The sequence below is a fragment of the Chenopodium quinoa genome, unplaced genomic scaffold (genome assembly GCF_001683475.1).
Source record: "Chenopodium quinoa cultivar QQ74 unplaced genomic scaffold, ASM168347v1, whole genome shotgun sequence".
Classification (NCBI taxonomy): Eukaryota; Viridiplantae; Streptophyta; class Magnoliopsida; order Caryophyllales; family Amaranthaceae; genus Chenopodium; species Chenopodium quinoa.
Window position 1 is genome coordinate 5,583,356 of NW_018745684.1, and position 70,859 is coordinate 5,654,214.

The 70,859-nt window shown below is 36.6% G+C and overlaps 7 protein-coding genes and 1 pseudogene across 8 annotated transcripts; 2 read left to right on the plus strand and 6 right to left on the minus strand.

Annotated features, from left to right (window-relative positions):
* Positions 1-1,900: 1,900 nt before the first annotated feature.
* On the plus strand, positions 1,901-10,439 carry LOC110718269 (TBC1 domain family member 22B-like). Its single transcript, XM_021897106.1, has 10 exons — positions 1,901-2,128; positions 3,115-3,271; positions 3,365-3,548; positions 5,054-5,124; positions 6,488-6,625; positions 6,706-6,797; positions 7,069-7,340; positions 9,514-9,599; positions 9,794-9,895; positions 9,991-10,439. Exons 1-10 carry the CDS (start codon positions 2,013-2,015, stop codon positions 10,150-10,152), a joined length of 1,380 nt encoding a protein of 459 aa, XP_021752798.1. The 5' UTR covers positions 1,901-2,012; the 3' UTR covers positions 10,153-10,439.
* A 369-nt stretch (positions 10,440-10,808) lies between these two features.
* LOC110718270 (pentatricopeptide repeat-containing protein At3g46870-like) lies at positions 10,809-13,127 on the minus strand. The gene is made up of 2 exons (XM_021897107.1): positions 12,601-13,127; positions 10,809-11,482 (listed from the first exon to the last, which is right to left on the minus strand). The coding sequence occupies exons 1-2, from the start codon at positions 12,964-12,966 to the stop codon at positions 11,078-11,080; spliced, it is 771 nt and encodes a 256-aa protein (XP_021752799.1). The 5' UTR covers positions 12,967-13,127; the 3' UTR covers positions 10,809-11,077.
* Positions 13,128-24,873: 11,746 nt separating this feature from the next.
* Positions 24,874-25,569, plus strand: LOC110717669. The gene has a single exon (XM_021896428.1). The coding sequence runs from the start codon at positions 24,944-24,946 to the stop codon at positions 25,496-25,498; it is 555 nt and encodes a 184-aa protein (XP_021752120.1). The 5' UTR covers positions 24,874-24,943; the 3' UTR covers positions 25,499-25,569.
* A 1,274-nt stretch (positions 25,570-26,843) lies between these two features.
* On the minus strand, positions 26,844-30,673 carry LOC110717668 (peptidyl-prolyl cis-trans isomerase FKBP16-3, chloroplastic-like). Its single transcript, XM_021896427.1, has 7 exons — positions 30,202-30,673; positions 29,594-29,862; positions 28,750-28,833; positions 28,550-28,599; positions 28,172-28,220; positions 27,818-27,892; positions 26,844-27,577 (listed from the first exon to the last, which is right to left on the minus strand). Exons 1-7 carry the CDS (start codon positions 30,245-30,247, stop codon positions 27,461-27,463), a joined length of 690 nt encoding a protein of 229 aa, XP_021752119.1. The 5' UTR covers positions 30,248-30,673; the 3' UTR covers positions 26,844-27,460.
* A 757-nt stretch (positions 30,674-31,430) lies between these two features.
* Positions 31,431-36,511, minus strand: LOC110718109 (wall-associated receptor kinase 1-like). The gene is made up of 3 exons (XM_021896908.1): positions 35,592-36,511; positions 32,951-33,121; positions 31,431-32,803 (listed from the first exon to the last, which is right to left on the minus strand). The coding sequence occupies exons 1-3, from the start codon at positions 36,499-36,501 to the stop codon at positions 31,599-31,601; spliced, it is 2,286 nt and encodes a 761-aa protein (XP_021752600.1). The 5' UTR covers positions 36,502-36,511; the 3' UTR covers positions 31,431-31,598.
* A 1,931-nt stretch (positions 36,512-38,442) lies between these two features.
* LOC110717650 (poly(ADP-ribose) glycohydrolase 1-like) lies at positions 38,443-44,988 on the minus strand. Of its 2 annotated transcripts, none has more exons than XM_021896403.1 (13): positions 44,897-44,988; positions 44,565-44,762; positions 44,166-44,334; positions 43,611-43,671; positions 41,887-43,339; positions 40,757-40,866; positions 40,457-40,658; positions 40,272-40,376; positions 39,903-40,021; positions 39,531-39,680; positions 39,271-39,433; positions 38,983-39,045; positions 38,443-38,784 (listed from the first exon to the last, which is right to left on the minus strand). In XM_021896403.1, the coding sequence occupies exons 5-13, from the start codon at positions 42,349-42,351 to the stop codon at positions 38,617-38,619; spliced, it is 1,545 nt and encodes a 514-aa protein (XP_021752095.1). In that variant the 5' UTR covers positions 42,352-43,339; positions 43,611-43,671; positions 44,166-44,334; positions 44,565-44,762; positions 44,897-44,988; the 3' UTR covers positions 38,443-38,616. The 2 variants fall into 2 exon arrangements, with proteins under 2 accessions (XP_021752095.1, XP_021752096.1); XM_021896404.1 differs by having other exon boundaries at positions 44,565-44,639; positions 44,897-44,926.
* LOC110717988 (poly(ADP-ribose) glycohydrolase 1-like) lies at positions 43,121-45,576 on the minus strand. Its single transcript, XM_021896790.1, has 7 exons — positions 45,556-45,576; positions 45,347-45,465; positions 44,897-45,040; positions 44,166-44,334; positions 43,740-43,819; positions 43,611-43,671; positions 43,121-43,339 (listed from the first exon to the last, which is right to left on the minus strand). Exons 1-7 carry the CDS (start codon positions 45,574-45,576, stop codon positions 43,121-43,123), a joined length of 813 nt encoding a protein of 270 aa, XP_021752482.1.
* Positions 45,577-46,002: 426 nt separating this feature from the next.
* Positions 46,003-48,102, minus strand: LOC110717651 (annotated as a pseudogene).
* Positions 48,103-70,859: the final 22,757 nt, after the last annotated feature.

Genomic DNA, 70,859 nt, shown 5'->3' on the forward strand with positions numbered 1-70,859 from the left:
TTCAATGGCATTTAAATTGATTTTATATAAAAAACAAAAATCTTGCCCAAAAAACGAGTCCAAACATAAAATCATGCCCCAAAATAACAAATAATGTCACTTAGACTTTTGTGATGGGCCACCACTCTAAAGAGTGTATAGATCACAACATACTCTAACAAAAGGAGAGAAATCTTTCTCATCAATTAATTTTTTTTTTAATTTTTTTTTTTATAGAATTTTCTCATTGATTTATTATTAATATTGAATGATGAACTTGATCCTCGTCGCTTCAAACCGCAACAACATATCACTTGAGCCACCCACATATAACACAAGTGACATGTCTTTAACACGTTCGCCCAACATTTGCACAACATATCTCCCTCCTTAACACCATGACACGATCTCTTCAACGTTGTAGCTCGTTGTTGCTTCACTATCCCTTACACTTTGTCCCCATCGATCGCTTAAAATGCTCTCTTGAATAATGTTTTATCATGTAGCAATTATGAGCATAACATGTAGTATCGTCGAGAGAGAGGTGCTCCCCCACCACGCTCGCTTGCCTACCTACATAGTTAGCGCACCATCCACGCTAGTTTGAAGTGCCCCTCACCAAAGCATTCCCAATGTCACACCAGACAACAATTACTTGCATCAAACCAGGGTGTAATGGGTTCCTCTACATCACAATTTAGTTGGCGGCCTTCCTAATGGTGAATGGAACCTTGTCCCCTAGAACGATGTTGATGTGACTTTGATACCATTTCTCGTAGGGCAAGTGTCAATCGCAAGCAATTCCCGAATTATGAACGCTTGATTTAAAGTAGCCTTTTCATTTCATATGCACAACAAGTATTAAATGTAGTTATATGCTAGAAAATAACACCTAATGACGCAAATTTGCACCAAAACGCATGCATAAATATACTACACATACAAGTGATGTCTTATATAGCCGCTAGAGCATCAAGGAAACTATCACCACAAGACTCCTTGCTTACGCTCAACATTGTTGCACACGCCTTGTTATGAGAAGTTGAAAACGATGATGTTGAATGAATACAAGCAAGAGTGATAGTGATAGTATATTAAATCGAACTACAGGAAACCAATATCTAACAATTCTAGTAGAGTGAAATTCAAATAAAATATGTTTCTTAAATTTATCTCTTTAAATTTTGTTTTATTATAACATTTCAACGTTACATATCAACTTAGAACACCTACGCTAAATGATCTATTTTACAAATTACAAAATCTTTCATAATAGTAGCAGTATGCCGATATAGTATGTAACATTGTCGAACAACTTTATACTACAACGTACGCCATACCTCATATAAAAAATTAAATTGACTAATTGACAACAATTTTTTCTTGTAAAAACTAATTAAAGGAAAGAAAAAATACACCACTACACCTGTATCATTGTTGGAAGTTGTAATTACACCTAAACAAGATGATTTAGGGGGTGTTTGGTAAATGGGAATTGAGGGTGGGAATGGGACGTTTAATCCCAAATAAAAAAAAATAAAAAAAAATCTCTTGTTGTTAAATGGGATTGGAATAAAGAAGAAAATGGGATTGGGAATAAATGGGGTAAATTCCCAATCCCATTCCCACCAATTTATTACCTAGGGAGGGTAGGTAATAAATTGGTGGGAATGGGAATAAGTGGAAAATGACATTTTTGTCATTAATGAAAAGAAGGGAGGAGAAAGATTAGTAAGGGTAATTTTGTATTTTTGTTATTTATTCCCCATCTATTCCCATCCACTATCTAAACAAAGTATTGTCATATTTTTATATATTCCCAATAATCAATTCTCAATTCCATTCCCTACTTTTTAATCCCCAAACTCCCATTCCCACATTCCAAACGGCCGGTTAATGCCAGGAGCTAAAATAGGCAATACTTGTTGGCTTTTTGCAAGTAAAAAAAAATGAACAAAAGCCTTAAAATACAAGAAAAATAAAGGCAGATATATAAAAATGGTCGTTACTCGTTACAGAGAAGTGTAACAAAAATGAAGAACACTGTCAACAACATCAACAACGACCCAGCTGATGATAATGATACTAACAAAGACCCTGTTGCTACTCTCGATTCACGCTTCAACCAAACCCTCAAAAGTGTTCAAGGGTACTTTTCTTTCTCTCTCATCTTTTTATTTTTGTTGCTAAGATTTGATTTTTTGAACACCCTTTTGTTCATTAGATTTGATCTGTCTTTAAAAATTCATAATTTTGCATGATTCTTTTGAGCATTTCTTGTGATTTTTTGAATACCCATTTGGGAAAAGTTCTCAGATCTCTTTTGATTCTGTGTGATTTTAGATGGGTGTTGTTACTTTTTGGGTGTTCTTGATTTATGCGAAATTGTGGTTAAATTATGAGCAAATTTCCCATTGTTCATCGACTGTTCCTTAATTTAAAAGAGTATGTTATATTCAAAGATCTTTCATTTTTATCTATATTGTTTAAGTTCAACGTTTTGGTTAATTCACAAGTAGGCTTAGTTAACTGGATTTCTGGGTTTCCCCAGATATACGCATTTGTTCCTTTTCACTGTTTTTTTTTTTATTTTATTTTATTTTATTTTATTTTTTTTTCCTTTAAAAAAAAAATTAACTATTCTTTATGGAATTTGAGCTGTTTGTTGTACATTAAGGAAGGATTCTACTTTATATTGTACTCTCTCATGTCATCTGATCCCAATTCTGCTATTCGGATGTTATGGGGGGTCTTTAACCATCTGAAATCTGATATTATGATTTAGATTTTGATTATCATTTGGAAAGTACATTGTTTGATCATTATAGATTGAAAGTGAGGTTAAAATGATTGGAATTTGATTATTTGCATAGAGATGAAAGTGAGGTAAAAATGATTGGATTTGATTATTTGCATAGAGATGCTAATTCATACTTGATAGAAACTTGGACTGCAATTCTGTTTGCAAAATAGTATTAGTATGAATGTATGAGACTTGGCCTTTTTACTTCTTTAAATGGTGCATCACTTCTTTAAATGTTGAATCTGAAAGGCTTTTTGCCTTTAACTTGAGTATGCAAAGACATGGTTTAGAAGTGCTGTGCATTTTCTTATTTCTGATATGGTTCATTATAGGCTACTTAAAGGACGTAGTTTTCCTGGTAAAGTGTTGCTGAGTCGTCGAACTGAACCTTTTGACACCTCTAGCATACATGGCTCTCCCCGGGGATGCGGAAGGAGTTACTCTCAAAATGATGCTGGACCAAGTGAACAGGAGGATAATTTTGTTGAGGCAAGATGAATAGAATCTCTCCTTGTGCACTTTCATTTGTTTGTAGCTTATGGTATTATTGAACCAATTTTTAATATTTGATTTTGGATGCAGGAACAATCTCCAAGTGTTGATAGTAATGAGTCTAATGACTCTGCTGTCAGTAAGTCAAAACCTTCACCTTCTCCCGTCAGTTCATCCAAAGAGTCCCAGAAGACTTTGTTAAGTGCAAGAGCTACAGATACTGCAAGGGTTATGAAGTTTAAAAAGGAGCTTTCAGCACCAACAGTTACTTTAGGTACTATAACAATTCATAGTTTCTTACTAGCATGTTGTTTGCTTATTATTTGTCAGAGTGTCAGACAAGGAGTATAGAGCTGTACGTGTTATTTAGATATGCACAACTGAGTAAGATAACCTTGTATTAGGTTTTATTGTTTTAACCCCCTTTTAGATAGCGTAACTTCAGTCCCCAGTTTAAAAATTATTGAATAGGAAGCTGTCTAAGGTTGCTGCAGTAGATTACTTCTTGTTTGAACTGTTGGCTAGCCAGTCGTGGCTTACCTTGAAGGCTGAAGGGAGAGTCTTTACTCAGTAGTAACTGGTCTTTTTGTGGGACCTCTAGGGAGCAGCCTATACTTACAGGCTTTGTTACATGCTCCTCTGGCTACATCAAGAATATGCTTTGAAAGAATTAGTGTATGCATTATTTTGAAGCAAATATGTATGCATTGAGTTCATTGGGTCACATGTTTATTAGTTCACTAGATAATACCCGAGCCATTGGTTTTTTATGAAGGTAATTGAAATTAAATATAGAAGTCTCATGAAAAATGTGATCTAAAAGTCCATCATAATAATAAATAATTAAAGTATAAAGTTTCTAGACACATTAATAATTCTGCAAAAATCTAAACGAAAAAAAATAGAGTTTAAGAGGGAAAATTCCCTCCAAAGAAAAACTCTAATATAGTTTAGGTATATAGATACATGGGCTTAACATTTGAGCGGGAAAATTTTTCATGAGGTAGCGCCACGTGTACAGCTTTGGGAAATGATGACATTAGCGTTTGCTACTTTAGTATTAGTTATAGATGCTACCTCATTGTAGGTTAATCTTTTCAGGTTAGATCATCACTAATTGAACTAATTTGTGTTTGGTCCTTTTCTCTTATAAGTGGGATTTTGACTTAAGTTGCTTGATATAAATGTATTTTTCCGAATTCCTGTAAAGTTGTAAATAGTGGATTTTTTATGGAGGCTTTTGTGTCTCAGATAACTAATTAATCATTTTCCTTTTATTATGGAGGTTCTTTTGTGACACAGCTCCTACTTAACTTCTCTACGAGCTCTGTTATTGGTTGTTATAGATACTTGGTTTTGGAGCAGGGAGTAATGCAATTTGAGAAATGTACTCTTAGATGGTAGAGGATTTCTATTGTCCTGGATTAATAAAACATCTTTGCCTGAATCAAATACATTGTCTTTCGACATCTATATTTTCAAATGGATGATCTGTCAGGTGCTCCTTAGCATGTTCCTGAGTTGTTTGGTGGGGATTGATTATTATTATGAATTGATGTCCAAAGTGAGTATTTGATATTTCTCAAGCTGTCTGGCTTCTGAATGCCTGATACGTATTTGTAAATTTCATGATATTTCATGTATAATCTGCTTATGGTTCTAGCGTCTGCTTTAGGAATCACCAATAGCTCTTTCCTGCTTTACTTAATTGATATTTTGAGTGCTGAATATGAACTATCAACTCATAGAATTTCCTTCTAATTGTTTTCCATCCTGCAGATAAATTACGGGCACTAGCTTGGAATGGCGTGCCATCTTACATGCGGCCTGTTGTCTGGAGACTTCTTTTGGTAAGATTTTACTTATATGATTATGTGTTTCATTGCTAAGAACCCAGTGGCACATTTCTTCACATGTATGGCCAGGGTTCTTTCCCCTTTTTTCAGCTTTTAGCAGCAATAAGATATTGAAGTTTGTGTGGCATAAGAACACATTTAGCGACTTCATCATAAGAACACGTTTAGCGACTTCATTATATATGCATAAAGCTGGTTAATACCCTAGAAAAGTTGAAGATCTTGGTTGTAAGTTGAAGTATTACAGGGTTGTGTTGTAGGTAAAAGGCAACTCTGAGGCAAAGAAAGAGAAATATTTGTGTATTCTCCATATGTATAACTGTTTTTCATAGTTTTTTCTTGGGTTGTAAGTTGAACTACTTACAGAGTTGTGTTGTGAGAAAGTGCAACTCCAAGGCAAAGAAAAAGCAATATATGTGCTCGCTTCATCTGCTTGATGATTTTCCCTAGTTTTTCTTGTTCATTGATAAGTTTTGGACTCGTGAATTGTTAGTGCCATTAGAGGCTTAGAGCCATGCGTATGTTCTCTGCATATTTATCCGTTAATGCTTATTCTTGGGGTTATTCAGTGACCTGCCTTTTTGTCGTAGCTGTAATAACTTTGCAGTATCTTTACTTAGTCAATGATGCAAGATTGAAAGGATAAGCACATAAGCTTCAAGCATCTGTTCCTACCAAATCCTTCTAGTGCATGATCTCAATTCCTTACTACCTTGCATTCCAGAATTTTTCATTTCTCCAATGTTTCTAGGTGATACTCCCACCTAATTTTGGATTGGTGGGTGGGTGGGTCCAAGTACACAAACATATCCCCATGATAGCTAAGAGGCAGTTGACGTCAGAGTCTTTACTAATTTTCTATTTGATTGAAACATATCCCCATGATAGCTAAGAGGCAGTTGACGTCAGAGTCTTTACGTCCAATAATAGCTAAGACGCAGTTGATTGAAACTCAAAAGTATTGGTAATTTTCTATTTGAGGTAGAGACGTAGAGTGCATTTTTCTGGGACTTATAACATACTTCATCATGTCCCAAGCTATGACATATAACATAGTTTTGTAAATTAATTCTTTCATGTAACAAGAATCTAAAAGTAGTCATGATGTCTCACATTTTTGTACTCTACAAATTTCTAAAAGGAGTTATCTTTTATGATTTGGTAAATATTAACTATGCAGTAATATCTTCTGATTTTGTTTTTTATCTAATGGTGAAGTCTCAAGTTGTTATCTGCACATCACAAATCCTGAAATATGTTATTATTTTTTGTTTCTGGTTGCATGTTTATTCAGTTGTAAAATGAATTAATGGATGTATTTTTATTGGTTATAAGTTTGAGCATGAACTGACAACAGGGATATGCACCACCTAATTCAGATAGAAGGGAAGGAGTTTTGAGAAGGAAACGTCTCGAGTATCTTGATTGTGTGGCACAGTATTATGATATTCCAGATAGCGAACGTTCAGATGATGAAATCAACATGCTTCGCCAGGTTTGCTCTATTCTTTTTTCATGTTCTTTCTGGAGTTATGATTAATTCTGCTTTCTCATGGCTCGCTTTGCCATTGACAGATTCAAGTTGACTGTCCCAGAACGGTACCTGATGTAACTTTCTTTCAGCAACCTTCTGTCCAGAAGTCTTTGGAGCGGATACTCTACACTTGGTCTGTAGTAATTTCTGTTTCCTCTAATTCATCTATTGACTTGGCAAGATCTTCTGTCTGAGTGTTCAAATTTTTGTGAGATACATGTGACCTATTTTAAACAAAAAAACAGTACTTTGTAATTCATTATTGATGTGTTTAAATGAGGGCTTTGTGAGCATTTCATAATCAATAAGTTTTCTTTAATCTAATTATGTTCTTGGTTGTTAATATGTTTCAGTATCCTCTAGTGTTCTTATGCTCATTTCAGCATGATATTTTGTGTCACCAGGGCCATCCGTCATCCTGCTAGTGGATATGTTCAAGGAATAAATGATCTTGTGACACCATTTCTGGTTGTATTCTTGTCTGAACACTTAGAAGGAAGCATTGACACTTGGTCATCTTTGGACCTATCCAAAGATAAAATTGCTGATGTTGAGGCTGACTGCTATTGGTGCCTCTCAAAATTGCTTGATGGTATGCAAGATCATTACACATTTGCCCAACCAGGAATCCAGAGACTTGTTTTTAAACTAAGAGAACTTGTTCGGAGGATTGATGGTATGCCTTTGTCGTTAGTTCCCTACTTTTTTTTTGCCATATTTTTTTTTCTTCTCATAATGCTAGTATGAATTTTTCACTGTTGCATCTTCAAAATCATGACACTATCACCAGTAGGCTCCTTCAGGCACTAACATTCACAAGAGTGGTTTTCATTATATTCTAATATATGGTGTTTGGCTAATTAGAATTAAAGGATAGACATTAATCATTTAATACTACCTCCGTTACATGTTAAGTGCAACAAACTCATGTGCACAATTCGCAAGAAAAAATTGCTTAATGGTTGTTTAAGAAAGTAAGGGCCATGTGATTAAGAGCATGAGAGAGAAAATGAGAATAAACTATAATTCAAGGGACTCCACCTTATCACCACCACCTTGCCGTTCTCCCACCAGTAGCAACACCCACCAAGCCACCATAATCAAACTCACTGCCCTCAACACACCCCACCGACCACCGCCTTCAACCTCACTGCCCTCAACACACATCTCACCACCCTCGACAAACCCTCATCGACCACCGCCTTCAACCTCACCACCCAAACAACCACGTACCTTCGAACACTCCAACAACACTGTCGGCAACTGCAAGCCGCAACAAAACCCTAAAAACTTACCTCCCCACCCCACATCTACCCGAAAATCCACCCCACTCACCTTGAAGCCACCCAAAACCAATCTAAAATCAACCCACCTACCCTCAAAATCAACAGATCTGACTAGAGCGGGGAGGTGGGCAGCGACAGGAAGGGCGGTGAAGGGAGCCGAGTCCAATTAGCGCTGGAAGGGAGGCGCTTCTGATTAGGCAGGAAAAAAGGACAGTTAAGGACGGCGACAATGTGGTAGCTGTGGTGGGGGTGGTGGTGGTGGTTTATGAGGGAGGGGAGAGGAAATGTGGTGGTTGTGAGAGAAGATAACGAAAAGTGGTAGTTGTGGACTGGTGGTGGTGGCTGAGAGAGATGAGAGAGAAAGTGTGTTGGTGGTGGACTGGTGGTTGGAAAGGAGGAGAGAGAATATGGGTTACGGAATTAAATGTTAATGAGGATGTTAAGTTAAGTTAATCAATGAATTAAATTAGGTTAATCATTTAACAATATTTGATTTAATGTATTAATTGAACTTTAGTAAGGGTATGTTAGTAATTTCAGCCAGAATGGAAAGTATTAGTTTGTTGCACATAATGTGTAGCATCCTTTTTTGGCAAATGTTGCACTTAACATGTAACGGAGGTAGTATTATGGCCAATCTCTATGGGAGGCTAATGCAAGTAACTTTTGGGGGTTAGAGCATTAGTGTATTATTGTTTTTGCACTCACTTACAATTTGTCATGTTTACACCCTTTTGCTATGAATATTTGACTCATGTCCTGTTATGTAAAGTTTTACTTAGCAGCTAGCTTATCTTTAGTTGCCACAAATAGGTAATTTGTAAATGGTTACTAACTAACTACTATGTGAGTAGCTAAGTTTGTGAAGATGTCATAATATTCTTAGAAAACAGTTAATTTTGCATGTGTTTGGAGTTGCATTTGTTTGGAGTTGCATTCCAACATTGTACTTCCACTATGCAGGCAAAAAAAGCTGTTTCACTTTTTTTTTTTCACACATCATGATGAATTTCTATATGGTGTCTGCAATTACAATGTTCAAAGTTCCTCTTTATATGTCTCTATGGGTTTATGAAGTTGGAACATCTACATAATTAACATAAAGAAGTAAAGAACTATGTTTTGTTTGAAGTTTTTGTTACTAAATAAATACTTCTACTACGTATAAGGAATAAAAGCATTTTGTACAGGCCTTCTTGGCTGTGTTTGTGGGGGAGGCTATTTGTCATAACTCAAATCCTAGTACCCACTCCCCCCCCCAAACCCCACTTTTCTGTCCCTCGGGTGGCCTCCTTTCACGAGGAAGACTAATTTAGTGCCTTTATAACCCCCCCCCCCCCCCCAAAAAAAAAAAAAAAAAAAAAAGAAAACAAAAGAAAAAGAGAGGAAGTTCAACAGTTTTTTTCTCTTATACAAAGCAAAGGGAACCAAAGACAGGAAAAAAAAAAAAACAAAACATTTCCTGTGGGGTTGCTATCGTACATTCATTACATCTTCCTCTCTTTTTTTTTTCCCCTTAAAAGTTGTCTCATTCATTTCTTATTTTACCAAAAATACAACCAGAACCTGTTTCAAAACATATGGAAGAGCATGGTCTTGAGTTCCTCCAGTTTGCGTTTCGGTGGTTCAATTGTCTTCTAATACGTGAGGTTTGTGCTCTCATCTTCTATGTTTGCTTATACTTTAGTTTCTGTTTTTACAAAATGTTTCTGGATTGGATTTAAGAGAAAAAGGAAGAGCTGCATATCAGATATCATGCTATCTAAGTCATCAGACCTTAACCTTGACACTGGACTAGCATTTCTCTGCGAATTGACAGAATAATTTTTTTTTTTTTTGTTAGATTCCATTTCCCCTCGTCAATCGCCTTTGGGATACATATCTTGCAGAAGGTGATGCACTCCCCGATTTTCTTGTGTACATAGCAGCCAGTTTTCTTTTAACTGTAAGTTGACTTTACTGGTTTTGCCAATTGTTTTAGTTGATCCATACACGCTTAGCGTTTGGAAGACTCTTAACTTTTGTCCATGTACCTCACAGTGGTCCGATAAGATCCACAAGCTTGATTTCCAGGAGATGGTGATGTTCCTTCAGCACCTCCCAACTCTCAATTGGCAAGATCAAGAATTGGAGATGGTGCTTTCAAGAGCGTACATGTGGCATACCATGTTCAACAGTTCTCCGAGTCATTTAGCTAGCTAGTCAATGCGGCAAAATATATATATTTTGACATGTTTAGTCCTGTTTGTTCCCTATTGTGTTCATCTAGTGGTAAAGATCGGTTCATACTGTTGATAATTTGGCCTTGTACCATTTGTGTTAGATTACATTGTTCTTCATGATGTGTAATCAATGGCATGTTTCATCTAATCAAAGTACCTTACTTTTTCAATACTAGTGATTGTAATTCGATTTCAATTCAATTTCAATTCAATAGATGAGGGAAATACAGAGGAGACTCGGAGAGTATATGATTCTATTCTGCAAAATATCATGTTTTACGTCATAAGTACTTCAAAGAACCTTGTGAATCAAACAATTGTTTCTGTTATACTATACCCAATTCCCTTTTGTTAAGTTCTAGACAGTTTGAAAATGTCTTGATTCAACGAAAGTAACCTAGAAGTTCCTCTCTTTTTTCTTTTTCAATACGAAGGTCTCACGGTATCACCTATGTTACAAAGAATTTTACTCCACTAGTACGGAGTACTACCAAAGCAAAGGATAATGTCTGGTAGCATAAAACAGTATACACTAGACAATTCATAGCAGGGATTATAGAGCACGACTTTTCTTCCTCCTCAGGTTGATGTCTCTGAACCAAGAGCAGTCACTTCTTAGCTCAGGTCTCTTAGCAATTTCTCCAGAAAAACACTTGCATCTTAAGGTAACATCAAAGAAATGTCCGTCACAGCAAACATATAATTTGCCGAAACAGAAATATACTACATATGAGCGACTTCAGTGGAGCCGAAGTTGAAGATAACACAAATTTACACTATTACAGCTCACAAATGCAGACAACTATAGATAATCTTTAAATTTTCCTTTCTTCTATAAGGCTAAAATTATACGAAGTCTGCTGTCTCTGCACAGTCCTACCACATGTAAAAACCATAATATGAAATCAGACAATACTAAGATCTCTTCCATATTTTTTTTCTACTTCTTCAAGAAATTTTTCAGGTTCATCGACATATTCTTCAAAGTCTCTTTTTACTGATGCTGCTAGCTCTTCTTTACCAGCTCTTTCCAGATTTCTTACCATAATCATCAATGTTAGCTTATCAGGTATACAACCAGAAGCTTTCATCTCATTATAGGTTTCCACCGCTTTTTCCACCATGTCTACTTGGAAATAAGCACCGATCAATTCAGTATATGCTCTTACATCAGGTTGTAAACCCTCTTGCTTTAGTTCATCAAAAAGCTCTTCAGCCTTATGAATCAGCTTGTTCTTTCCCAGTAGTAGAATCATGTCGTAGTATAGGGGGAGATCTGGTTTGTATTCCTTCTTCACAAAGTCGAACACCTGGAGTCCTGATTTCAAATCAGATGAGATACACAACAGCAAACTGTACGGGAAGAAGTTCTTAACATACATGTATTATATAACCATGATGTGCTTTCTTAGGGTTATGAAGAAATGATTTTGGGCAGGGACATGAAATTAATACAGAAAGGAAAAAGGGACAATTAGATGCCAATCTGAAATTTCAAGCCTCGACTAATTAAGATTTGCTATGCGTTTCATGTTCAACTATTAAAGAAAATATTTAAAGCAGCATCAATTTGTCCCAATAAGTATAAAAAATTTGAAAAAGATCAAAACTATAGACCTCAAACATGAAAATTTCATGAAAGCGCAACAAATGACAAACTCCGAGCAGTGCGAGCACTAAAAGTCCATCTTAGATAGACATTCTCTTACTGCTTCCTAGACATAAAGGATGAGTCCGAAAGTAAACTTAAGCACCCAACCATCCACATACTATTTCTATGGGAAGCAACCTTGGAATACACTTCTATTGTCTAAGATCAGACAAGACACAATGAAAAGTAGCCGCAGCTTTCTCACAATACAGACATCTGCATACAGGCATAATCGTATGTTTCAGCTAGTCTCAAGATCAAGATTTTCGGTCTTCCAGTTGGTTGAAGAAGCCAATTTCTCAATCAAGGAACTACTTGGCGATTGGCAAGCAAATTTTAGTAATCCAAATGGTAAACTAATAGAGTAAAAGTTTTCAGTAATTCGTATTTTTGTAAACTGTAATGCTATCTGAAATTAATCTAAAATGACAAGCTATTTCACCTAGATTGAATAAATTCCAACCAGCTGAAAGTTGAAGATTTTTCCCTTGTCCAAAACTTGCTAATAAGGAGTAATTGATTAGAAAAAACCCATCTAATTGAATTCTTCCATAGTTTTCCCCACTTAAACTAATAAATCATCCACCAAATACAAACACAGGTTTAACAGCATTGACTACCCAAACCCATAAACAATTGTCATTAATAAAACCATTTTGAATTCAGTTTTCGCGTTACTAGGTCAAACTACACTATCAACACGACTATTAATTCCGGACCAAGGGAGAAACAAAGAAAAGATTAAAACTTTGAATTACAAAGAGAGAAAGAAATGACCTGAAGAGCTAAATCCAAGTGATTTTGTCTCTGAAGTTCAGTCAAAGTATCCAACAAATCAGCCTTCAATAAACGAGTAAGTCTGGTATCAATTACATGCTGCAACTTATCAGGAGATTTGGCAAGTTTAAGGGAATGAACAGCTTGAATGGCTTCAGTGGAAAGAAAGCTTGACCTCCATAATGGTTTTTTGGGTCCTATTTTTCTCAAACCACAAGTAATTGTTCTTGTTCTTGTTTTTGTTGTTGTTGAAAAAGTTGAGGAACCCAAATGTAAAATGCTGGGAAAGTGGTGGATTAGGGTGAGATTTGAAGGGTGTTTTTGAGGGATGTGTAGTTGGGTGAATTGGAGTTTCAGAGTGTTCATTTCATTCAAAAGTTCAACAAAGCACCCAAGTGTGATTGTGTGAGAGAGAAGAGGTAGGGAATTTAGGAGATGAGACAGGAATTTGGTGGTTTCTCTTTTGGCAAAAACTCTACTAGTAATTCCTTTGTGTTAAATGTTTAGGGTTGTTCATCGGCTCAAGATTATATCGAATTGGATCAAATTGAATTGGACGGAAGGTTAAAAAGTGAAAAATAACTCTGGAATTTGGAGATCAATCGAGTCAGATGAAAGGGTCAAAATTGGACTGAATTGATAAAATTTGTCTGACTTTAAATCAAGTTGGTTTCCGTCAATTTTAACCATTTTTTTTAACTTTATTACTTTGTATATATTTATATGGACTTTTTAAAAATAAAAAAGTTATTATTATTATTATTATTATTATTATTATTATTATTATATGAAAGCCGAATGTACAAAATCTTATGATTTTTTTAAGTTTATCTTCGGTAAGCAGCAAAATTTTCAATTATCTTTGATAATCAACTACTTCCTCCGATTTCGGTTATTTGCAACATTTACCTTATTGGGGTGATTGCTATTATTTGCAACAAATAGATTTTTTTTCATTTCTAGTACATTTTTTAATTGTGAAATTACGATAATGCCCTTAAAAAAACTGATTATAATCTAATCACATAATTAAGTCTACTTACCTAAATTTAATGCCCACCCAATTAATATAACCATTCCCACCAAAAATCTAGGGTTCCCATCCCATCTCATTTACACTCTCAGTCTTCATCTTCCCAACCACCATATTCAATGCTAGTTCTACCCACCACCATTAATGGCGACTGTTCAAATTCCTCGTTCTTCCCCCTTTCTACATCACTTATTCCTTGTTTTCGTCTTTTGCTGTTTCACTCTCACTGTTCTCACTCTCACTCGTTCTCCCTTCTTTAACTCACTTCCTCTCCATTTCGAAACCCTAAAATTGGCAGATCTGGGTTTTCCTGTACCTATTTCTTCCAAAATTTCTGAAAAATGAGTTCCCCTAACCAAAAAAAGGAAGATCCTGAGGTTATTGCCACCTACAAGTGCCACCCACGCACGGGGAAGATGCGTTTGATAGGTACGCGCACTGCAATGTACCTTGATATGAAACGCCGAACTGGAGGGGGTGCAAAGCTGACTCCTTACGTCTCCGATGAGGAGCGTGGTCCAGATCTGGGCAAAGGCGTTGAGGTTTCCGTCAATAAGCCTCCTGAAATTGTTGTTCTTGACAGCGATGATGATGAAACCCCAATTGCAACCCCTGTCCAGGCCAGAACCGTTGCGGAGAAGGTGGGGGTGGTCAGATCTAAGACTACGCAAGAATTCTCTGGGAAAAAGCGCGTCAGATCTGAGTCCCATAAGGATTACAGTGTTGAAAGTGCAGGGTCTTGCAACCCTTTCACTACTACCACCAACTAATCTAGCAGCGTAACACATTTCTAATCCTACTTCTTATTCAGTCCTTTATCTCATGGTTTTTGATGTTTCTGTTGATTTGATGTGGCGTTCTTTGAAAATAATGCGTTGAGTAGCCTGATTTTCATGCTTATTTCCGTATTAAGTATGTGGTATATGTGTTGTTGGTATTTCATGGTGGTTGCCCTAATTGAGATTGATTGGTAGTATATGTTTGTTGGTATTTCATGCTGGTTGCCCTAATTGAGATTGAATGCTAGTATATGTGTTGTTGGTATTTCATGCTGGTTGCTCTGTATCCAAATTGAGATTGATTGCTATTTCATGCTGGGATTATTGAGTGTATTGCTCTGTATCCAACTTGTTGTGCATATTCACCTGTTTGGAATTGTGTGACTGGTGGTTGACCTATTCATGCTCTGTCTTAGGCTGTGTAGGCTGTGTAGGCTGTGGTTGGGCTGTGTAGGCTATGGTTGGGCTGTGTAGGCTGTGGTTGTTGTCCTAGGCTGGTGCTTGTTGTCCTAGGCTTGTTGCCCTAACTGAGATTGATTGCTATTTTATGCTGGGATTATTGAGTGTATTGTTCTGTATCCAACTTGTTGTGCATATTCACCTGTTTGGAATTGTGTTGGCTGGTGGTTGACCTATTCATGCTCTGTCTTAGGCTGTGTAGGCTGTGGTTGGGCTGTGTAGGCTGTGGTTGTTGTCCTAGGCTGGTGCTTGTTGTGATAAGCTTGTTGTCCTAGGCTTGTTGCCCTGAGGCTGATGCACATAATTTGTTTCCTGTTGGCTGTAATGATTTTCTTGTTATGCATCTTCACCTGTTTTGAAATCTGTTGGCTGGTGTTTGACCTATTCATGCTCTGATGCACATAATTGGTGGGTAGTTGTGCATCCTCACCTGTGAGGAAATCTATTTGTTGCTGGTTGACATGCTCTGCATGATATTGATTCTTGTGGGTGTGGTTTGCTTGGTGGTAGGGATGGTTAACAAAAAAAAAAGTGTGGGTTTTGTGGTTGGCCTGTTTATGATGTGGTTGTTGTCCTGAGGCTGGTGCACAGACTGATGAGTGTCCCTGTGTTGGTTGCCTACATGAGTGTCCCTGTATGAGTCCCCCCATGTGATACCTGTCCCTAGGTGAATAGAGTCCCTCAGTGTGTTGTGTTGTGTGTGCCTGCAAATTCCAAGTGATGAAGGGACTCATTTGACACTCCACATTCATAACTAGGAATTGCTCCAACAACTCCATATAAGAGTTGTTGTTGAGGAAACCAGTTATGCAATGTATGTGATAAAAAAAACCCCATCTGATGGAATGATGCTTCCAGCCTGATTTGCACATATTAATCATCTAGTTTGTAAACACTTGTAAATAATTGAACCATCAATGAAGTGGTACTTCTTACCAAAAAATTGTACATTTCCCAACAATAGGATCTTAAGACTGCCTTACAATAATAGTTTGCAAAGATTTAAACAAAAGACACCTAACCAATGATTGAAATAGTGTACTTAATCAAAATAAAAAACAGCACATACTGTGTTGCATGCTTGTTGTTTCATTTTCAATGGTTATGTGTGGCAGTCTCAGTCTGTTGATCTCTTTCACCTGTTTGAGTTGAGTTCAATCTGCATCTACTTGCATAGCTTCATCTTCTTCCATTCCTTGGCCTTGGTGGACTGGTATGAAAATGCTGTTGAGGTAATTAACAGCCTGTTGCACCACATTCTTGTCCACCTCCAGTTGCTCTGGCAGCATCCCCATCATCTCAAGTCTTTTTTTGCCTTTGTGGGGAGGGATAAAGTTATTCCCTCCTTGGTTTATCAGAATTTCTTCAATAAAACATTGTAGACTTATCCAAATTTGCTTGTTCAACTCTGGGTTGAACATCTGATAAGCCTTTGTCACTCTGTCAATGAGTTCCTTTAGGTTTTTTGGGAAGGATTGGTATTGTATTGATTGGATTACATTGAATAGCCCTAGATCCAACACATTCAAATCTGGGGACTGAGGTGGTTGGTAAATGAATTGAATGTTGAATCCCTCAGACTGACAAGCTGCTTGAAATTCCTCATCCCTAGGAATTTGATGAGGTCTGGCATTATCCCACTGAATAAATATGTCCTTGGGTAGATGGGCAGGCCATTTAGCTTTGATTGCTGGAATGACATTGTTGATTAGCATTGCTCTTATGGCTTCTTTGTTGACATTCTGTGTTGCCTTGATTTCCACAGCACCAGCATCCCTGTTTTTGCTTTTTTTTCTTTGCTATGCTTTCATAGACAAATGGAAAAATTCCATACTTTCCATCATGTATTAATGCTCCATTAGGGCCAAATATGGGTTTGCCAATTGCTGCTATGAACATACCTTTAACTTTGAACCTCTTGGATTGTTGGCACATGTATGGATTTGCCTCATTTGGTAGAAGGTAGAACCTCCTTGTTTCTGGGTTCAAGTAGAACCATTTTTCATCTACATGGATAACTTGTTGCATGTCCACAAATTTGCAATCCCCATTATGAGTGGCTGACAGTAAATGAGCTAACACCTATTTCATTCTTGCTATTTTGTGATTGGATGTCAGTGCTGGGTGATTTGTTGCTGTATGTGTTCTCAATCTGCCTTGTTTCTTTAGCTTGTGGATTGCTGACTGTGAGATCTTGAGAGCACATGCATAGCTTCTCTCTGTTGTCCTCTTATTCAATGGTGCTGACTGTAGGAACTCATCAGTGTAATCTCTGGGTTTGGGTCCTGTTTTGCCCAGTTTCTTGCTTCTCACATCTATGACATTGCCCTGTGCCATTTGTGTTTTGATGTCTGTAAATAATCTCAGGATGGTTGACCTGTGTACATTGAATTTTCTTGCTTGTTCTGATAATTACCCTCTGGGCAACTCCCCCCCCCCCTTCTAACTTCAGTAGAAAACCATCTACTAGCTCCCTTTTTTGCTGAGTTGTCAGTTGTTTTCTTGCTGTTGGTCCCTGAGATGAATCCTCATGCTGATTGCTGTTGCTGGCATTCAGTTCAGTCCCTTCTTGGTGGTTTGCTTGACTTTGTCCCATAATGTTTTCATCGTTCTGCATTTGATCAATGCCAAAATATGGATCATTTGCATAATCTGACATGTTCAGATTACTAATGTTGCTGAGTTCCAGTTGTCAGGTACTGGTGATGAGGTGTGGGGGCTTTTTTTTGAATGGGTTGCTTTACTGAACCAGGGAAGAAGAAGATGAAGCTGCAACTAACTTAGTACCCTAGATTTTCATGTTTGGAATGTAGCAGAATATTAATTTTATGACTGATTTTTCTGTCTGGAATGTAGGACAGATCTTTTGTAAAGAATATTTGGACAAGTTATGATGGTAGCCTTAAATACCCCCTCTTTGAATGACATATTCAAAGGGGGAGGGAAATTTGAATGTTTTGTAAATTTGGTTTAGGGGGGAAAAAAATTTCATGGCTTTACTCTTGTTTTAGGTGACTGATGTGAAAAAACAGGAGGGAGAAAAAATTGAGGGGGAAAAATGGAGCCAAAATAATTGGGGCCAAAATTCCCCCAAAAAATTTAAATTTTTGGGACCACTTTATTCATTTTTTCTCTCTCCTCATAAAATAAAAATATCTTTCCCTCCCTTTTTAATTTATTAATCACCTACCCCACTACTAAACACCCCTTAAAAGTTTTGCATTGGTATCCGAAAACGGTACCATTGTTGCAAATAACCGAAATCGGAGGAAGTATTACTATTATTAATTCAATGGTGACATTAGTTAATCAATTAAATCATTTATTAACCATGGTAGTTTTTTGTATTTTTTAATAATTAAATTATTTTAAAAATAATTATGATTGGTTTGTTTAAAATATTTTTTTTTAAGAAAAACCTTTCCCCTTTCCTCCCCTGTCGGAGCCCTCCTCCCCCTGCCAGCGGCACGCCGGAATCAGCCACCCTCCCCTACCGGAACCAACCGCTGTCCCCTCTTCCCCGATTCCCTCTAATCTCCTTCCCCCGATTCTCATCCCAGCCACCCCCCGACGCCGGCGCCCACTGAACCGACACTCTGCCGCTGCCCAAGAACCACGTGCCGCAACAACATCCTCATCTTCTCCCCACGGCGGTTGCTTTTGAAGGTGTCGTCTTTCTTGTGGAGTCTGAATCATTCGTTCATGGTAATGCCAAGAATGGTTTCATTTCTCCTAATTCTTCACCTGGGTATTTGGATAATAAAATTGGGGGGGGGGGGTGTTTAAATCCTTCAAATGCTATGCTTCAGGGTTCAATCCGCATCAATTCAAGGTTTCTTAGGGTTTTATGGGTGGTGGTAAAGGTGGTGATAGAGGCGGCGACGCCGCGAAAGAGAGAAAGGAACTGAATTAGTTTTACAAATTATAGATTACAAAAAGATAATTTGATATTTCAGTGTTTACCATTGAGAAGAAAAAAAAAAACAAAAAAAAAACTGATGAGTACCATTGAGAATTTCCCTTAATTATTTTAGAGGTTTTATTCTTTTATTTTTAACCCCAAAAACAATAAGGAAAATTTAACGAGAATAATCCAACCTTTGCTCCGTTCTCCCATATTAATCCAACCTTTCAATTATTCTAGCATTAATCCAACCTTTGCCCCCCTTCTTCCCAAAATGAACCCAAATGACCGGTTACCTAAACAACCGGTCATCCCTTTCCCTCTCCTCCCTCTTACCATTTGCCATCATCTTCCTCCATTACCACCACCCAAAGCTCCACCTCTGTTCACCACCCTTGACCACCTTACACCAAAAACAACCACCACTACACCTTTAACCACCACTACACCTTTGGCCACCACTAGCACCAAAAAAGCCACTACCTTCCACCAAAACAAGCTCTCACCCACGAAATCCTCCTTACCCATTTCAATGCTAGCCACCCACTTAAACCACCCCATCTCCACCACCATTACAATACTCCGGCGCACCCTCACCCCATCCCCACCACCAGAACCGCCCCTTCCATTTTCGACCACCACTGCCCACCCCACCCTACCCCCACAGCCCGAAACTACCACACAACCCCACCACCAGCAGCCACCACCACTACCCCAAGACCCTAATTCCGTCAGCCACCCTATAACCCACCCAAGCACCCCGAAACCCACCCCTTGTCCTTCCCAGACCCCAATTCCCTTCCCTAGCCCCCGATAATCGCCCCCTCCCCTTTCCACGCTCCTTAAACCACCACCACCCCGATACCCTAATTTCGGCAGCCGCCCTGAAACCCACCCTTTTCCCTTACCCCTTTTACCTTTCTCAGCCTCCTACCTCCACCGCATCCAACATCGTGAGGTGGTGTTAATATGGTGGTATTGTGGCGGCAATAAGTGACCGAAATTGCTTGTTATGAGGGCTGATTGGTGGCAGGGGCTGATTTGGTGTTGGTGTTTGTGGGCTGAAGCGGTGGTGGTTGTTGGTGTTTGTGTCGTGAGTTGAGGGAGGTGAAGTGGTAATGGAGGAAGGCAGAGAAAGGAGAGAGAAAGAAGAATGGTTGTGATAGGGGAAGAGAGAGAAAGAAGAAACAGTAGGGGTGGTTTCCTTTTTTTTTTTAACTTTTTTAAAAAAAAAATTTTACAACCCAAATTTAAAAAAAAAAGTAAATTAAAAAAAAACAAAAAACCAATCATGAAATGCCACGTCATCATAAAAATCGATTGAAACCGGTTGTTGACCTACAAGGGTTGCTGGGAGAAAATGGGGGGCAAAGGTTGGATTAATGCGGAATAATCGAAAGGTTGTTTAATATGGGAGAACGGAGCAAAGGTTGGATTATTCCCGTTAAATTTTCCAAACAATAAGGATGATCCGAAACCGATTGTAAAGGATTTTGATTCATATCGGGTTTTCTTTGCTGTGATTGAGTTTTTGTATGGGTTGATGGTATTCATACACCTATCAAACTGCTGGTTCGAATTAAGTGCCAATCGGATTGCTTTGGTTTGTTATGTGTAGATCGATTTTGGTTTCGACCGTGTTTTCTTCATCATGATTGAGTTTCTGTATTTGTAAGTGCCTGGGTGGTGTTCATACACATATTAAAATATTGGTTAGAATAAAGTACCAGTCAGATTCAGGGGCGGAGCTACATCACCGTGCACGTGCATCAGAAGCCCAAAAAAAAAATTGAAGTTGAATTCTTTTTTTTAAAAAAAAATTTGTCACCCATTATATTAAATAACATGTCTCTTAGATGTTAGTAGTAATAATGCAGTATTCATTCAATCACTCCCACTTTATTCTCGCTGTTTTATTTTTGTAATTAAAAGAGACCGGTCTTTATGGTCATTTTTTTCTATTCTTTACAATAGTGGTTCAAAAAGACCGGTTATATTAAACAACCGGTCTCTAAGGTCATTGTTTTTTTTTTTTTGGCTACTAGTAAAATAATGGATGGGTACTATTTGTTTGCTAGATGTTATTTGTAGTAACTTTGGCTTGTAAGATGAATTTTTAAGTACTATTTGATTGTAGTATGGAATTTTGTGTCTTGTGTTTAAATTGAAATCAATTTGGTTGTAATATAATTTTTTTTAATATAATTTTTGGATTGAAAACAATTGTGAACTAGACCCGAATTTTTTTTTTTTGTATTTCATCTCGAAAATCCTATATCTGCCAATGGTCAGATTGGTTTGGTTTGTTATGTACATATCCCTTTTGGTTTAGGCCGAGTTCTCTTTGACGTATGGAATTTTTTATATATAAGATACTAGTTTTGTGCCCCGGGAGATGCTCAGGTTGTTTGTTTAATTTTAGGATAAACCTTTTTGCTTGAATGTTAAATACGGTCATATAATCCGCTTTGATAATGCAGGGTATTTAGACATCGAAATCATACTCCCGCCGTGTTTTAATAAGCGTTACACTTTGACCGGCACATAGTTTTAGGCATTTTAATTGATTTAAACAAAAGAAGAAGTGAGTGGGGTAGTTGGAGTATTAAAAAATTGTAAAAGAAAGATAGTGGAGTTAATAATAATTTATTGAAAAGTAATGAATGTGAGAGGAAAGAAATAATAAAAAAAAAAGTAGTAGTGGGTTTGGGTGGGAACCATGAGAGGAGAGAGATATAATATTAAAAGTAACTTTTTGCCAAAAAAGAAAGTGTAACAGTTATTAAAACACGGCTGTATTTGGTATGTGTAACACTTATTAAAACACAGAGGGAGTATTTAAAATCTTAAATTATCTTTACTAAACTGAAAGTATTTTTACCAAATTAAAATTATTTTTACTGATTAAAACTTATTTTTACTAATTTTCTACTCCGTATTATTTTTAAAATAAAAAAATAATCTAATATATATAAATAAAGTAGGCATTTTTTGAGAGCATTTGGCGCGCCACATAAGCAAAGGTATTATTTCGACCAATTAAAAGTTAGATTTTTATTTTATTTTAGTATTAAAAAATTCACTCGCCACATAAGCATAAGTGACGAATGAAATTTAAAAAATTTTCCACGTAGGTAAAAACGATGAATAATGATTTATTAAGATTTAAATTATTTTAAAACTAAAAATTATCTTTTTAAAAGATGATCTTTTGATATTAGGATTTAATTTTAAAAAAACTATAAATTATACAATTATTATATACAAACACTTTAAAATTAAATATTTGAAAAAGGAAAATATATGTTCATTTTGTTTTTAAGAAAACGTTAATCAATTTTTTTTAAAAAAAAACATTTTAAAAGAAATATAAATTATTAATAATTAACTAATATTCTTCAATTTTGTTACAAAAAATCAATATTCTTCAAAAAAAATAAATAAATAACAATAACGTTCAGTCTTTATCAATATTCCAAAAAAAAAAAACAATAATGTTCAATTTTTATCTTATCTAGCAACCCATTTCATGATTAGATAAAAAATTTTATGAGAGATTTATTTGCCACTCCACAAATATATAAGATATGATGATATTAAAGATTTGTATACATCCTCTCAAAAATATAATTTTGATTTTTTTTTCAATTGTAAATAGACAATATATATATACTATACAAAAAAACACAAACATGGAATATTATTTATCTACACTTTTTCATGGTGTGAATTTTTTCAGGTCTAATTCGTTGATTAACAAAAAAATTTGGAAATAATGTAAGTATATCAAGGCTTTCTGATGGTAAACAAAATAAATTGATAGTTATTCATTATCTTATAAGATGTATGTTTTGTTTTATTTTACCTAATCTAATTATGTTATTTATCGTATTAAATTTTGTTAAACAACTTAATTGTAACTTAATATTAATTATTCTGTATTTGAAGGAATTATGTCCATGCGCCAATTGAAAGAAATTTCTTCAAGCACTTATAAATCCAAAAGAGAAATGTGTGGATTGGAAAAGTAAGGGCCTATTATCTTCGACTTATTTTCAGTTCATTTCCTAATTTCCTTCTCTCATAAAATATTCAGTTCAACTTCAATCAATTCAGTTCAGTTCAGCAAATCAGAACAGGCCCTAAGTCAACTATAATGTTACAATAATAGGGAAAAAAATTAAAAATTGTAAGAGTTGTCTCTGATAATTTTGATTTTTTATGTATTATAGTTTCTGGTAGAATATCTATATTATTATTGTAAAAACCATTGTAGTAGTGTATACATATAACTCTATTATTAAGGACATATGATAATGAAATTTCATTATAAAGATTTAATTTTATTCAATTTGATTAATTTTAGTAATGCAACACTCTTGGTAGTATATATATATATATATATATATATATATATATATATATATATATATATATATATATATATATATATATATATATATATATATATATATATATAAAAGAAATCATTTTATCTACTAATAGTGGCCAAATTGGTGTATTACCAAACCATGCCCCTACTGCCACAGCGGTAGATATAGGAATTTTAAGAATACGTCTTAACGACCAATGGTTAACAATGGCTTTGATGGGAGGTTTTGCTAGAATAGGCAATAATGAGATTACGATTTTAGTAAATGATGCTGAGAGGGGTAGTGACATTGATTCACAAGAAGCTCAGCAAACTCTTGAAATAGCAGAAGCTAACTTGAAGAAAGCGGAAGGAAAGAGACAAGTAATTGAAGCAAATTTAGCTTTGAGACGAGCTAGGACACGAGTAGAGGCTAGCAATCCGATTTCTTCGTAACCAGTCGGTGCGTGCGTCCAAATAATCATAATCAGAAGAAGTTCTGTTTGTACACTCTTTCGATATATAGAATCTAAATATATAGAAGACCTCTTTTTCTTTTTATTTTGTTGATTCAATCAACAAAATAAAAAGAAAAAGAGAATCTATTTAATAGTCTTAATAATATATATATATATATATCATTTAACTATTTAAAAATTTATAAAGTCATATCTTTTACTATTACTCCCACTGTCTTTATTTTAACCCTGTAGTTTTGGGTTTACTTTATTAATTTTTATTGTATAAAGTTGATACGGAGTAAAAGAATAATGGTGGTCTAAGTTATTGTTTGTGAAAGAAAATAGTGATTCTATAACTATATATGTATAGTGGAACAACGTGTTTTCGTTATACAAACGAATCATAGGTTAAAAAAATACGAATAGGATTATGATTTTATTCTAATATTTATCATACTTATAATTTTCATATAACTAATATTAAGTAAATTAAGGTCGCATTATAAGTTGCATAAAAATAAAACAAATTATCCGTTTTCTAACAAGCAAAATAATAAAAAAATTTATAGGGTTAAATTAAGAAAATAATCTTTTCTTGAGATTTATGTATAAAAAAAGCGTGCATCGCACGAGCTTCCATCTAGTATATTATAAATGGATCTTATTTTACAGAACTTTGTAAAACGAATTTTATGATAAAAATAGAACTGAGTTATTAGATGTTTATTAAAAGTTATGATTAATTTGTATATATGAGATATTAGTAGTTTATCGATAATAAAACTCTACCCAATATTTTTGTCTTAAAAAATCTAACCAAAATTCGCTTACTTAACATCATATGTGTCACAATAATATCAAGACACTTGGCAAAAAACTGGAATGCCAAGTGTCGTTGTCTCGTGGCCTGGCTGCGAGACCGACTTTATTTATTAGTGGTAAATGATATGATAAGTGGTATTCATACAACTATCAAACTGTTGGTTCGAAATAATTACTAGTGGAATTGATTTGGTTTGTTAAATACATATTCAAGGTTAAATCTATTATGTTCATGTTAGGTTGAAGTTCAAATAAGGCGATTACATAAAAATAGATTAGAATTATAATACTCCCTCCGTTTTTTTTTAGTTGACACCATTTTATTATCAAACTTGACAATGCACAATTTGAACGATTAATATCTTTATTAGCTCAAATGATGTCATCTAAAAAAAAAAAAAAAAGAAGTATTTCTAAACACAACTTACAAAATATCCTAACTTTTTTTTTTTTTTTTTTTTTTTTTTTTAGGAAACAAAATATCCTAACCTTGCATCATATCAATATGAAGTTATGAACAGCTTAAAAATTAGAAAATCTGTAAAAGTCAATTCACCACACAATCGATTGTCATCAATGGGGATATCACCATCGAAGAAAGTAAGCCACCATTTTCGCTCCTCCCCAGAATTCACCTCTTCCTGCAACACCATCTTCTCCGATCTCCAAACCCTAACTCACCACACTTTTCCGGCCAAAATCTTCGCTTACCAACTTTCCGACGCCACTCTCCGTCTCCACAATTCTCAATCCTCCCCTCTGATTGCCACGTGGTGTCCTTCCCCTCCTTCACGCGCGCAAATCGACAGCGCGTACCGTTCAATTCGCCATAGTTCTCCGCCGGAGGAAACCCTAGATTCCGACGAGTTTAGAGAGTTTGCTGTTGTTGTGTTTACTGATGCTGTTGTTTCGAATGCTTCGAAGGCGGCAGCGAGTAAGGTTTGTGTTGGAGTTGTTGGGATTGCTGGGGTTGGTATGGTTGGGAGAGTTGGTGGTGGTTTGGTTGGTTCTGTGATTGGGGTTTACGCGCTTGGGATTGTTACTTCGGCTTATCTTGGATTGGGTTAGACCGGTCGATTAGTTTAAGGGTGTGTTGTTTTTACCTTTTTAAATTAAATGGTAAACTATGATTTGTTAAATGGTGTTACTTGTTAATATTAATTAGTTATTACAAGGAATTAATTTAAAGAATTACTCCCTCTTTTTTTTTTATATGCATTAGTTTGATGGCTACATTTGTCAAGATGTAATTTTGATCATTAATATTGTTAATTATTTATTAGTAAAAATTGTAATAAAATTATATTATGAAAGTAGACATTGTGATATATCTAATTATATAATAACAAAAAGTATTAAGCCAAACATGACATGTGAATAGTGTAAAAGTCAAAGTAATGCATTAAAAAAACGGAGACATATGTGAATAGTGTAAAAGTCAAACTGATTCATTAAAAAAAACGGAGGAAGTAGTTCTTTTTAAAACGAGTTCTTGTAAATTTTTATCGTCATTGTAGATTTTGTCACATTTTTTTTTTATTATCAACAAATCTATGTTGCGTCAATGCATTGACTCGGGTAATTATCAGAAGCAAATGTTAAAAGATTAAATACGGGTTCTTGATATTCAATGAAGACTACAACTAGCATAGCTTTAAGGAAAAATGGAAATAAATAATCCCACCTTTGCATGGTCTGATAATAACAATTTCACCTTTTGATTATTACGAGGCAATTCCACCTTTAAATATCATCTTCTTTTAATGAACCTTGACTTGTTGGTAATTGATTTTTGTAGGTTATATGCCACATGTTAAATTTTAATTCGTTCATTTCACTGTACAAAAAAAAAAAACTCCAGCCACCAACCCAGCACCGTCAAGCCCTAGCCCCTACCCCAGACACCACCGAAACCGGCCGACCGCCCTCCTTGACCTTCAAAAACGGCTGGCCGGCACCCACTCGCCAGGGAAATGGTGTTGTGTCGCTGGTTTCGGCAGTTTTCGGCGGGTTTAAGGGAGATTTTCGGGGTGGTTAGGGAGGTTGGGTGGGGGTTTTCGGTGTTGGGATGGAGGTTTCTGGAGTTTTTGGCGGTTAGAGGTGGGTTTCCAGCCGTTGTGATGGTTTTAAGGGTGGTGGTTGTGGTGGTTTCGGGGGTAGGATTTGGGTCAAGGGTTGAATTCGAGGGTGGCTTTTGGTGTAAGGGGGTTCTGGCCGGCCGTTTTCGGGGGTTTAGGGTGGCGGCCGACCGGTTGTCGCTGGGACTAGGATAAGGGTTAGGGTTTCACGGTGGTTGGGGTGGCTAGTGGGTGGAGGGTTTTTTTCTTTATTTATTTTTTATTTTTTTACCTGTTTTTGTTTTTACTTTTTTAACTTTTTTTTTATTTTGACCAATTATTGAGCGACACTTGGCTTAAAAAAAAAAAACATTTTAACCTGTTTAACAGGTTGTAGGTAAAAAGGTTTGTTAAAAGAAGATGATATACAAAGGTGGGATTGCCTCCTAATAATCAAAAAGTGGGATTGTTATGGTCAGACCACGCAAAGGTAGGATTATTTCTTTCCATTTTTCCTAGCTTAAAACGACTTTTGTTTCTTTGCTAGTCTCTTCGTAAGATATTCCAAAGGCGGCATAAGCTTGGAAGACAATAGCCATTATATCTCCCTGCAATTAACCAATTTTTACCAACATAATGTTGGTATAGCACTACTAAAGCAGCGCCTTTCAGTTAAAAAAAAAAAAAAAAAAAAAAAAAAAACACTCTGGCACGGAGATGCAGTCAGATCAAGAAGTAACTGCTGGAAGATGGATGTATTATCTCTATAGTAGCAAAAAACGGTATTAATCCTTTTGTAAATATGCAAAGCCAATTCAAGAATAAGCTGATTTTGTACATAATTTAAGGGCATGTATGAGATGTACAAAGAGTCGCAATTGGAGAAGAGCTAGCTGCATAGTTTAGCTTCCACCTCGAAACACAGGAATAAGTAGTACAAAACGAAGGAGGAGTTGGCGTGTTCATCAGTTTACTATTCCTCTGTCTCAAGACCTGGTATGTACTCCAAGCTTACATCAAAGATAACCGGACTATTGGGTGCAACACGAGGCCTTCCAGGAGCTGAGGTCAGGCCTTTTGGAAATGCCAACTGCTCAACAGAACGAAAAATGTAAGCTTTTCTGAAGCTAAATAGCAAACAACAGCTAAGCATAAGATTACAAGGTTGCAGATGGCCTACTTCAGAGGTGTTCACTCGAGTTGTATGTTTTTTTTTTTAAAATAAAAATCAGTCTTAAGTGAGAGCATATATTGTTTGAGTAGATATGAAATCAAACCCAAGAAAAATTTGAAAGCAAGAGGGAGGAAAAGATAAGGCGAAAATGCTCACTGGTCCTGGAATGTAGAGTCTCCGTTTACCACCAGCTTTCATGGTAAGGAGTCCTTCGTCAAGTCCCTTGATCACCTGTTCTAGCAATTAACAATATTAGCTGTAATTCGAGAATGTATCAAAATTAGAGGAGGTGGTTTATTCTAATTGATTTATCCAAAAACAACTACTCAAAAGTATATATTACATCAAAGGATTCTCCTCTCCTAGTCAACAAATAAAAATAAATCACACATAAAAACTGATCAGCTTCAGTTCTATACCTGAACATATATCCATTGAAGATTCTTGATTGTTAGTATCACACTATCACATACAATTTAAATCACGAGAAGTATAAAGCAAGGTATTTACCTGGCCCGAGCCAACTCGAAAGATGTAAAGCTGATTCTTCTCAAGAGAACTGCAGCAATAGGTTCAATAATAAATCACTGATACTTAAAATTTTGTAAATACTTGTACAAAATAATTCGAATTGACCCCTTAATAGCAGTAGTGCAGCAGCTACAGCTTAACTAATTCAATTGGACAGTGTCCAAGAATATCAGATGAAGCTTCAATTTAACTTATCAGTTGATGTGTTTAACAAAAAAAACAAGATTTTATTTTATAAAATGTTTAAAGATAAGTTGAATGAACAGTCCAGCAAGAAAAATCAACATTATTTCAAACGGAATTAATCATTTTAAAAATAAGTAATGTAATAAGTAAATCATACGAAGTAGTTATTACCTGTCAAAAATCTGTCCAGAAGGAACCATTGCAACATAGTTTGCAGCAACCTGCAGTCAAAGAAGCTACATGAAACCAACATGAAAGTTGTCTGTAATAACAAGCATTTCTGATGAAATAAATAAGTTTAAGTACAGTCTTAAGTTGATTTCAAACTTAAAAACAGTTTCTCACTCTCTGAATATATCTTACATATATACCTGAAAACCAATTGGTGGACTCGGACCATCACCGATCTTAATGTCTTTGTACTGCAATCCAGATTCTGTTGTTACCATGGGTACCTTCAAAGAAGAGGAAACTTTGAAAATTAGTACGTTGTATAGAACATAAAGGAAGATCCATATGCAAATTAAAACTTACTATTCCCATAAACCTCGATATCTATCAAAATTCTAATGCAACTACCAGTTGTTTGTTTAGATACAAAATAGTTTGGAGGGCTTTCGGGGCAAAAGGGGGTTTGATCCTTCAACCTCAAAGGTTTGGCACATCATGGTTAAAAGTCTTAAAAACTCAAAAGGAAAAACTGTGAATTAACAGAAAAGATTGGCCCTATATATTAGCTGTCTCATGAATCACCCATAAAGAAAGTTTAATGTTGTTAATATCAGCATCAGAGCACGGTTTTAACAAGGATATCGTGATGTAGCAATGGATACAAGCATTATCCAAAACTATATTGGCAAGTCCTCACCCTTTTAATTTCATGTTTGTTATAATAGATGGGGGAGAACAAGGGAGAGAAGCGCAAAAGCCCACAAACCAGAGCCCACATTGAGGTTCCATCCTAAAACCAACTGGCAATAGGAGGGGTAGCCCACTTGGATTATTATAAACTGAAAGCACTTTGCTTTCTTATCAATTGCATAGAAATATAAATGCAAGATGACATGAAGTACATAATATTGATGCTACAGTATTTCGAATGTGTAATCAGGCTATGAAGCTTTGCAATGAAGAGAGAACAAACAAAATTACAATGTAAGTTAATTCTAGTTATAAAGAGTAGTCTTAGTAAAAGGTGTAAGCAATCTCACCTACATTTTCAAGCTCCTTCTCACAGGCTTCATCACATAGTTTTGGCTTATCCTCTGGAGGCAAGCCTGCAGCATTCGCGATCGCCTCATTGGAGTCTATTCTGAGACAAGAAAGTCCAAGAAGCAATCCAACAACATTCCGACGATAATATAAATTCAATCTAGAGCCTTCCATAGATGACATTTCAAGTGGAGCATGTCTCATTTTCGAACATCGAATCACAACACATTGTTTTGCCTTGTTTGTATAATAATTGGTTGAGCCACTAAAAGCTACAAAACCACCCAAATTAGTGAATTGAAAAATACATACATGAATTTATCAAGCTAATAAATTGTCTCAGCTAGCAAAAATGCAGTTTAATACAAGATCAATTATAGATTTATAGACATCCACTTAATAGATCCTAAAGAAATCCCCAAGTCCCAAATTCGAATTTAGTGGTGAAGTCAGATATTAGGATAGACAATGTGACTATTATTTCCGAACAGAAGCAATGAATTAAATTGATAAAAAATATGAGAAAAAGAAGGGGAATTTTTGACATAAATGTAAAGAATTTGATTAAGAAGCAATAAAGGCGAGGGGAAGGAGGAGAGAGAGAAGTATACCGAGAGGAGAAAGCAGAGCAGAAGCAGAAGCAGCCATAGTTGTCATAGTGAAAGCTTCTGTAAGCTAATCCTGTGTAGTGTTGGTACTTTGATTGAATGGATAATGTTTCTGAGGTTGAGAAAGACGTATTTAACCGAATTAACGGAACAGTCAATTTTCTTTGTAAAACTCTTTTTTTTTTTTTTTTTTTTTTTTTGTTGTTGTTGTTGTTGTGTTATGTTTGGGTCAAAAATACCCTTTTAACCCGTCCTAGGTCAAGTTGGGTCACTTCAAATTGAGTCAATTTCGGGTCAAAATCTGTCAAGGTTGGGTCGGGTTAACATCAGATTTGTTCATATTTGGTTTGAATAAATTTGAATTGAGTTCAAAACAGGTTTAATCGATTTAATTTCAAGTTAAATGACTTTGGGTCGGGTTTGATTCCAGCTCAGATGATTTTGGTTCGGTTAAGTTTGGCTTGATTAAGACAAGGTTGATTCAGTATTAGGTCAATTTCGACCAGACCCTTTTAGTGTTTACCCGAATTTTGGTCAGGTTGACCAAATTCAATATTCAAATAAGGTCATTTTTTTAAACTAGAGTAATTATTGAGTTTTTACCTTATTATTAGGTTGATATCAGGTCATTTATTTATGTGTCATTTTTCGTATCGTGTCATTAATAATTACGGAGTATTAGATTTTTCATTCGATTGGTACGTGTCATTTTATCTTTAAGCCAAATAAATTGAATTATCGATGACTTATCATACTTGAGTACGTATTTGATTGATGAGGAACAAATTCAAGAGTAGAAACCTTAACTTCAAGCTTAGAGCGCCAAAATTATCCTTCAATTGTGAAATCAAATGAAGAACAACAAAATTAAAAATTAAAATATAAAGCAAATCGAAAACCCCAAGTAAAATGCATTATCAAAGCGGAAAAAAATTAAAGTTGATATTGGGAAAATTAATGAAAGGAGAGTGAAATTGAAATCAAAATCAAATTAGGTTTTCCATTACTTGATAATCTAACATGGTTAAAGAGATAATTCGAAAAAATAACCTGAAATTTAGAAATTTGAGAGTTTGAATTGCTAGAGAAAGCATAAATTTACCTTCGATTGCGCTGAATATAGAAATTGGTGCTCCTCTTCAAGCCTCTAAAGTATCTAAACTTTGTAAATTTGAGGGGAAAAGAGGATGAAATATAAACATCTTCTATCATGTAATTTATTGTAAAAAGCATATTAATATAAGCTATTTTTTCATTTCCAGGTGTTTGTTGAAATTATTAAACAATTACTTATAATGTCATGGCATTAAGATTTTTCTCACTAGACATAGATTACAAAAAGTTAATCGTGGACATTGCCCGAGATACTCACTAGTTACATATTAATACACCATAATTAATTACCTTCCATCAGCTAAAATTGAATCTAAACGTGGATTATACAAGTCTACCTCCATACTACTGCTACAACCACTAGTAGTGGTACCCGATCTTGGATATCCTTCGAGCAATGTTTCACTAACACTGTCTTCTTGAAATGATCCGTCCTTACTACTCCACGACGGCTGCGAACGTAGTCTTTTTATCGTCTCGAGCTCTATGGCAACTTCCTTCATGCTCGGCCTGTCTTCGGCTTTGACCATTAAGCACCACGTAGCTAGATTAGCCATTTGTTGTATTTGCTCGATTGTACCCTCACTTACTATGGTTTTGTCAAGAATACTCAACAATTGATCTTCTTTCATTTGAATGAGTAGATGCATAGCAAGACTTGTCTCATCATCGGCCCTATCATAACATATTGCCCTTTTTCGAGTTATTAGCTCTGCTAAGACAACGCCAAAGCTATAAACATCGCTCTTTTCAGTTAGTTTCCTCGTTTGCATATACTCTGGATCCAAGTACCCCCATGTTCCTTGTACCATTGTAGCTATTTGACCTTTGTCCTCCGGAACCAACCTTGAAGCTCCAAAGTCGGCTACCTTAGCCGTGTAATTATCATCTAAGAGTATGTTCATCGACTTGATATCTCTGTGAATAATCGGTGTTGAGATTGTGGTGTGCAAATACGACAACACGTTAGCAACCTCCAAAGCTATCTTCAGACGTGTGTTCCACGTTAAAATCGATGCCTTCACTGCATCGACTAAGTGGTCATATAACGTACCATTGGTAATGAACTCGTACACCAATAGTGGCACCTCGGTCTCAAGACAACAACCTAGTAACTTGACCACGTTTCTGTTGTTGATTTGTGATAAAACAATAACTTCATTGATGAATTGCTCAACTTGGCGTGGATCCACCTTGAGTGATCTTTTGATCGCGATATGTTGATTATTGGTTAAAATGCCTTTGTAAACAATGCCGAAACCTCCTCTTCCAATTACATATTTTTCACTATAATTGTTCGTTGCTATTTCAAGATCTTGTGCCGTGAAAACCTTTAACCCGTCAATCTTTCGACCCGAGAGTTTCTGATGTAAAAGTAAACCTCCATTTTGACGGAAATTTTTTTCTCGGATTTGTTGGTTTTTAATTTTCCCGTGTTTCCAATACAGAATAAATCCAACTACGAGTAGAATCATCATAGCACCCGCAACACCTATGAACGTGGCAAAATTATAAAATCAACAAACTAGAAAAAATAAAAACATTGAATATACTCCGTTACTTTTATTTAGAATACAAATACTTTTATTACATATCACGAAACAACAACACTTAAAATGAGTAGTTAGTTTTTTATTACCTGCTGTGGCCACAACGGGTATGATCCAAGACTTTTTATCAGAACTGCAAGGTTGGGCTTTAGTCCCATTCCCGTGGAAGCCCTTTGGACATTTGCAATCATAACTTCCAATTTGGTTGACACAATACTCTGGCTTCTCGCAATCATTAGATTGCTTGCATTCATCAATATCTGAAAATATAAGAAATTTAATATTCATGAAGCTAATTAAATTGCCAATAATTACTTTTATTAAGCATTCACTATTTTTTCTTTTTTTAAAGTGGTCAAAATAGTACCGTACAATATCTTTCGAAAATACTTCGTAGTTTGTTTTGGATAGAATCATGAATTGGGCCAATTAATCACTAGTAGTAACTTTTTTTTGTTTGTTTTTTTTTTTTTTTGAGGAAAAATCACTAGTAGTAACTTAGCATGTATGGTGGTTGTATGGGTAGAAAAAGGTAGATTTGTAAGTTAAAAATAATATACTATTACCAATTTTAACACAAGAAAGAATTGTAAAGGATACAAATAAATGGAGTAAAGAAGCTTGCATTTTGGTGTTAGTAACTAAAAAAACTAGGTTAGTGCCCGCACGATGCACGGATTTAACCAAAAAAATTTGCGTAAATTAAAGTTATATATTATTGAAATGATTTAAAATCAATACGTAACTTACAATAATAATGTTTGGTACTCCGATCCAATCTTTAATTCAATGGTACATAGGAGCAAAGTGGATAAGAAAAACAAACAAAATAAGCGATGGGGGATAGGATGAGATTAGATTAATTAGAGGAAAGAGAGTACGTTCAGCTTAGCTCGATTGTCAAAGCGATCTTGTGATCTTTTTGAGGAAAAGAAAATTGTAAAATCAGTTTATTTTTCCCAACACAATACAAATAGCATCTCATTAAATAAAAAAGCCTGATTACCAAAAAAATAAAAAAATAATAATAATAAAAAATAAAAAAATGACCAACTAGGAAATCATATTATACAAACATTCTTTTAAAAGATTTTGGAAAGAAAAGATACGAATTATAACATATTTAGAATAAAATTTTAGTTGATTATATGTATGTATAGAAGAAATAAGAAGACCAATAACAAATTGTGCTATATAAATATTCTCTAAAATGCAGATTTTGGCAAGAAAAGATGGAGGATGATTTTGAAGGGAAAATATTACAATAGGAATTGACACGTATCATTCATGATATCTGTTTTTGTATTATATATATTGATTGATAAATAAAAACACATTTAAGCATATCTACCTTACATGATTCACAATAAATTTTTATTACTTCGTACAATATAATAGAGAGATTAGTTGAATATAGAAAACATATTTTAACCAAGACAATAAATAAATTTGGAAGGGTGAGCCCATTGAAAACAAAATGTGACCTCATATGTAGAAATTGGTTTTAATTTAAACAATTTTTAAATCAAATATTACAAGTAGAAATAAATTAGACTATCAAGTCCCTTCAAAAAAAAAAAAAGACTATCAAGTAGCATCTTATTAGCGGCAAATGCTAAATTTATATTGAACGGCATATTTTGACTTCTCAATTCAATATTTAGCATGGTATAATCTCTCCTCTAATTAGAGAACTAGATAATTCTTATGCTATGCTCTTGATTTTTTGAATTATTGAGAATTAAAATATAGAAGTGTATAGAGAATTTTAATACAAAAATGATCAATTAAAATTATAATCTTCAAAAAAATTATTATAATAAATAAATATTATGATTTTATAGACAAAACAAAAAATAAATAGATAGTAATACAAAATAAGGAAATATTTTTTTATAATTTTTTAATACACTTTACCCATTATTTGTTGTACCGTACGTTCGTATCCATTTTATGTTTAAGTTTCAACTTAATCCGTGTATTTTTTCTTCTTATAATCTATTCTCACTCTAATAATTTCGTAATGTATTTTGACTTTATTTATTTATTTATTTATTTATTTTTTAATTTTTTTGGTATACAGATTTACAATGCAACGGACTTCTATTTGAAGTTAATTAGACTAATTAAATAATAATGGAGCTATATAGGTAGAGAAGATACTATTAACTAAAGTAGTTGGCATGTGGGTGCTATTGTGCTAAGCTAAGCCATACTACCATTACTACGTATGATTGCTAATTTTGTAAACCAAGTGGCCAATTGGGTGATACAATTAAAAATTGTGTACCATAAAGTGGCCATGTGGCCTCTACGCAGCTACATTGCTTGCCTACATTTGATATTCTTTTTTTTTTTTTTTTTTTTTTGACAAAAGCAAAAGAAACCTACATTTGATATTCAATGAATCATATTCATGACCGTTTTAGATTGAGATTGAAATTTATCCATGCAATTATTTATAGACGAAAACGAATGCAAAGTGAAGTTTTTTTATTTTTAGCCTAGTGGGTGAGAAAAAATAATCTTATTCATACGGAGTAATTCTTAATAGATTTATTAGACCTAACAAATAGTTCATTTGGGTCAGGTCAATTCGGATTTTAAGTTAAGTTCGGATTATATATGCTTGGGTCGGGTCGAGTATAAATTAAAGGAGTAATACTTAAAGTTTGAAATGAAACCAAGAACTCAAGAATATTTAATAATTAAGATGTAAAGAAATCATACCTGCACAACCTTGAGGAAGATAAGGATTCCCTATAAATCCATCCTTACATTTGCAATGATACCCTTGTTGGTTAGGTGGATCAACACATAATGTATTACTTTTACACAAAAAACTCCCATCTTCTTGTGCAACTGAACAATTTTGTGATCCAATTGCCCAATTAAAAACCACAGGAATCTGAACTCTATTTTCTCTGAAGAATTTCAAGTCCCTAGTTAAATCCATTTTATTGTACCTGTACTCGTTCACCGCAGCCGGGTATGCAACGCTACACGGGCTGAACGGCACGCCACTATGGTTCGAATAACTACCAATTGTAGTCGATATGTTGGTCACTTCATCCGGGAGCGAGGCTATACAACAGCCAACCCCGTTACAAGCATTATCGGAGACTTCGTCTAGGGTGCCACACTTAGTCATGCAACCGGTTTGGTACGGCTTACCATGCCGTACCCCGGTGAACCAAACATAAGTGTCGCACCCCATGGCAATTAACAAATTATTTGTACTAGAGATCGTGAACCCTCGTATGTTGACTAAGGCCGTGTAATTACTGTTGGATTGATTTTTATTGTAACAATCGTACGATATGTCACGTCTAATGCATATTTCTCCCGTAAGTACCGACGTGTTAAATACTGCAAAACTTGTACCGAAATATGCCGTTGGTGGTGTCATGGTACGATCACACGATATTTTGAAATTGTTATGAGGGTCTTCGTAGTAACAACCATCTTCCAACCCGAAGGGATACGGAACGCTAACGTTTCCACACTTATCGGGACAATGCGGAGCCAGGACTTGTGGCGCCGGTGGCGCCGGTGATGCTATTACACCTCGTGCCACATATTGTAGTACCACCCAAAACAAGAAAATTATTGTAAGATGAATATGAGTTGGATAGCTCATGGCTAATGGTTTTTTGTTATGACCCAAAAACTAAAGGTCAAAAGTGTATATATATGTATATACTCCTTGATTAAATTAAGCTATTTATTTGAACAAAATTATTAATTATTTGGAAAATTAATTTATTATATATACTTCATAACTAATTTTTAGAAGAAAAAAAATTAGGACAAAATTTCAAAAGCTCACCTACTACAAAAACAATGTTTGTAGGCACAGCAAGCTATAATTGTTTTTGTTGAAATTATTACGAATATTTTTATAAAAAGTCCCACAATAAAGTATAAAGTATAAAATGGTTATTATTATAAACCATGTTGTGATTAGATAAAATTATACCATAAATTCCTGTCAAAAAAAAAAAAAAAAAAAAACCATAAATTATGTTTGATTTTGGTCGTTAAGCAATAGTACTTTCGGTAGTCAAATTAGATGATTTTGAATTTTTTGCTGACTGATTTTTTTTGAAAGTTGATACGAGTAGTAAAATTAAAAGAATTTTAGCTATTCTATACAATTTGATATAATTTAAAAATATAAGCAAGTTTGGCCTTTGCCATGGTAGAAAGGACAGCATTTAAAATATTTATTACTCCTATTTTAAAGGCTAGAACTTTAGCTTGCCGCTCATGCATGACGAGCTCCACAGTTACAATGCACGGTGCACTTGAATATGAGCCATTCCAAAGTTTTTGCCTTTAATCTCACACGATTCAATACTATAGGGTTATGAGATAGACTGATAGAGAATGTATGTCCGTCGGACAAGCTTGAATATATTGATGAGATTATACAAATATTTATATTGTTACAATAGAGTAATAATGGTAACTTAATCACTAGAATGTACACAAAATCATTAAAATACATATCAACGATTACAAAGAATAATAAAAACATAATTACGTAATAATATATCATGAATACGGAGTCCCCCTTTGTTGCACATAATAAGAAACAAAGGTAATATAATATATTGATATCTTCAATATCTCTAAGAAAAATTTGAAAAATACCACCAACAATTATACCCATTTTTTACAAAACCACTAACAATATTTTTTTTTTAATTTACCACCAACTATTCTTCAAAACTTTAAAAATTACCACTTGTTTGCCCAATGTCGTCATGGTGGGCCCCACTCTTCAATCTCCCTACTTTTCCCTTTCTCTTTTTTCGATTCTCACCTCTATTATTACCTTTTTACTAACATAATCATGGAATTGGTGTTGCATTGTTGTTTGGCATGAGTAAGAATGGTGAATTCAAACCCTAATTGCCGCATTAATTGCAATTTTTTCGCAAATTAAGTAGAGAAAGGGAAGAAGATGGAAGAACAAAGGTGAGAATCGAGAGAAGAGAAGGGGAAAATGAGGGAAATTGAAGAGTGGGGCCCCCTATGACATCACTATAGAGGGGTTGGGAAAGTAGGTGGTAATTTTTAAGGTTTTGAACAATTGTTGGTGGTAAATAAAAAAAAATAAAAAAATTTGGTGGTTTTGTAAAATATGGGTATAATTGTTGGTGGTATTTTTCAAATTTTCCTATCTCTAATGATTTGATGATTTTGAGATAGATGCCAAGGTGCATATAAAAATTTTCGAATAACAAGTCAGATTGATTAACTATACATACTAAAATAAAACAACTCGATCATCTTCAATGTTACACGTTACACATTTCAGTTAAGATTCGTGACATAAAATAAAACAACTCATCTTCGACATATAGTTTTTTTTTTTTTTACATATGAAAAACACAAATTCTTAATTAAGGCGAACTCTCATTAAATTATTGTAAAACGGATTAAAACTATCCTTATATACTATAAGAGTTACCATTTTTTGAACATAAATTTTACCTTGAAAAACACTTATAATGTATTAGACTAATCATACTAACCTTTATAGCATGTATCCATTGGAGATTACACATTAAAATTCAATCAAGCTCGATAGTTACCGCTAAAGGGATTAAAGTTACTATAAAAAATTGTTACAGTTACCCTTAAATCAAGCGTCTTAAAATAAATTAACGTAAGCTCGCCTTACATAAGACTTATTGTAAATAAAAATAGGTTGCCCTTGAAATAAAGCACTCGGTCCTTAAATAGCTCAGTGACTATAATTAGAACTGCTACCAGAGTCTTGTTGCAGAGAAGGAATTAGATAAGAAAAGAAGCCAAGCTTTGTTTCTCCATTTGCCCGCTTGCTACTATAATCAGATAACTTGTTCCATGCTTCTCCAACGTTCCAATTCCGGGACACAATCCATCTAACCACCTGCATAATATATAACAGATTACAGGATACATTGATCAAGGCCAACAGAAATGTTAAATTGTGCTGCTTCAGGTTTCGGTCTAACAATATATCAGTTTTCAGTCTATTTTGGTTATTTGGTTGAGTTCATAAACAAACATTATGGTATGATATGGGAGTAACTAGATTTGTAAAAAGTAGTTCCCAATGAAAAAATACCTGATCCAAATTTCGCAGTTTTTCCAATTCAAATGTATAGTATGACACAAATGATCTTGAAGCCTGTGAATGAAGATTGATGGTAATACATATTAGAAGTAAAACATTAGAGTTCATGATAAACTATTTTACTACATAGTCTTCTCTATGAGGCTCGTTATGTAAATAATATTCGAGCAACCCTCTAACCGTATCTGTAATTGAAGAAAACTATAGACAACTGAAACAGATTCAGATGTCACAAAAGCTAACAAATTTTTTTTATGTCTTAGTAATGTGTACACTCACCTGAGATGCAGCAACCCATTGTATGATCGACTTAACTTCAGGATCTCCTCCGAAAACACCACAACCCCAGTTACCGGTCACAATCCCCTCATCAATATCAGGCACCTGTTGCTGCTGATGTTTGGAATGATCCAGGAAGCCACAAAATGCCTTGTTAACCTCCCTGCAAAATCAAAGTTACAATATGTTAGCAGAATACATAGCAAACTCTGTTATGAATTATTAGTAGTAGTTACTAATGGACAAGATCGATGTCAAACCTCAAGAGATTTTTATGCTTATACTGTACAGCTCCTCCCCTGCCCAAGCGTAATGCATCTATTGCAATAACTCTTGACATACGTCTTCCCATTGAATCTATTCCCTTGTTGTCCACATGATCCCCGTCGTATTGAAAACTAGCATCATACCTACACAAAAGTCAAGATTATTGTAACCTGCATACCTGTTGCATCATGTAATAAGGGGAATTCTGGCTAGTCCAAAAATGAAAAAAACCTCGTCATCAATAGCTAGCATATAATCTATGTATATATCAAGTTCGACTCTGATATATAATTCTTGGAAGCTAATAAGGACCGTTATAATACAAGTGCTTAAAGTTTAATGAATTAAGTTCCAGTAGCTCTCACCCTTTATAATTTGAGAACCTTTCAGCACCAACAATTTCTATTGCCTCATTTGCTGACATGGCCGGCAAGAAGAGCATGGCAGCAATCAGTTCCGGATTGATCATGAACCGGATTTCCTCCTGCGCACACCACCAGTTTTAAGTTAGATTCTCCAGGACATCAATTAAAAAAAGAAAGTCCTTAGCTTTGTCATAACATGCATTAACAGCATACACTTCACACTTTACAGTATAACAAAACATAACATAATCAAGGCTTCAGAGCATGTAAAGGAGACAAGACTTCTATAATAAGCGAAATACAAATGCAATGTCAATTCTGTCATGCAAGATGTGCCTTAAAATATTTAGCAGCAAGTTCAGTAACAACCTGAAGACATCCATCAGTCAGAGAAAGTCCTCCTATATACTCGTCTGCAAAGTCAACTTCAAGAGACCCTGGAGGATGGTCCTCTATCATACCCGTAGAAAAAACCTTACAAAGAAAATCAGAACATCAGCCAAATATCCCATGGTTCAAATCGACGAAGCACCTATGTTACAGATAATAGTTACCTTAAACTTGCAGAGGGGAACCGCAGAGTTGGCCCAGAGTTCAGGAGGTGGAAGAGAAACAACAGATGGATTTTGCTCAAGCGAAAGAACTTTCCGTTCAAATGAAACAAAGTTTGAAGGTGTTGATGTACATACTCTCTCAAAGTAATGTATGATGCACATGATTCTGTTTTCTTGTTCAGGGTACCTATCATGAACACTCCTGAGAACACCAAAATAAAGATCCATCCAGTGTAAGTACATTAGAAACTAAGTAGTCTAAACAAAAGAGAGTGACTAAGGCATAAGTGACTAGCATACGCAAACATTCGATCCATGTTGAATGCCTGCATAAGATTGGCGTATCTATCAACAATCACCGTCGGAAATAAGCAGAAGAACGAACATGACAGCAGAGCAGCAATAAGCTCCTACATGAAAACATAACACTTTGCCATTAGAAAACCCATTTTTTAAAACAAGACTTCGTACACCCTCATTTCCTCAACGTGGTCTCTAATGCACACCTTTGACTACGTGAATAGTACGTATAACTGATGATCAAACAACAGAATTGCAAACACGCCATATGTACAAAATGTAATACCAACTTGCCAAAAATTTAGCCAAGTGATTACAATATTACTAACTACTCATTCATCATAATCAAGAAAGGTCTCAATTCTCAATTACAAGTGTACAACAGTTTCTCATTCTTGTGTATGGATATCCTTGCAAGTCCTTAATTATTTTACTACACTATGCAACATATATTTCTGAAAGAAGCGCACTTCTTCAATTTACATATCTATAACATAAATTTAGCCCATCCATCTTAAAATTGTATCATTAACAATCAACCTTTACAATGGAAGGATCCTCTCTAGACATAAGACATGGCCTCGGCCTGTGAGATGAGCTCAAAGGCGAGCTAGGTTGGTGGGTGAGAGACCGTAACCACCTCACAGATCAGTCCAGAGGTGAGTCAATCATATATTATGTGGACTTGCTCAAAGTTTTATGTGAACTTGCTCAAAGTTTTCACTTGCTGACATCCTAATAATCCTTTTACTGTAGTCTAACCAAATCAAACTACTCTTAAAATATGGAATATTATATCAAAATTTACATTGTCGCCCACAAACATATAGACACATACACAAGTAAGCCACATTTCTTTTTCCATATCATGAACACAGATTTACAAACCCATAATTCATTACCAATCAAGCACAGTGACTAATGAAATCAACAGCTTTCACAGCTAGGAACAGAGGAAAGAAAGCATAATAGGCAAATGTGTCGAAAGGAAATGAAAAGAACAAATAGGAACAAAGGATGTACAACGTAATTGCAATCCTTTTAAGTTAAACACAATAAGTACCCAAAAATCATACAATTGCATCAAGAAACAAGTATAAGTTTATGTTATTATTAGTAATGTAACACACCTGATTGAGAAAAACAATGCCTGGTTGTTGTGGCTCCAATAACCGAAGACCAGTAGATACTCCAGGTATAATATCGTCACAATTTTGATAATGCATTTCAAGAAGTGATGGTAATCTTAATACCAAATCAGCCATTACAGGTACAACTTCACCAAACCATTTCATGGTTATGTCCTTAGGTAACAACTTATCAAAAAATCGCTTGAACCCATTACTAGTAAATGTTGCTAAACGATCTTGATCAGAGGAGAAAGGAAGAGAATCCCTGAGTTGTGAAATTATAATAAAAAGTTGTGCACCCGAGTTAACTTGACTTAGACTCGGCCCTTGAGAGACCAATTTGAGTGCATCAATGAATTGCTGATTTGGCCATGCTAAATGGCCTGATAGTTGGGTTGTTAATGGTGGGAGAAATGCTAGAATTGAATTGAAATCGATACGATTTTCCATTGATGGTTTTGCCATTGATTTTAGTAACCATTTCAAGGTGCCAAGGTGGTGGATATATAAGCATCAATCAATAGAAATGAGAATAAATCAATATTCTCCAACAAAGAAAAGTTGCCGAGTCAATAAAAAGCACAAAGCATTAACCTGTTCTAGAAATCAAAGACTAAATCAAACCCAATCTCTCTGTTCAACTGTTTATATTCTCCATTTGACTTTTATTTGACCATGTTCTCTTTTGGTAAAAATAAGTTGAAATTAAACAAAATTACTAGTATCAACTATCAAGTTAGTTAAAAAGAAAAAACTAGGCATTATCAGAGTTAATTTACCATCTCATACGAAACTGATGAAATGACATAAATAGCCCATCTTTTTTTACAGGGAAAAGCCAGCGTGCCTCTTTGGTAGGTTGAAAAACTTGTATTTTCTCAGCATATCTAGCAAAGCCTTCAACTCCTTTCAAGTTTCAATTTTCGGTCTCGGAATATCAGCTCAATTTGTAATTTTATTCCAAATTTATTTACCTTCTCAAATCAAAGTCAACTCTAAGACAAATCGATTCTATTCAAATTTTCACTTTGAATAGAAACATCAACTGCAAACAAATTTTTTGCAGTCAACAGCTAAATTTATTCCTAGGCCTATCTATTCAGTTGATATGAATTATTTACGAAAAAAAAAAGTAGCACCTAATTATGGAAATACGTATTCATATACTGTATATTGACGAGGTTGATTTAAAATTTTGCCAATTTCCATCAGACCACCAGTCCACCGCCACTGTTCATTTCCTGAATCTGCCACGGACGCGGCCACGAGAAGCCCCTTCAGCATCACTGCCACGACGGTGTTTAGAAGAGATGGCAGACTCTTCCTTTAGAGAAGGAAGCAGATAAGAAAAGAATCCAATCTCTTTTTTACTTTCCCGCTGAACACCATACTCGACCAGCTTGTTCCATAGGTCTCCAACAGTCCATTTTTGAGACACAATCCATTCAACCACCTGCATCACACTGAAATATTATAAGACACATCATAACCATTAAAAACTGTAGTAATATTTGAATATTTGCATACAAAATATTGATAAGCAAACGCATTGGTACAGGGTTTGAGAAGTAACAAGATTACATGATAAAGAACACCGAGATTGAAAATAAATTTAAATTTTTTTTTGCATAAATCCAAGAAGGAACATGATATCAACCTCTATAATAGTTAGAAAGAACATCTATTACGTAAAGTTAATGGTACTCAGGCTGAGTCAGGCATACCTTATCCAAATTTCGCAATTTATCCAATCCAAATGTACTACGAGACAAAAGGTCTGGAAGCCTGTAAAGTCGAAAATTGGCAATAAAACATTAGAATTCATCAAAAAGAGAAAGCAGAAACGCCCTTACAGGATTAATTCAACCACATTACATCCCATTTTTCTAGATGACAAGAGAGGTGGGGGCAGTGAGGCACTTTCACTAAACAACTATCTCATTAAACAGGGTCATTCACATCATAGTATCCACTATCCAGGCTTCTAGGACTGAATCATACTTTAGCTCTTCTGCGTAGCAAAATCCACTGATAAAGGTGTATCTACATCTCATTCAGCACATGTGCCAACCCATCAAGATTTACGTAATATTACATAAACTTGCTAGTAGCATTAATAATTCTATGTTGGGACAAAAGCCTCCATTTTCTGTTCGTCTATTCAGAAAATGACTAGGTCATATCACCAAGGAAATAAGAATGAAACGAAAGAAGGCACTGGGTCAAATGCAGATTCAATTGACTATAAAGCCAATGTTGTATTGTGGTGTAAGGCTCACCTGAGATGCAGAAACCCACTGTATCATTGACTTAATTTGAGGATCTCCACCAAAAATACCACAGCCCCAGTTTCCAGTAACAATACCAACATTGCATCCAGGCACATGTTGCTGGTGCTGCAGATACTCAGAATGATCCAGGAAGCCACAGAATTTCTTGTTAACCTCCCTGCCAAAATTAGAAGTTATGTCACCAACCTCAGCAAACAAATATTAAAACATGTAGTAGTATTTTCCCCAATTCCCCAAGAAAAAAGGGGGGAGAAAACAGTTGGTCATGGGCTCATAGCATTCTGTGCACCACACCTAATATATATCAAACGACCATTGAAATCAGACCAACTAACTGAAAATTTATGTTTCAACAATCCTAAGTGGAGTAAAAAGACAATCACCTACCTTCAAAATCCTTTGGGTGTAACATCCACCTGATGTAGCGTCAAATCAAGTCCTTAAATCCCCCACCAAACCACACTATTGTGAATGAAAAGTAATCAAGGGTGGGGAAGGAGAAACAAAAAGTTTAGGAAAGCAGTAACACTTGAAAATCATCCAGTGCCACCATTCAACCCTTTCTTAGACGAAACCCAACTGCCACTATCAGCCACCACAATCTTATAAGTTAACACCATGTGTCTAACTCAAAATATGAAAGAAGACACAGCAAAATACATTTTGTATATTATAGTTACTTGTACAACTACTAGATAAAATTCAAATAGGAAAGAAACCTCAAGAGAAATTCACTCTTATACTGCTTTGTTCCTGCCTTACGCAGTGCATCTATTGCAATAACTCTTGACACACGTCTCTGCAAAGCATCAACTCCCCTTCTATCTATGTAATCACCAGCATATTGAAATGAAGCATTATACCTACATTGAATAGCAAAAATGCAAGATGGGAATAAGCATGAGTATAATGACCATTTAATTATACAATGTCAACACCCAAAACAAAGAAAATGTCAATAAATGCATGTATAACTTTAATAAAAGAGTAATGGTCAACCTTGATAAGGTCTTTCAAGTACATAGACAATGTAAAAAAGACAATGTCAATCATTTCAAGGAAGAAAGGTTACTCAGAACCAATGAACAGCAAGCTCATACAATTTGTGAACCATCTTACATGCATGCCAGTGCTCAAAAGATTGAACATCAGATTCCACCAGCACTCACCCTCTATAATTTGAGAACCTTTCAGCACCAACCATTTCTATTGCCTCATTCTCTGACATGGAAGGCATAAAAAGCATAGCAACAATCAATTCAGGATTCATCATGAAACGAATTTCCTCCTGCAAAAGAAATTAACCAAAAATCAAATCAGGTACGCCAGGACAGCAAATACTTAGCAGATTAATCAAAGGAGGACCTTTGTGGGCTACAATTGTCCATATCCCCTTCATGTAATATATAACTAATATATCCTCCGTTCTTTTTTATTGAAATGTTTAGAATTTTACTTTATTGACTATTCCCTGATCGTCTCTTGAGATTTATACGTCAGAAAAAATATAGTCATTTAGGATCTTGTTAGATTTGTATCAAAATATCAACTCTTGATAATTTTTACTAAAATATAAGTACAACTTAGCAAGATATTAAAGTTATAAAATGTGCATTAGCAAACATAAATCCCCAACATTGCGATGAAAGAAGAACGGAGAAAGTATAATACATTAAAGCTTCAGACCATACCAAGAGACAGCAAAAAAAAAAAACACTCAAATTTAAATCTAAATCTAATATGCAATGTCATGCAGAATATTCCCTGTAGAGCTGTAGTACTTAATGAAAGGTAATCATTTAAAGAAGGAAGGTTCTACCTGGACACACCCCTTGGTCAGAACAAGTCCTCCTATATATTCATCTGCAAAATCGACTTCCAGAGACCCTGGAGGATGGTGCTCTATCTTGCCTGTAGGGAAAATCTTTGACAGAAAGGGTAAATGTAGTCATGTATTTCACAGTTTAATGAAAGTCCAGAACTTTAGAGATAGCCATAGGCTCGTAGAAAAATTTAGAAACAAAATCATGCAATTCTATTCCACATAAAAGTTACCTTAAACTCACCAAGGGAGCCACAGAATTCGCCCAAAAATCAGTTGAAGGAAGAGGAACAACAGATGGGTTCTGCTCCGGAGAAAGAACCTTCCTTTGATAGGAAACATAATTCGAAGGTCTTGACGAACATATCCTCTCAAAATAATGTGTGATGCACTTCAATTTGTTCTCTTGCTTTGCATGATAGCTATCATGAAGACTCCTGAGAACACCAAAAGAAAGAACCATCCGAAGTAACTTTCTGAAGAAAGAAAAAAAAAAAAAAAGGTGTAGAAAAGGTGATTAACATACGAAAATATTTAATCCATGTTGATTGCTTTCATACGTTTGGCCTTTCTATTAACAGTCGGAAACAAGCAAAAGAATGAGCATGACAGCAAAGCAGCAATAAGCTCCTACATAAAAACACAAATAGTATTGTTAGGAAATGCATTTCATATATTGTTCCGCCCAAGGTTGATCGAGGAAACTAAAGGAGAAAGTACAAGCAAGGGGCAAGATTGCTTCAAAAGGAGGGAGCAGAACTGCAAAAGCACTAAGACATAATTTCCTACTGAGAAAGTCTTGTCAACATAACATGTAAGAAGTTCCAAATTTTAAGAAATTTCAAACGTTGCGCAAATTACCATTACCCTAATTGGCCTAATGTCTTTTCAAGGAACACACCCTAGAGTAGGGTGAAGTCAGATATGTTCACAAATTTTCCCCTAAAGTTGCAATAGACTGTTTCAGAGTTCCTATAACACAAATAAACTACAAAATGTATCTGTTTAATTGGAATTATACAGGTTCTTCCTTCCACTGAGAGTAAGTATATGGCTAATCTCTCACAACGAAGGATGGAATTCGACCCAAAGACCATTGTATACAATATCAAACACTTAATTGAGATAGAAATTTGCACCAAGAATTCAAAACCAAAATCAGTTAAATCCCAATATTTTAGGTTTATCAGTAAAATCCTACAACCCAAAATTAAAATCACCCATCTAAAAATCCGCCACAATCACCAATTATAGAACATGAAACAACAAAAAATTCCAATCATTTTCCAAAATATAATCATAATTACCCAAATAAAAATCCAAAATCCATACAAAATACAGTGATCAAAACCATAAATCAACAAGAAATGAACAAAATCAAATATACCTGACTCAAAAACACGATTCCAGGTTGCTGGGGTTCCAACAATCGAAGCCCAGTTGAAAACCCAGGAACAAGACTATCACACTCACGATAATGCGCTTCCAAAAGCGCCGGCAATCGTAAAACTAAATCCCCTATTTTCGGCACAACATCTTCGAACCATCTTCGATATTGTTCTTCCGGACCATCTCACGGAAGAATTTGGCAAACCCATCAGCAGTAGATTTGGCCAATCGATCCTTGGAAGAAAGAGGGAGAGAAGCTCTGATCCGAGAAATTGCAGCGAAGAGTCATTCCCCTGAGTTGACCCCGCTCTTAGTCGGACCCTGCGCGAGTTGTTGCAGAGCATCGGTGACTTGGTGGTTCGGCCATGCGAGCGAGCTTGAGCCAGATTGTTGGGGTGTTAATGGCGGGAGAAAAGGAAGGATTGATTTGAAATCTGTGCGTTTTACCACCATGATTGAAATTGATGTTGATGATGATGGAGATTCAAGAATTTGGGGGTTAAAGTTTGGGGATTTATTTATAGGTTTTGGTAAAAAAAAAAAAAAAAAAATTGATTAGAGTTTAGTGTTTAGGGGTTAATAATGATATAATGTCATGTTTTATAAAGCTTGGGGAGTTATTTATAGGTTTTAATACAAAAAAAAAAATCTTTAGGGTTTAATATGATGTAGGAAAAAAATGTTTAGGGTTTAATATTGATATAATGTCATGTTTTTATAAGTGAAGATTGTCATTTTTTAGGTAACTAGCTAAAGTCCATGCAATGCCGCACTGGATTTACTAAATTATATGGCAAAGTACAATATTAATTTAACAATCAATAACAATAACATAATACTAAACAGACACCGGGAATAACACATGTCACTTCCTGGTGTCGTTCTTTTATTTAAGTCAATAAAATTATACTCCATAAATATTTAATTTATATATTATTATAATTGAAATTAAATATTCTTATTACTAGTATTAATATTATTTGCGGTTTTTTTTCCCTAATATATTACAATCACATGGATTTAATTTATAGTATGAAATAAATTAAAAAAAAAAGCGTTATATTGTATCAAATTACTTTAACACATAAATCTATAACTATAACTAGATAATTTTGTGCTTTTTTTTTCTTTTTTTTTTTTTTTGCCAAAGCTTCTTAGAGAATATTTAATACTATACAATAATATTTCCTTACTATTTGGTAATTATATTCCATTTATAAGCATCAAACAAAATATTATTTGTTTATTTAATACTGTGCAATAATATTTTCCTACATATAACTTTGTGACGTAATCCATAATTATTTTATTAGTCGTGCATGTAATACTCCCACTATTTTCCTTAGTATGATATATTTTATTTTTATTTTTGTAATTACGAATTTTTATCTTATTTTGCAATTTGATAATTATTATAAATAAATATAGTGTTAAACTAATACTCCGTAATAAATAGTGAAAATTACCGTGCATGGCACGAGACCAAATCTAGTTATATACTGAAAAAGAATTATAGTATCTTAATATGTTACTTATTTATACTCATTTTTATAACAAAATTACTTAATGTAAAACATATACATATAAAAATATTTTATTCGAGTGTGTATGTAAAAAATATAATTGCCAAAGTGGAAAGCGAATATTATAGCCTTATAGGCTATAAATACTTTTTAGGAAGGATAGACAAAAAATAAAAAAATAATAAAAAAAATAAAAAAATAAAGTGGAGGGAAAATTTTCAGCCCGTGGATGACATGTGTCATCACTGGTTTCGCTTATTAAGTTATTGATTAATATGCTACTTATGCTCATTTTTGTAACAAAATTACTTACTGTAAAACATATACATATAAAAATATTTTATTCGAGTGTGTATGTAAAAAAAAAAATTGCCAAAGTGGAAAGTGAATATTATAGCCTTATAGGCTATAAATACTTTTTAGGAAGGATATACAAAATAAATAAATAAAAATAAAATAAAATGGAGGGAAAATTTTCAGCACCTGGATGACATGTGTCATCACTAGTTTCGCTTTTAGTATTAAGTTATTGATTATTGATTATTATGCAATGTCATTGATAAAAATCTCATTTGATAATAATCACCGATGTTAGGGAATTAGACATAACAATAATTGTGATATCCACAAATCTTAATCCAATTTCCTATTCTTATAATCGCAGCCCCAAAATAAAGATAATCGGATTTCTCCAATCATATATCATAAGCCTAATTTCGATTTAAAACGAAGGAGATATGATCAAAATAATAAGCTCGGCTAGAAACCAATACTCTTTGCACTATTTATGCTATATCTTAAGTTCTAGAAAATATATTGATCTGATTCTAATTAGGTTGGAAAGTAGGCATGCATCTAGAACTTTCCAACAATATATTATTCGTCTTAATCCGAATTCGGAATCAAATGTTATTATAGAAACAAAAACTGGAAAAGAATTGCCTAGAATTTTCGAAACCTTCAGGATGGGATTGTCTCATCTCACCTGGAATTTTGAAAATTTTAGGCGTTTCCTCATAGGATTTTCGAAAATCCTAGATGTTTGGCCTCCACCCTTTTATTTTTTTTAAAAAAAGTGACTTAGTGGTTACTCGACTCTTACTCAAACCCTGCGTGAGTAGTTGCAGATCTTTGACTTGGTGGTATGGCCATGCTAGTTGTAATACCCCGTATTTTTATACGTATTTTTAATTTGAATAAGTATTTCCTAAAATATTTAAATAATTCGAAATGAATTATTTAGGGTTTTCATTAATTTAAAAAGAATGATTTTAATTAAAAGTATATTTTTAATTATTAAATTATCTTGAAAATATTTTATTTCATGATTTGGAAATATTGGGGCACATTAAATTATTTTATAAAAAGATAAATTTTAAAGTCATTGGTATTTATGGAAAGTCAAAATACAAGTTTGATTAGGAAAGGGATCATTAAGGATAGTAAAGAAAATTTAAGTAAGGAGGGATATGAAAGGGGGTATAAATACCCATCATATGCCTAGGGTGGAGTGCACCCAAAGGTAAATTCTCTCTCTCCTCTTATTGTCCTTTCCCCTTTAATTTATTTTATTTTATTTTAATCACCACCCAAACACACACTACACACGTTGGCCGGCCACCACACGCCATCACCGGCCGGCGGCCACCACCACCAGCACTCGCCGGCAGCAGCAGCCACCAGGCGGCGGCGACATCCAGCCTTGGTGGTTGTGCGCCGGTGGTTTTAAAAAAAATATATTATTATTATTATTATTGTTCTTTGATTTTTTTAATTCAATCTAGCTTTAATCTAATTATTGTTTTTGGGTTTTGTGATGATTCTAGGATATTTAATAATAAGTATTTTATATATAAATTTCCAGATTTAGTTTGAATCAAAATGCCCCAAATTGAAAACCCTAGATTTCTAAATAATGAGTATTGATGGAATTGGATTGTGGGTAATTTAAACTATTGAAATTAATGTTCTTAAACATAATTATAGCGATTTTTCATGGTTTAATAAAGCTGGAATTTTTATATAAAGGTTATAATTAGGGTTCTTGAAAGGATTTTTAATTACCCATTAATTGGGAATAAAAGTAAGGGTTTTAAATAAAATTTTAGATTACTTTGGAGGGTTTATGAATGATTTAAAGAGTGTATATATTGCTCGAAATTTGTGTGAAAGAGGTATTAATACTTATATAATATTGGTTTGTAGGAGACTTCCAAGTGAGTGATTTTATTTAGTCGTGGCGATTTTGAGATCATATTCAAGGTACGTTCGCGTACATAGTAATGGTTTAAGTGTATAGAAGCATGCTAGACTTTGCTTAATTAATTCCAAGTAGTATCATGATAGGTGTTGGTTGGAATTTGTTGATTGGATTGATGTTGGTGAATGATTTGTCATGTATGAATTATTTTTGGTAAATTGGATTGGAATTAATTATATTGGCATGTTGGATATGAACCACACTTTTATTATTGGCATGTTAGAGAGCATGTTTAATTAAACTAATTGTTTAATTTGGTTTGGAATATGAAAAGGGAATTTTATTATGGTTCATATAATTTTTATTGATGCTTTAAGCATAAGGAAGGAGCTTTTGTACACAAGGATTAAATTATATTGTGGTGCCTACGTGCACTTAAGGTGTTTCTAACACCGAGGGATAGGACTTGCGGCGCATTATGCGTTTAAGGTGTCTTTGACACCGAGGTAGTTTAAAAAGGGTTCAACATTAAATGTATGTGGTCACTAATTATTCAAGAATTAAATTGGTGTGTTTGATTGTGTGGATGATTTATTATGATTGATTGCATTATGGTTTGAGAGTCATCACCAAGTCTAATAATTTGTAAATAAGGTAAAGTGAAAGAGATTACGCACCAAAACTCTCGGAACGTATATACCTTGAGTATGAACATATGGGGGGAGTTATGAGACTTTATATTTGGCCATAACTTCTACTGGAGTACAGGACGCTGTATTTTCCTTTTTATTATGCGCAGGAATTCCGCCACTTACGAGTGGTTATTTTATACTTTCACGGTTAGCTCCCGTGTTAGTACCCCTTTATTGGGGCAGGTTAAGGGAAAACTCGTTCGATGCCTAATCAAGCTAAATAATTGGACTACTTAATGGTCTAGTTAAGTGTTGAATGTTTGTGCTTGTAAACAGGTGCAACTCGGTAAGTTGTGTGATGATAGGATGAATGCATGTTAGTGTGTTTATTACGCTTATGTACTCAGCATTGCTGATTGTGTGTTTGTATGTTTGTTTGGCCTTGTCTTTACCTTGGCCCTATGACGACCCATTCCTAATGGCGAGTAGTGGGGACAAGTAGAGAGGAGTTGTTCAGGTGATGAAGCATTTGCATGATGGGGATGAGTGAAGAGCGAATTATGCTTAGTTCTTATAGGAATGTGATGTGTTTAATTGCTTTGAATATTATATTTATTGTGTTGATGAGACTAGCGCGAAAATTTTAAATATTGGTTTGGTTTTAAGGGCCTACAAGGGTTCCACGTTGTAGGTTGACTTTGTTTGACTTTACTTTCTTTGTTTTACTTTTTAAAAAGTTGACTTGTTTACATGGGTTTTAAAAGGTAGTCTTCCGCAGTGTGTCTTTGATATTTTCCTTAGCCGTTTTTACGGTGGCGGTAATGTCTTAGATTTTCCTATTTCATATTTTTAAAAGGGCAAAACAGGTATTTTCAAGAAAAGGAATTTGTAGGGTGTTGCACTAGTAAGCCAGACGGTTGGTGCTTTAATGGCGGGAGAAAAGGAAGGATTGATGTGAAATATGAGCGTTTGACCATGATGACGGAGATTGAAGATTTTGGGGTTAAACCGTTTAAGTTTAGAATTTTGGGTTTAAAATATTGGTGTTTTTTACTGGTTTTAAATTAGCCTTTTTGGGGTGTTAGGTTAGGAGTTTTTTTCTTTCTTTTTTTTTAAAAAAAAAAGTAAAATTATTATTTTTGGATGCTTGGTTAGAAGCTATGGAGTAATTCTCTAGGTTTAAAAAACCCTTTCTCAAAAAACTCATATGATGAGCTTTTTAAAAGAGTTTTATTTTGACATATTTTGTCATGTTACATCCCGACTTACCTCTCAACCAAACACACACAGTAACATACTATGTCGTGCTTATTTCATGCTAGATTGAATAAATCCATCATCTCTACACGATCAATTTTCATCTTCTTAAAATAGGATATTGATATATAATTGATTACTTATTGCATGATGCTTATTAGGGGTCACCCCTAACTTCTGCTACGCGCACATGGTGACCCTCTTGAAAATCAATTATACAAAATGAGCTTAATTAAGAATTTTTTTTCCCACTTATAACTTTATTTCATTAAATTGTTATTTAAAATTAACTATGGTTAGATTTATTTTAAGAAAAAAAAAAACATTTTTAAAAAATTAACCACCACCAACCATCTACCCACAACACCGCCTCCAACTCCACCACCACCTTCATCGAAACCCTAACTCTACCACCTCACCTCAGCCGAATCTCTAGCACCACGACGAAGGGCTAGGTCGTCATATGAGAGAGAAAGAGTGAGGTGTTTAGAGTTCGGGTTTGGGTCTGAGCGAAGGAGAGAGAGAGGGAGGGTCGTGGGTTATGGTTGGAGGAGCGGTTGTCGGTTGGGTTTAGATCTGGGCATAGGAGAGGTCAGAGGAGAGAGAAAAGGAGGTTCGTGGGTTGTGGTCGGAGGATGAGCAGTGGGTTTGGTCTGGTGGCGGTGTGGTTCTTGGTCTGGTGGGGAATGTCGGGTTGATGAGGTGAGGAAGAGGGTAGAGGTGGTGGTGGCGGTGAGGAGGAGAGAGAAGGAGGGTCTTTGGCGGGTTGGGGATTCTAGCTGGGCGGTGGTCGAGGTTGAGCAGCGTTGCCGGCGGGGGGAGCTTGGAGCACTGTCGTCGGCGGGGGGAGCTTGGCTAGGCAGGTTGTGCTGGCTACATCTGGTGGGGATGAGGGTGAAGGTGGTGGCTAGATTGGTGTTTTTTTTTTTCCAAAGTTAACCATAGTTAGTTTTTTTTTAAATAAATAACACTCATTGATGTCATATGTGAGATAAAGTTCTTAATTAGGGTCATTTTGTATAATAAAAAAAAAAGGGAGGTCACCATTGGTGCGTAGCAGAAGTTGGGGGTCAGCGTTGAGAATTCCCCTTATTATTATGCATTAAATTACTACAATACTTAATTAACGTACAATACATTTGAACAATCTTCATAATATTATGGGTAGAGTTCAATTTTCACGCTACCAATGCAAACTAATGGACATAGCTAAAATTTTTAAAACTAAGATGCGATCTAATCTCATTATAAGTAAATATACTAGTATATACATATGGAGTATGAGAGGGAGGGATAGCTCAGTTGGTAAGAGTTTTCCTCCCGGTTCCAGGTGATCCTGGGATCGATTCTCATCCCCGCCCTAAGTGGCTCATATGAACCAAAAAAATAAAAATAAAATATACGTATGGAGTATATAAGTGTAGAAAGGAATCTCCAACGAACCAAAGTAATAATAATAAAAGAATTAAGGAATAATTTGAAATCCATTGTATCATCACCGGTCAATGACCACCACCACCACCAGGACTTGGACCAGAAGATAGTCGTTCAAGCCAATAAGACATAGTCGATCTTGCCCTCACATAAATCTGGCTATGATATTCACCGGCGGCACCACTATCCTCGGACAATAGCCTTATAGCATGCGCCGAAGAACCAAGGCTTGAAAACGCTAGCAAGACAACCAATGTGAACAAAACAAACCTGTTGTTACGAATGTTCATCATAAAAGCTCGTTGTGCAATAATAATATCTACGATCTATTATTAGGTAGGGAAACAAACTTGTTGAATGTAAGAGGATGTTTGAATGAGTTTTGGTGAGATATTGATGTTACGTTACCTTGAGAGTATTTATAGTAGTAGTGAGTAGTTGATAATCTTGATATACAACATACAAGTATAACGTTGAATGATACAAAGTATAAAATTGGACTTAAAATTAAAGTCATAAGATGGCGGCTTTTCTTGTTGACCAAGAAAAAGTCAAATATAATATTCTATGCTTTGGACTTTGTTAGGAGGTGAATGATCAAAGCTATGAGGTCAGTTGTTCAAGCAGGGAGGCAGACGGATCGTTCCATGAAATGACGCGGTTGCTGACTTGTTTTGACGAATGGGTAATGGTATCTGTTTCGGGGTTTTCTGATGTCCTGCGGGAGAGTTACAATTCCGAGACTGGAACCGGACGCCTGTACCTGTAAAACAAACGGATGCTCCGGATGGTTGGAGATCCGCCTCCGACGGTCAAGTTAGTACTTGATTAAGGAGTAATTAATGCGGAAATTAAAGTGATTGGGTCTCTCTAGGTGAGAGTGTTTAATGTGTGTAATCTGCTTTTTAGCATGTTCCCCCCCTTAATGAGGATTAAGGGAGGTATTTATAACCTCGGGAAACGTGTTAATCTAGGTTTAGGTTAACCTTGGGCTGATTGGGCTTCCCTCGGAAGTTGGGCCTAGGTGACCGGTTATCCCAGGTGTTATGGGAAGGACACGTGTCGTGTCGTAATTGGTCCATGGTGGACGGATCATTGCTTGACACGTTGTAGGCTCCTATTAGCCCATGTGACGGACACATGGCGGAACCTGATTGGTCCACTTGTCAGATGGTGATTGGTGGGGAAAAATCCCCTAATCATTTGCCCCTCACAGGTGGCACGTGACTGGTCACGTGTTACTTGTGACAGGTATCGCCCTGTAACAAGCGACGGCCTGCTACAGGTGTCACTCGGCGAGAGGCCGAGAGATTCTCCCGCCAAAATTTTGAATTCTGGAAGTGACCCTTCGCCTATAAAAAGGAGTGTTGACTTCGGTCATTTTCACACTTGAAAACTTTGTGAGAGAACATTCGGACCCCTGAACTTGCTCTGACATTTTGGACCGTTTCTGCCTACCGCCTGCTCTGACAAGCCGACTGCAAAGGATTTTCAGAACTTCATCAATCGTCACTCGTTCAGGTAACCGTCGGTTCTCTTACTCTTAATTTTCTCTTTACTTTATTCTTTTTTGAAATGGCACCACGGAAGCACACGACACGACCTAGGTTAGTGATCAGCCGGTCACCGGGGACGGCTGAATCTAGGACTAGGAGTGCCGCCTGCCCTTTTTTGGACCCATCTTTGCCCTTTATACAAAGTCCGACTGTATCTGTGTCTATGCAGAGCATGATGGCCAGAACAAAAAAGACTGCCAGGATCTCAAATTCAGACGGCTCCTCCCACAGGGTGCCGATTAGTGAAACATCTGACCAGGCGCCGGATGTGGAAGTGAAATAAAGCGGCTTGAAAGCCGGCAGTTCTGAGGGAGGAGTCAAAGTGACCCCTTCCCATTTTACAGTTGACAATTCTACATTCTCTCCTGCTCCTTTTAAAGGAGAGGAGGCGGGCCCCTCCGGGAGAGGGGAGGAGTCGTCCTCCTCGGACTCGTCAGAGGACGAATCCGAGTCTAGCACTTCTGACCATGCTTCCCTGGACACAGAAGAGAAAAACAGTCGCCTACAAGAGGCGAGGCTTTCTCACGCAGTTGAGAAGGGGGACGACTGGGCGGAGCCATCCGCCTCTCACCGAGAGCAAAATACCCCCTACTACTGCACGGTACCTCGGGGCTGGATCACAACCATGCAAGAGAAAGTGGAGAGCTTTATCGCAAACCACACAATGGGCCCCGACTTTTTAGTGTTCGTGCCGGATCCAGAAGACACAGTCGTCTGGCCGGCTGGTACCAATTATGATGGCGCCTGCTTTGGCTGCTACGAGGCGGCCATCAAGGCTGGGCTGCGCTTCCCACTACATCCGGTTGTTCAGCGGATCTTGGATGGGTATGAGTTGGGGTTATGGCAGTTAGCCCCGAACTCCTGGGTCAACGTACTCGGCTATGTGGCCGAGTGCGAACTGCACGGGGTGGAGCCGAGCTTCGAGGCTTTCGCCCACATGAACTACCTCAGCCGGACCCCTAAGGCAGGCGGTACCGGCTGGTATCAATTGACGAGCCACAGGGGCTACCTCATAACGAGAGGTAAAGCAAACAAATGGAAGGACTGGCGGAGCACCTTCCTCATCATTGAGAGTTCAGACACAGAGCTGAACAAGCGCTTCAACAGGTGGAACAGGAATCCGCCCCTTCTTGCAGGCGGCCGCAGCATGCCGTCTGTTCCCCCCAAGGCTAAGAAAGAGATCCTAGATAAAGGACTCTTCAAAGTAGAGTCGAAGGTGAACTCTACTTCAGGGGTACGAGAGCAAGTACCCCTGCACTGCGTCCCGAGCTTCAAATGGCTCTACGACGAGTAATTTTTGGCCGCCTGTGGCCTCAGCAGTCGGTGCTCAAGAGGTAGCCGGCCTGTCAAATACTCTGTTGTTCCATGCATTTCTTGTTATGACTTTTATTAACTTTTCTATTTGTTTTTGCAGCGGACGCCATGAGAAAAATTACCGCCTCCAAGACTGCGGCGGCCATGTTGCGGGCCTCCATCATGCAACAGTCTTCAACCGACTCCCCCAACAAGGGGGCACCCTTGGTGGGCTTCGAACCTTTCACCCTCTTTTTGGAGTTGTGTTTATGTATATACTGACTCTTTTCTTCTTTTTTAGACGGGCGCTCCAAGAGCTTCTTCTTCCCAACAGCCGGACCCCAAGGCCCGGAGGACGAATGTTGCGAGCTCTCCTGGTTCTGCCAGGAAACATGCGGCGGCTGAGAAACAGCCGGCCACTTCTTCTAAAACTCCAGCTGGGCCACCTAGAAGTATGAAATTGTCCTTGTAAATTTTAGACTTGCTCCCTTCTTTACTAGGTCTAATCCGTTTGTTTATGCTTGATGCAGCCGGCCCTCAGGAGCCTGACTTGGTCGAGGTGGCCAAGTCTATGATCAAGGTCGTTCCTCCAGCTGAAAGGGAGGCGGTCAGGGGTGTCGGCACCCTTGACCTAGACGGGATTGCAGGGGTCCTTGCTGAGGTATACTTAGCATATTTTTGAGTATTTGAATTCCAGGACGCCTTTTTTCTTTTTGTTTGGAAACTGACGCATGTTCCCCTTTGTACTTAGGCCCTGCTCCGAGTGAACAGCCTTCGCAAGCCGCTTGACCGGAAGAACAAGGAGGTAAAGGCTGCAAAAGCTATGGCCGCCTCTGACTGTGATAAGGCAATGTTTCAAATTGCCCAAAATGAAGTTCTGACCATTGATATTCTTTATTATCAGGCGCAGGCTACCGCCGCTATCCAGGCTCAGTTAGAGGCGGCCCAGAAGAGGAATAGCGAGCTGGAGGCGACCATCAACAACCTCAAGGCCGAGCTGAGACCTCTTCGCCAAAAGATGTCCTCATACGAAACCTTGGAGAAATCCTTGGCGAGCGTAAAGGTGCGCCTGGTGACCCAGGAGAAGAGTCTTACTCAGGAGCTCTCGGAAAAGGTCGAGAAAGAAAAGAAAGAGCTGGTCCGGGAGATGATGGAAGACTCTGCTCAAATCCAGCGCATGACTTGGGGCCGCCTCTTCCCCAATGCCGACTTTGCCTCATGGGAAAAAACGTACCGCCAGTGTTCTGATAGATATAATCAGGAGATCCTGGCGGCTGCTGAGGAAGAGGCGTTGGAGGAGGAGGAGCAGCCGGTAGTGGCGCTTGTGCCGCTTGGGGGTAATGCATCAAAGAAGGATGCAACTGAAGCCGAGTCCAGCAAGAAGAGTGCTGACCAGGCGGCAGCTGCTGATATTGAAGATCTGCCTCCTTCTTAAGCTTTATGTCTTCTTTCCACGGCCTGCGTGCCGTTTGTTTGTATTTACCCGGCCAGGGGGCCGGGGCTCTGAATATTTTGCCGGTCTTTAATGACCGGCTTCTTTTTAATGAATATTTTTGTTTTGCTTCAAATTTGTTTAAGTATTGAATATTCTGATATCCAATTGTACACTATACCGACTGTTTTACATGGCCGATAGTTGCAGACAGGTACTGATAGTTAGTCACGCCGCCTATGCCCCTGGACGACTGGTTGTCTGTTCCCAGGCTAGACGATCAGTTGGCCATTTATCCAATCGGTATTTGAACCATTTTAAAGACTGGATCCCCTTTAGGCAGGTAGTTCCGTCATATAAAATTAACCAAGTAGGAAAGTGGTTTCCTACTTGTCATGTTTTTAGGCTAGAGACTTTAGGCCGTCTAGGCCGACTGTTCCCCGCCATATTTAATCTAGTGTGAGTCGGTGCTGTATGAACACCTTTTTAGTTTTATACTAAATTTTTAAGGAGTGACCAAGTAAACATGATTGTTACCTAGTCGCCAAGTAACTGAGTAGTAGAGGTATCAAGCGGTGGGTACCGGTTGTTCCCCTTTATTCGCCAATGTTTGTTGGCTTTTAACTCATAGGTTGTTAACCTAGCAGGAGTAGTGGTTGAGAGCCCCTGTTTGCTAAAAGCAGGCGGACGACTCATACCTTTTAGGCTCCATACTAAGTTTGAGAGAGTGACTATGAGTTAACTTTGGTGTTACTCAGTCGCCGTCACTCCTGCTTGAGTAGTAAAGGTACCAGGCGGCGGAGGCCGACTGAACCTTTTGATTCGCCAATGTTTGTTGGCTATGAACTCAAGAGGTACCCCCTGCATTTATCCCAAGTAATACAGACGGTCATCTGACTCAGATGTCAACTGCTACCACTGGTTTGGTTAGTGATAGAGTTATCCTTGTCTCAAAAACGGCTACGTGGTTGCCCTTGGGGACAGTCGTATAGGTGCCGTGTAATTAGTTTATAGAGCAATGTTCCACCCAAAAGGGAGCTGCTCTCTGCGACGAATTTCATCCGGAGGGATGCCGCCGGACGCCTGCTATGATGTTGGGATAGGTCGTATTAGTTTTGAAGATTTGATCAGTTGGCTTGGCGCTTGGTCTGATCATTCGGCCTGTGGCCTTGGTTAGTTCTTGGTGAACGTAGGTGCTATGTAAAAGGAGGGTAGCCGCCTGTTTAGGCACAGGGGCGGCCAGGCCCTGATCATTTTTAGTTAAGTATAAGGGGGGTGGCTGTGTGTTTGGAACCAGTCGGCCCTCTTTTATGGAGAGTAGCCGACTATATGTCCAGACGGCAGGCCCCTATGGTGATAGAGTAAAATATTCAATGGAGAGTAGCCGACTGTAAAGGTACAGGCGGCATGCCCCTCTGAAGATAGAGTAAAATACTCAATGGAGAGTAGCCGACTGTAAAGGTACAGACGGCATGCCCCTCTGAAGATAGAGTAAAATACTCAATGGAGAGTATCCGACTGTAAAGGTACAGGCGGCATGCCCCTCTGAAGATAGAGTAAAATACTTAATGGAGAGTAGCCGACTGTAAAGGTACAGACGTCATGCCCCTCTGAAGATAGAGTAAAATACTCAATGGAGAGTAGGCGACTGTAAATGTATAGGCGGCCTGCCCCTCTTAAGTAAGAATAAAAATTAAACATGGAGAGTAGCCGACTGTTTGTCAGCAGGCATGCCCTCAGTACAAAATTGAATATTAAGTATGCAAACTTTTATTAAGTAGCCCTTGACTATTTACATCATTCAAAAGAAATATTTCTTAAGATTATCTACATTCCAAGTTCGAGGCAACGGTTGTCCGTCTGGTGTTCCCAGACGGTAGGTACCGTCCCTGACCTCTTCACAGATTCGGTAGGGTCCTTCCCAATTGGGAGTTAGTTTGCCAGACTCATTAGCCCTACCAACTGCTTCCATTTTTCTAAGTACAAAGTCCCCCACTTTGAGTGGACGCCTGTGTACTTTTTTGTTGTATGATCTAGTCATTCTCAGGCGGTAAATTTCATGGCGCATGACAGCATTGCCCCTCCTTTCAGGAAGTGAGTCTAATGCCAGGCGCATGGCTTCCCAGTTTGCCTCTTCGTCATATAGCATTACTCGAAGAGTCGGCTCGTAGTGTTCTATTGGAAGAACAGCTTTCGCACCATAAGTTAGGAGGAATGGAGTTTCTCCAGTCGCCCCTTTTTCAATCGTCCTGCATCAAGTAATTTTTTAACTTCGGCGGCTGCCGCCTGACTTCTTTCTTCGCCATGGTTCCGCTTCTTCTGCCGTACCGACTTCTTTTTCGGATCCACGGCCAGTTTATGTACCGCCAGATCAGGACTAATGCCTGGCATTTCATGGACTTCGAATGCAAAGATGTCCTTGTATTCTTTCAATAGTTTGTGAAAGTCGTCACCCAGGACTCTCAGAGCAGTCGTCCCAACTTTGACTGTTCGCTCAGGACGTGAGTCGTCTAAGATCAAGTCCGTATGCTCACCAGCCGGCTGAGGGCGGAATTCATCCGACCGCTCCTTTGCCAATGATTGCTATTTTCTGTCTTTTCTTGCGGCCCCTGTCTGGGATGCCTTTCTCTTCTTGCCGCCTGCTTCTTGAACAGGCGCACTCTCCTTGACATTGTCAAGGTCTATTTTTCCACCACTCGACCCAGTGGCCATAACAGTGGGCTTGACATCCGAGAGATAGCACTCTCGGGCCATCCTCTGATCTCCCCTTAGGGACCCGACTGTTCCATTATCCCTCTCAAACTTGAGCAACATAAGAGATGGGATTATAACAGCCTTGGAATTATTCAAGGTTGGTCGTCCCAGAATCATGTTGTAGGCCGAGAGTTCTTTTACTACCAGGAACCGGACTACCATGTGTCGTCCTTCCCCTTTTTCGCCCAGGCGGATGGGTAAATCCACTCGTCCCACTGGGTGGACGACTCCTCCTCCAAACCCTACTAAAGGGTGGGATGCCGGATGTATGCAATCAGTCTGATATTTTAGTTTCGACAGACATTTGCTACTGATGAGATCTGAGGAGCTTCCGGTATCTATGAGGATTCGGCCAACTCTCTGGTTGGCCACTTTACATTCAATAACGATAGGGTCGTCATGCGGCCTTCTTACCCCTCCTAGATCTTCTTCAGTGATGACAATCTCAGGAAATGAATATTTGGAGGGCCGTTCTTGGTGAACGGAATTTACATCTAACCGCCTGATATTGTCTTTGTTGCCCCTAATAGTGGGGCCGCCTCCTGAGAAGCCGCCTGCAATGGTGTAGACGACTGCATCATCTGTATCGGAGTTGTCGGCCTGTTGATTCTTTTTGGTCGACTGCTTTTTCGAGGAAGTGTTCCCCGTAGATTTCTTGACATAAGTGTCAAGATCACCTTGCTCAGCCAGGCGGTCCAGATACCGCATGAGACTGATGCATTCATTGGTGTGATGACCAACATCTTCATGATAATCACATAATTTTTCTTGGTTCCGATTGTTTGCAGAACCCTTCATGGGGACCGGCTTCTCAATTGAGATCCGTCCCTTGATTTCCTTTAGGATAAATTGGCTATCCTTGTTAAACGCATACTTTGGGGAGTATGGTTTGAATTCTTTATTCTTTTTCTGGGCCGGCTGTTTAGAGGAATCAACCGCCCAGACTTCTTTTCTCATCTCGTCTTTGTTTGACGACTGTTTCTGTCGTCCTTCTCTTTTGTCGGACCTTCTCCCGTCTGACTGTTTTACCGTACTACAAAGGTCAGTCGCCTGTATATAGGCTTCCGCTTCAATCAAGGCCTCTTGAAGAGTCGCCACCCTCTTTCGGACCAAATCAAATTTGAAGGTCGACCCGTCTTTGATACCTCTGAAAAAGTCAGTATAGGCTACTTCATCCGATAACCCTTGAATCTGTATTCTCATCAGGTTAAACCGCCTGATGTAAGAACGAAGCCCCTCCTTCTCGCCCTGCTGAATTATTCCTAAATCAAGGGTCGTCTTCTTCGCAGGGATGTTCATGGCAAAGTTGGAGGTGAATAAGTAAGCAAGCGTCTTGAAGTTATTTACACAACCAGTCGGCAGGTTGCCGAACCATTGTTGTGCGATTCCTTTGAGAGTCGCTGGGAAACACTTGCACCAAGTGGGATCATCCAACCCTTGAAGGTACATCAGGTTGGTGAATGCCATCAGATGGTCTTCTGGGTTAGTAGTTCCGTCATAGGCGCCTACTAATACATTTTTCACTTTGGCCGGCTGAGCGGCTTCTGTAATTTCCTTGGAGAAGGCCGACGGCTGTTCACCAAGTCTAAGCAACCGTAGCTGCCAGTCCATAAGTTGGACATTTTTTGCTGCATGTCCACCAAACGGAGGTGGCTGTAAAAAATACTGTTGTTGCGGTACAAACGGTAAGTTTGGTACCGCCTGGTCGCTATGAAAGCCGGACTGACGGGAGGTGCCGCCTGACTGACTCTCATGATACGACTGAGTATGACTCATCGAGGTATTTCGCAGACTGTCTTGGAAGTTTGAAGCAGAGGCCGACTCTGACAATCGGTCACTCTTCTTCTGCTCTAGCAGTAGCCGAGCGTCTGTGTATGTTTTCCTCGACCCGTCCGCCTGAATATGACGAACATGTTTCCTATTTCCTGGAGTAGGAAAACGGTATTTTGTGAAATTAAGGGCAGGTGGCTCCCACTTCCTAGATTTAGGATGAGGGGTCGCCTCTCGCCCTTGAACTGGTTTCCTCTTCAGTGAAATGGAGGGTTTCTTAGCCGACTGCTCCTTGTCAAGAGCAGGCGGCTTCTTGTTGATCAACTCTTGAATTTCTCCCTTGAAGTCCCTCATGAAGGTCATGAGTTCGTTCCTTGTGATGGGAGCAGACCCATCAGTCGGCTGCTGCCGAACAAGCGGGGCGCCTGCTGGCTCGCTTCCAGTTTGAAGATGTCCCCGTTCTCTCCTTTCGGTATGACGGGTACGTCGGGCCCTTAGGGTCCCGTCTGAAGCTGTGTGAGCTTCAACTTCAAATTCATTCTCAGTATCGTGGTCCGACTGAACTTGAGGGTCGTCTAGGGGACGCCTCTCTTCAGGAGTCGGTACAGACGTGGATGCCATCTCAGAAGTACTCTCCCCACAGACGGCGCCAAATGTTTCGGGGTTTTCTGATGTCCTGCGGGAGAGTTACAATTCCGAGACTGGAACCGGACGCCTGTACCTGCAAAACAAACGGATGCTCCGGATGGTTGGAGATCCGCCTCCGACGGTCAAGTTAGTACTTGATTAAGGAGTAATTAATGCGGAAATTAAAGTGATTGGGTCTCTCTAGGTGAGAGTGTTTAATGTGTGTAATCTGCTTTTTAGCATGTTCCCCCCTTAATGAGGATTAAGGGAGGTATTTATAACCTCGGGAAACGTGTTAATCTAGGTTTAGGTTAACCTTGGGCTGATTGGGCTTCCCTCGGAAGTTGGGCCTAGGTGACCGGTTATCCCAGGTGTTATGGGAAGGACACGTGTCGTGTCGTAATTGGTCCATGGTGGACGGATCATTGCTTGACACGTGGCAGGCTCCTATTGGCCCATGTGACGGACACATGGCGGAACCTGATTGGTCCACTTGTCAGATGGTGATTGGTGGGGAAAAATCCCCTAATCAGTATCTACCACAATTTCTTTGGGTTGGGTTGAGAGTTTATTAGGATTAAACCATTCCTAGAAAATTTGTGAATTGAGTCTCACTTTTATCATTTTTTTTAACTTTTTTATTAATCTCTTTTGCATTTCTTTCGTCAAAATTTCTACCTCGGTTTTTTATTGCAACGATTTGATGCTAAATCTGATGAGACATATTTTTCTATCAAATTTTCTACCTCAGTTTTTTTAATTGCAATGGGTTGATTGGCGTATCAGATGAGATATAAATATTAAATACTAGTTTAGGTCTCGTGTCATGCACGGTAATTTTTAATGCTTTTATCAATTTACAACTTTCTTAATCAATGTAAAAAATTGTCAAAAATTAGTGTGAATTAAACTATCGAAACAAATACTAAAATGAATCATAGTTATGAAAAAACCGATTAGCTAATTATGTACTTTAAGTTTAAGCACTTGAGCATATGGTTATTTTATGAATTTCGGGGTGCTATTGTTAAAGTGTTATTTTTCTTGTTAACTAAATGTAAAATTTTAAAGTTATGTACTAACCTTACGAATAAATTTTCTTTGCACACACTATTAAAATCACTCTATTATTTCATCCAAAACTATGCAACCTAAAATTAATATTATTACTTATCATTCCGACAACATATTATTTCTTATTCAACTTTTCTTCTGAGATGAACTCTAATTAGATACCAATATATTTTAAATTATATTTTGTTAATATTTTGTATAATAATTAATAGTTATCAATCAATAAATTATATAGTTATTGATTGATGTTCTTACGTAAATATTGATTATCAAGGTAATTTACTTAACAAAAATAAGTAATAAAAATCTTTTGTTGATAATCTACTAAGTATATGATATTTTTCCTTCCTAAAGAAGTTATTGTATTTTATTCTTTCTATAATTAAAGATCTAGATAACAATTATTTGTTACAATTAAGGTTATTTACATTTTAGTCAACTTATTTTTACCTCATTAAAAGATTTTCTCCAAGGAAATAAAAGAAAAAAAAATTGTATCTAAGGACACACCAGGAGATGACATGTGTCATGACTGGTGTGTCTTTTAGTATATATTTATTGATTGATTTGTAATTGTGTATCACTAAGAGAAAAAAAAAAAAAAAAAAAAAAAAAAAAAAAGAGGTTGATAATTTTGTGTGGGATGGAGAGAGTATGTGTTAGTGGACCAACTCAACCAGGTCAAAAGCTTAATATGATGGTTGAGGCTCCCTCACATGAAAGTGATTTAAGCTTGAAATGTGAATGCAGCCTTGAAAGTGGGGGTAGATGAGATTTAAACTCGAGACCTTCGTGTCACGTTGACTCCAAAACTATGTTAGCGAATCAACTCAACTAAAAGCTTAGGCCCAGAAATATGTTTTAGTAATATATATGAAATTATGGATCCATACAAAAGATCGAAATTGACTATTTTGAAATGATTGAATAGAACAAGTGTTATACTTCCTCCGGTTTTAGTTATTTGCAACAATTGTACCTTGCACACAAGCCAAGGCAAAACTTTTAGTGATAGGTTAGTAGTGGAAAAGTGGGTAGTGGGGTATATGATTAATGAATTAAAAAGGGAGGGAAAGAAAATCATATTTTTAAAGTAGAGAGAAAAAGTGAAAGAAGTGGTCCCAAAATTTAAAATTGGGTCCAAATTTTGGCCTGAATTTTTTTGGCACCAATTTTTCCCCCCCCATTTTTTTCCCCTTCTTTTAACACTACTGACAGCAATGTTGCAATGTAAACCAACGGAATTTTTTTCCCTCCAAATACAAATTCACAAAACACATCCAAATTTTCCCCCCTTTTTGAATTCATCAGCCAAGAAGGGGTATTTAAAGGACCAGCATTACAATTTAGAACATTCAATGTTTACAAAAAATACACTTCCTAAGGAAAATCAGTTTTCTTCCCAAAAGTCATTACTAACTACTACTACGTCAGTTGCAGCTTGATCTTCTTCTTCTCTGGTTCAGCAACAGCAACCCAGTCAAAAAAAAGCTCCCACACCTCATTACCAGACCTGACAACTGGGGAACTCAACATCATAAGTACACTGAAAAATGTCAGGTATTTTTGCACATGATGCATTTTTTGGCATTGATCAAATGTTAACCGATGAACAAAATATGGAACACAGTCAAGCAAACAACATGGAAGGGACTACACACACTGACAGCCACAACAATCAGCATGAGGGTGGATTTCAGGAGCCCACAAGAAGAAAACAATTGACTGTTCAGCAAAAAAAGGGAGCTTGTAGATGGTTTTCTACTGAAGTTGGAGGGGGGGGGGAGTTTCCCAAAGGGTACTTATCACAACAAGCAAGAAAATTCAATGTACATAGGTCAACCATCCAGAGACTATTTACAGACATCAAAACACAAATGGCAAAGGGGAATGTCATAGATGTCAGAAGCAAGAAACTGGGCAAAACTGGACCCAAACCCAGAGAGTACACTGATGAGTTCCTACAGTTAGGGGTGTACACCGGTCCAAAACCGGACCGGACCTAGACCGGACCTGTTTGGACCGGGGACCTGAATTGGGTAATTATGAGGACCGGGGACCGGACCTGAATTAACAGGTCCGGTTCCGAGCCAGACCTAAAAAATCAGGTCCGGTCCGGGTTTAGACCTGAATGGACCTGTTTTGTGTTTTTTTTTTGTTTTTTTTAATAAAAAACCTATTGGACCTGCATATGGACCCGTTTTGTGATTTTTAGACTTGTTGCATAATTTAATAATTACATACAAACAAAAATTATCAATCACAAAACTACATAAAGTCTATAAAGTCCCGATTCTCAAACACCAAAAATACAATTGAGTCCACCGAAAATACAAATAAGTCCACGAAAACTCATAACATTACATAAATTCTCTTAAGTCTCAACTCTCAAGTACTAGAAATACATAAATTCTCCAACGAGTTGTTTTCCCTTTGATCGCGTGATTCACACTAATGAGTCCACGAAAACAACTTCATCGTCTACATCGTTAGATTCACCACGTTGCACCTCTAAATAAAATACAATATAGAATATATTAATGATTGATAACAATGAAATAATAAATTTGGTGTAACAAAATTTCAAGTACATAAAATTATTACTACATTTCTCTATTTCCTCTAACTCTTTCAAATTTTCTTCCACATCAACAATTGGCACTTCCTTAGCTCTAAGCCAATCTTGTGTGCAAAGTAGCGCTTGAACCATCTTCAATAAAAAAATATTACACAAATATGTATAAACAAAGTCATATTAAGATATAAACAAACTTGATTTTATAAAATAAAAAGATAACGATGCATTACCTTAGGAGTTAAAGAACTCCGAAATGGATCTAGAGTACGACCTCCCGTACTAAAAGCATATTCCGATGCAACGGTCGACAATGGGATGGCTAGTATGTCACGTGCCATGCGATTAAGAATCACATAACGCTGACCATTCTTACCCCACCATGTCAATGCATCTTGTTCTTCCTCCTCCGGCCCTAATTGATCATTTAAGTACCTATCCAACTCACTTATCGCATACCCACTTGTCCCTTTCAATCGTTTTGCTCTTTCTTTTAGTTTCCTCACATAATCGGAATCCACTCCTTTATTATTATCAATATCCATTGACATATTATCTCCACAATCTGGAATATCAGAAGTAGCATACATTTTTCTATATTGCTCAAATAAAGAGTAAGCGAACTCCTTCACATCATTAGCAAGTTTTGTACCCTTTTCCGGTCCATGCATATCCGTTAGTGTCAATTCAACAATGACCATCTTAGAGTGAGGGTCGAGAAGAAGAGCAACATAAATGAACTTATTCATCTTATCCACATCCCCCCAATACTTATCAAACTTTTTTTTCATTGCAATGGCCATAGCTTGAAAATTCAAGTCCTCACTTTGTTCCCAATTATTCAACATATCGTACATAGGAGCAATTTCTCCTAAACCTTTATTAGCTGTCACATAATGGGAACCAGAAATTCGTTTAGTCAACAGATAAAACCCCTCTAGAAACAAAACTAACCTCTCCACTTTTTCCCAATCTTCGGGTTCGGGAGGCCTTTCATTGTCATTCAAATCCTCTCCATCAGGAAGAGATAACCCACTAAAAACAAGTCGAAACTTCAAAGCCGTTTCCAACATTATGTATGTGGAGTTCCAACGAGTGGGGACATCAAAGGATAAAGAAGATTTTGAATCTATGTTTGCTTTTTGCACAAGATCTTTGAATCTAAGTATTCTTGCAGGGGAATTCTTAACATATTTCACAGCATTTCTAATTCTATCAATGCACACACCATGTTCTCTAATACCATCCCACACAATTAAATTGATGAAATGAGCAATGCATCTAACATGAAGATTTTTTCCATCATTAATACATCCTGTTCTTCTAACCATTCTACTCAAGTGTGCACAAGCAACATCATTTGAAGAAGCATTATCAACAGTGACAGTAAAAAGTTTATCATCAATACCCCAATACTCTAAACATGCCTCAACTGCTTTTCCAATAGCCTCTCCTTTATGACTAGAAATTGGACAAAAAATTATGATCTTTTTATTCAATTTCCAGTCATTATCAATGAAATGAGCTGTAAGACACATATAATTAATTCCTTGTATTGAAGTCCAAGTATCAGTGGTCACATAAATTCTTTGACATGTCTTAAACATTTCTCTCAATTTCTCTTTTTCACTATAATACAACTTTAAACAATCACGAGCAATGGTAACACGAGATGGAATGTGAAATTGTGGACATGCAACTTGCACAAAGTGCCTAAAACCGGGTTTTTCCACATGCTTAAATGGTAACTCATCAACAATAATCATGTGAATCAATGCCTCTCTAACATCATTCAAGTTAATAATCCTACTCCCACACTTTAATTCACCACTCTCATGTTCTTGATCAAAATACAATTTAGTTTGCTTTTCTTTGCCCTTTTCTTTTTCTATATTAATAGGATTACCGAGACATGATTCTGCATGGTTTTTAACATTTTTGGAACCATTAAGATTACCATCAGCAGAAAAAGTTTTAGGACAAAACTTACATTCAACTTGTAGTTTTCCATTCTCGACGTACTCTAAGTAATATTTCCAATACTTAGCTTTCCTCTTACTTTTTCTGTTCCATATATATTCCCGCCCCGCTTTTAGCTTCTTACCAGGAGGCAAAGTAGATTGCAATTCTTCCATATCCTTTTCAGAAAGTGGCTGTGACGTTTGTTCAGAAAAAGAAGAAGACCGTTTGGATTGAGAGCTCTCCATCTACAATATAATTATATACAATATAAGTAATTTTAAAGTAACAATTATATACACATACCATTTTATAAAAAAATTTAAGAGCAACTTACATTGCAAGAATAAGAATCCGTGGTTCCTTGACTTCCTTCACTCCCTGCAAGAAAAAAACAAAATTAAGAACCCCTGAACTACACACAGGTTAGCCAACTTATTTAATCTTAATAATCTAAGTCTCTTACAAATCATGCACTTAGTTTATTTATCTAATAATCTGAGTCTCTTACAAAACATACTTGATTAAAATCCCAAAAAATACACATTCATTACAATAAAATCAGCCAAAATTTGTTCATTGTTCTTAACAAGTTTATTGGTTCTTAACAAGTTTATGTTCATTGTTCAATGTTTTGGTTTATACTTTTAGCAGCCTAGCAGGAATAAACACAAATTTTAAAGTATAAGTTAGCTTAGAAAGTGTCCATATATACACATTAGAAATATCAATACCAGGTAAATAGCGTATATGATACGGAGTATGAGTTAATTTAATAAGTGCAAGTCCATTCATTATTCATTAGAAAACCAAACAATGATTAATATAATGAATCACTAGTTCACTACTCATCCAAAAAATTTCTCAACGATCAAAATTTATTACGAAGTAGTAAGTTGTGCCGCATTATGTTGGATCAATTTGCAGGTTGGTATATATTCAACTATTCATAATGTACAATGTGAAATTGAATTGCCACATATAACATTCAAACACAGAGACAAATAATGCATACAATAGAGTACATACTTAGCAGTTTTCTGTATTATACAGAAATATTGATTGAGATAATGATGGATTTTTTTGTATTTCTCATCATCAAGACAAATTCAAGTGGAGGCATATATTACCTTGAATAACTTATACTTTGGAATAAACACAAGTTTTCGCACTAAATTAATCTTAATAATCATAATAAACACAAAATTTCGAACTAAATTTCGCACTTGAACCCTAAACCCTAAACTTCTTAATTCTTATGAACCCTAAACTCAAAAAAACCAAAAAAAAAAAAAACAAAAATTCGAAAGAGATGAACTAAAAATAAGAAATTCAACATGCAAACATCAAACAATCATTAAAAGCAATTGAAAATTTGAAACAAG

Coding starts and splice junctions, on each gene's coding strand:
- LOC110718269 (XM_021897106.1), top strand. CDS start 2,013: ATGAAGAACACTGTCAACAACATCAACAACGACCCAGCTGATGATAAT. Junction 3,549..5,053: donor AGCACCAACAGTTACTTTAG/GTACTATAACAA, acceptor TCCATCCTGCAG/ATAAATTACGGGCACTAGCT. Junction 6,626..6,705: donor AAATCAACATGCTTCGCCAG/GTTTGCTCTATT, acceptor TGCCATTGACAG/ATTCAAGTTGACTGTCCCAG.
- LOC110718270 (XM_021897107.1), bottom strand. CDS start 12,966: ATGAACACTCTGAAACTCCAATTCACCCAACTACACATCCCTCAAAAA. Junction 11,483..12,600: donor ACTTGGATTTAGCTCTTCAG/GTCATTTCTTTC, acceptor TCAGGACTCCAG/GTGTTCGACTTTGTGAAGAA.
- LOC110717669 (XM_021896428.1), top strand. CDS start 24,944: ATGAACAGCTTAAAAATTAGAAAATCTGTAAAAGTCAATTCACCACAC.
- LOC110717668 (XM_021896427.1), bottom strand. CDS start 30,247: ATGACAACTATGGCTGCTTCTGCTTCTGCTCTGCTTTCTCCTCTCG. Junction 28,834..29,593: donor GTGAGAAGGAGCTTGAAAAT/GTAGGTGAGATT, acceptor TCTTCTTTGAAG/GTACCCATGGTAACAACAGA. Junction 28,600..28,749: donor GTCCACCAATTGGTTTTCAG/GTATATATGTAA, acceptor CTTTGACTGCAG/GTTGCTGCAAACTATGTTGC.
- LOC110718109 (XM_021896908.1), bottom strand. CDS start 36,501: ATGAGCTATCCAACTCATATTCATCTTACAATAATTTTCTTGTTTTGG. Junction 33,122..35,591: donor TCTTCCTCAAGGTTGTGCAG/GTATGATTTCTT, acceptor TTATATTTTCAG/ATATTGATGAATGCAAGCAA. Junction 32,804..32,950: donor ACCCGTTGTGGCCACAGCAG/GTAATAAAAAAC, acceptor CCACGTTCATAG/GTGTTGCGGGTGCTATGATG.
- LOC110717650 (XM_021896403.1), bottom strand. CDS start 42,351: ATGGCAAAACCATCAATGGAAAATCGTATCGATTTCAATTCAATTCTA. Junction 39,434..39,530: donor AAGCATAAAAATCTCTTGAG/GTTTGACATCGA, acceptor TTGATTTTGCAG/GGAGGTTAACAAGGCATTTT. Junction 39,046..39,270: donor AATGGGTTGCTGCATCTCAG/GTGAGTGTACAC, acceptor CTTCATTCACAG/GCTTCAAGATCATTTGTGTC.
- LOC110717988 (XM_021896790.1), bottom strand. CDS start 45,576: ATGAAGGGGATATGGACAATT. Junction 45,466..45,555: donor TGAAGGGGATATGGACAATT/GTAGCCCACAAA, acceptor TTTCTTTTGCAG/GAGGAAATTCGTTTCATGAT. Junction 45,041..45,346: donor AGGTTCTCAAATTATAGAGG/GTGAGTGCTGGT, acceptor TATTCAATGTAG/GTATAATGCTTCATTTCAAT.